Genomic DNA, 71,892 nt, shown 5'->3' with positions numbered 1-71,892 from the left:
TATCATTTACAGGTCATGTTGTGTAACAGATACAGTCCTAAAAGTCAGCCTCTCTTGAATATCACAGCAAAAGTGAAGGACAAAAGCAAAAATCAAAAGTGGGACTACATCAAACTGAAAAGTTCCTGCATAGCAAAAGAAGAAAGTGAAAGAAGGTGAAGTCACTCAGTCATGTTCGACTCTATGCAGCCCCATGGACTCTAGCCTACCAGGCTCCTCCATCCATAAAATTTTCCAGGCAAGAGTACTGGAGTGGGTTGCCATTTCCTTCTCCAGGGGATCTTCCCAACCCAGGGAACAAACCCAGGTCTCCCACATTGCAGGCAGACACTTAACCATCTGAGCCACCTGGGAAGCCCCGGTGGGCAAAAGAAGCAACCAGCAAAATGAAAAGGCAAGTTACAGAATGGGAAAAAAGTATTTGCAAACCATCTGATAAAGGTTAATATCCAAAATATGTAAGGAACTCATACAACTCAATAGCAAAAAATCAAACAATCCTATTGAAAGATAGCCAGAAGACTTGAACAGATGTTTTCCTCAAGACAGCATACTAATGGCTAACAGGTGAAAAGGTGCAGATTGCTTTTTTGGAGCTGTTTATTTGTAACTCTCCCTTTCTCTTTGTATTTTAAATTCCTATGATAGGAATTTGAAATTGGTGTTGATGTTTGACTGTGCTTCTGAATAACTTATTTTTACTCTCTGATGGCATTAGATTTGGAGTATTAGATCTATCAAAATAAAAATAACAAACTAGACTTGGGGAATATTCAGAAAAAAAAGAAAAAGCCAAACTTTTTCAGCCATAAAAGAGGAGACCTTGCAACATGCAGCAACGTGGATGAAACCTGAGGGCATTGCACTAAATGAATTAAGCCAATCCCAAAGGGACAAATAGTGCATGATTTCATTCCTATGAGGTATCTAAAATAGTCAGACTCAGGTTAGAATGGAAGTTCCAGGAGATGGTGGAAGGGGAAAGGAGGCGTTGCTAATCACCAGGTATACAGTTTGACGATGTATATGCATGCTGACTAAGTTCTGGACATATGCTTTACAATACGGTGCCTAGAGTTAACAATACTGTATTGCCCACTTTAAAATACTATATTAATATATTATACCGTTAAAATACTGTATTGCCCTCTGTTAAGAGGGCAGATCTCATGTTAAGTTTTCTTACCATAGTACAATAAGAAGCCAGTCTCATTCTGGGGGCAGGGCTGTGCATATGCTGAAAGTGAGTCCAGGTGAAGGAACAGGGGTTGCTGTGTCCATCTCCTGCTCAGTCATTGAGTGGAATGGCAGGTGAGATCACCAGCACGGATTTCTCCTGCTTTAATTTCTTTTATTTTGGTGTTATTGTTGTTGTTGTTTTTTCCTAAGTACATGTAGGGAACTCTATTTTTCACTTCAGATATATAGAGTAGATTTGAGTCATATTCATTTATGGTACACTTCCTCTGCAAAATTCTTCCACTTGTGTAAAATAAATAAAAGTACATAGGTGTGTGACCCTATGGACTGTAGTCCAACAGGTTTCTCTGTCCATCGAATTTTACAGGCAAGAATAGTGGAGGGGGTTGCCATTTCTTTCTCTAAGGCCTATTCTCACCTAGGGGTAGACCCTCATCTCTTGCCACTGTGCTGCCTGGGAAACTCTTCACATATCCACATACATACTTACCTGTACATAGACTATCTGAAGGGCCACTCAAGAAACTGGGAATACAGGTTACCTTTGCCAGGAAGGACAAGGTATTTGAAGAACTGGAGTCACAAGGACACGTTTCACTCTGTAATATTTTGGTGTTATTCAAATGTTTTACCATATATCACATTCCTTTAAAAATACAAGTGAAAATACGGTTTAAAAATGTACAAAACATCTAATGCTTTAAGATTTATTAATAGCTGTAAACTGAAGACTGATTAACCTCCTGATAATAATGACTTACTCTTCCTCTTCCCCCGTTCTTAACTTTTGGAGCTCATAGAGTCTTTAAAAGTTTGATAAAACTAAAAACCTCCCCCAGTGGAAAACAGATACATACATATACATAAACCCATAAAATGGGTTTATGAACCCTCAGTTTAAAGCTGTTACATTACATCAATACCTATCTGTGAGATTCTTGCCACAAAATGTTCAACCTGAATCTATTCATGAAGATATAATCAGATACATTCAACATAAGGAATATTCTCCAATATAATCAGCCTAAATTCTTCAAAAATTCAATATCATGGAACACAGCAAAGCAAAATATAAATCTAAAGAAAATAAGACACACACAACTAAATACAATGGGTGAACTTTGATCAAATCATGATTTGGGGAAGAAAAGAAATCTATAAAAGATATTTGGGACAACTAGAGAAATTTGAATATGGATTCTATATTAGATGCCATTATGGGATTATTATTTATTTTAAGGGTGTGATCATGCCTATTAAACAACCGAGGGGTGAAATCCACCTGCAACTTACTTTATAGTTCAAAGCTATTGCACACAGTGCAAATGAATATAACTAAATGTTAGCCACTGTTAAAGGTTAGTGCCTATAGAAAAGGGTATTTTTTCACACTATTTTTCTAACTTTTCTGTCAGTCTGAAAGTTTTCTATAGAACAAGCTCCCTTCACCCTCCCATAACTGTGGCAGAGCTCCATCACCAGATTTTCCCCTTCTTCCTACTCACCCATTGGGCTTTCCACCTCCAGCTGTCTTGCCAAAATGCATTGGTGAGTCAAGAAACCTAGCACTTGATCCATTTCTTCCACACATATTATGAAGCATAGGCAGCATCTCACCCTCAGCCCAGGCTGCCTTTGCCTTTGTCTCTCTTGGCTAAGCCATAAGGAACTGTGCTGTTATCAACTTTATAACCCCAGGATTACAAACGCAGTAAGAGGAAGCAATAAACATTTACTGAGCTGCGACTTTGGGCCAGTGTCCCTGATCTTTAGTACCTATTGCACTACTCCTTAGCAAAGTAGGTAACAGATGTCACAGGAGGATGAAACAAATGCTGAAACCAAACCCCCCAAATCAAACTCTAGGGTCGCCTCTCCCATGAGTACAGATCAAAGAGTCTGGCTCACAGTAGCTTTGTGCCACGTTAGCAAGAGTATGGGAGCACAAAGCACGCCCCAAGTAGAATACAGTTGAGGTTTTTGCACTGCCATCTGTGCCTGCTGCTGGCTTTACCCAGCTTCCACCTGTTAGCTTTTTATTCTCCAATACTGCACTGATAGCATTTTCTGTAATGAGGGAGCCACAGAGATCATCACTGGCAACATCAGCACCATCCTACTTTAGAGTAAATAAAACTATTTCAGGCAAATTGGAAGCTAAGTGACAGAAAGTGTCACAGATGGAAGACACTGGGAACAGGAGGGGAAGGCTGCGTTGCTCATCATCCCTGAGGTCCGTGATGGAGTGATTCTGAAATGCTGGCCATACATCCAAGCTGCCTATCGCCATGCATATGCAGAATAAGCCAACTGAATTGCATTCCTCTTTGGGAATAAGATGTTCCTGTACTCTCCATTACAACCAAAATCAAATCTATCCACTGCAATCGGTATTGCACTTTTTAAAAAATGTTTCCTTTTAACTTTACTCATTGCCCATTATTTTTCCTCTTCTCTTTTCCTGCACCTTCCTTTCTCTTCAGAGAAGTCTCTAGAAAGAAAACACATGACCCTCAATCTGGGAGATCAGAGAATCTGATTTACCATCTCCAACTCCCTGCTAATACTGGAACCTTTGACCTGACTAAAGGAAGAAAAATAGTGATACATGTTTCACTGCCTAAGTAGTTTCAACTCCCACCTCTTTCTGATTTGAAATCCAATCTTCCCTGGTGGCTTAGACAGTAAAGCATCTGCCCGCAATGCAGGAGACCCAGGTTCGATCCCTGGGTCCAGAAGATCCCCTAGAGAAGGAAATGACAACCCATTCCAGTACTCTTGCCTGGAAAATCCCATGGACGGAGAAGCCTGGTAGACTGCTGTCCGTGGGATCACAAAGAGTTGGACATGACTGAGCAGCTTCACTTTCACTCTTGATTAAGCTTTAAAAATAAACAAAGAAATGGAGATGTTTGCAGAGTGATGGCAAAGCACACTGGCCCAAGACAGGGATTAGGAACCGGGTGAAATAATATGTTCCCTACCCTGTTCTCTTTCTCTCCTTCCGGTCCTTCTTCAACTTTCTGCCCTCTCCCCCTTTTTTCCCCCTTTTGACCCTCTCCACATTCTGTGCCAGTATCAATTAATGACTGCCAAAGCTGAAGAGCCTGACTTGCTGAAACTATTTCTGTCTTGTGGAATCAAGGCTATGAGTTCCCTTCTCCTTTTCACTCCTTTGTCAGCAAGAAGGTTGAGCCCAAATTAGTCCACAGCAATCCACTGCCTCTACATCCTCTGATGTTTGCTGAGCAGTGCACTGTTCCAGGTATAAGCAAAGAGGAGGAAGCCTCATCCTGCCTGCAGGAAGCCTCTGCTCCAGCAGAGGAAAGCATGCCTGACAACAACTAAATCTAAGGCAAGGGAGAATCACCAAGGGACAAGTGATTACATTTCAATGAGTTTGCCAATCCCCACCAGGAGATTATACCATAGAAAAATTTTTTTCTACAAACACTTCAATAAACAAGAGTACAAAATAAAGATTTATTGGATGCCACACAAAAAAATCCTCAACCTCAAAAAGCATCTCTCCTTTTTGCAAGGGGTAGGTTGTTGCACAGGAAAAATGCTTATTCTTTAGCACAAGAGGAACTAAATAGATCAGAGGAACTTCTTATAAGGCTATGTTTCCACCTCTTAGTCAGGAAGAGCAACACATACCAGCATGTATCTGATGATCTCAGTGGCTCAGTATCCTTGTCCTGGGTTGGAGATAGCACCAGGATCATTTTAGTCTTACCTATGCTAAGTCACTTCAGTCGTGTCCGACTCTGTGCGACCCCATAGACAGCAGCCCACCAGGATTCCCCGTCCCTGGGATTCTCCAGGCAAGAACACTGGAGTGGGTTGCCATTTCCTTCTCCAATGCATGAAAGTGAAAAGTGAAAGGGAAGTCTCTCAGTCGTGTTTGACTTCTAGCAACCCCATGGACTGCAGCCTACCAGGGTCCTCTGTCCATGGGATTTTCCAGGCAAGAGTACTGGAGTGGGGTGCCATTGCCTTCTCTAGTCTTAACTATACCACTGGTAATTCTGACTTTTGGACAATCCAAGCCATATCGAAGTGAGGACTGCTGAAAGAACTTTAAAGATGTTACAAATCTCATCAATAACACCTTCATTCAGACTCAGTTTGGCATGGCTATTGGTCCTGAGAGTTCCACGAAGGTAATTTTAACAGACGAATGCTCAAGAAGATTACGGGTTGTGCCTTTCCCAAAAGATGCTACCCTTAAAGCTGCATAAATTGTCTAGGGTCTCCCAGGTCATAAGAAGGGAGATTCCCTTTCCCTTCTTTTAGTTTTCCAGGAAATGAAGCGAGTTCAGAGAAAGGGGAACTGGGTTAATGAACTAAAGAAACATTTGTCTAGAGTTGGGCAACCCTGATACATGGAACTGATACATGGAAAGGGCAACACCGTTGGGAGAAGGCAGAAATCCAGCAGAGAAGAGAGTGCCAATAGAGGCAGCTATCTGAGGTCTCTGAGGCCCCGACTATAAATAACTGCTTTCCCCCATGTTCCTGCCACCTCTTCCCCAAAGGAGAGTTAGATTCCCAGTCAAAAGTTAAGCTTCAGTCCCATGCCTTCCTCTGTCTAATCTAACCTTCTCCTTCCTAATGCAATATGGTGGTGGGCCATCAATCAGCAGGAGGTCCAGAGTTAGGCGCCTCCCTGTTGGATTCCTGCCTTCTATTTCCCAGCTTCCTGAATCTCTGAGCTGTCACTTCATCTGAAAAATGGAACACTGATTATGATGATGATAACTAGCAACCATAAAATAGGTACTAATCTTCAGGGGGGAACAGTCAGGGTAGTATTAATTATTGTTAGAAGTAATAATACTTCTTCCTTTAGAGATGAAAAATGGCAATTCTGAGAGGAGTTAGTGAACTTATCCAAGGGCTAATCCTTGCCTATGCTTATAAGTGGAAGTGTTAGTCGCTCGTTCGTGTCTGACTCTTTGTGACCCCATGGACTGCAGCCTGCCAGGCTCCTCTGTCCGTGGGATTCTCCAAGCAAGAATACTGGAGTGGGTTGCCGTGCCCTTCTCCAGGGGATCTTCCTGACCCAGGGATCGAACCCGAGTTTCCCACATTGGAGGCAGATTTTTTACCATCTGAGCCACTAGGGAAGTCTTGGTTATAATACCTGCCTAAACAGGATACTGAAAGGGTTAACATTAGTGTGTATGCCTACTAGTGAACACTACTGACATTATTTTTGGTGCTATTGCCTTCTGTGGTGATACTTTTGTTTTGTTGCTTTCCCCTCTCTCCAGATCCTGGGAGTTCTGAGGTCCATCAGGCACAAATCATGAGCCCATACACCCACAAGTCTAAACCAAGGCCTTGGGGACAATTTTGAGCACCAGATATCAAAACTGATAAACTTTTCAGATATTTCATTGTTGAAATATACCTGTTAAAAGTAAAATAAAAATTAAGAAAAAAAACAGAGAAATAAAAACTTTTAGAGCTAATAAATCAGTTCAGTAAGCTTGCAGGATACAACAAGATCAAAATACTAAAATCAGTTGTATTTCTGTAAACTAGCAATGAACAACCAGAAAATAAGATAAACAAAATGCAAATAGATGAATAGATTTTAGTTAACAGAATAAAAAGGTTTTATAGATATGGTTTCTACTTCCACATTGCAACTAACCTTTAACAAACTATCACTTTCCTCGTTTTGAAATGTCAAAGAAAAATATTTCTATCCCTAAAGGCTATTAAAATACTCCAACCCTTTCAAGTACAAAATATATATACATATATACATTCTGAGTATGAATGAGATTATCAAGAGGCAAGGGAATGAAATTCAGTACTAATATTTCAACTCTACCTAAAAGGGTCCCCCAGAGCTTGTGTTTTCTAAGAATTCAGAATGACAAAAGCCAAGGTATATTGTCCTTATGTGTCCCACTTAGATTTCCTAAATTAAAATTATCCTATGCCAACTTTCAACTATCCAAGCTGTACTTTTGCTCCATTCTTATCTTTTAATTCAATTTTGACTGTCATGAAATAACTACAATAAAGGTTTAAACCTCTGACATGCCAAGATGCCCATCAGATTAAACACAGCAAGCATTTCGCACACATATGGAGAATTCCCTAAGTAATATAGAATTATTACTTCCTGCCATCACTTCCTTCCGATTGCCAGCTAATATCCCCATGTCTGAAAGTGTATCTTCAAGCTACACATCTGTTAATAACAGTGTGCTCACTGCCTTCCTTCCTCTGGTACATTGTCTGTAACCTTGACCATTTGAAGGCTGACAAAATAGGACCATCAGCACATGTTTATGAAACTCTAGACATCTTGTGAGAGATTCTGTAGTTATTAAAAGCAATGAAAAGTGACAAGGATAGTTCTAGACTATAATACTGCCTGTCGAGAGAAAAACGTCACCCTTCCCAGAAAGGACCTAGAGGCATAATTAGGAGATAGAAAAGACACACCAACAAGAAGCTGGGGCAAAATACAGAAGCAATGGAAAGTGCCTTCTCTCCAACTTGCCTAATTGACATCCCTCAGTCCACATCCAAAGAGTCCAGGTAACAGTGAGGACTCCATGTCCAAAATATTCAGTGTGAAAGAACGCCCAGCCTAGTAGCCCTCCTGAAGAGGGGCCAGCAGGAGTTTCTAGGAGGAAATGTGGCTTTTCCTAAGAGCATCAGTATGAAAGCTAAAATAATGAATCCACCAGGACACCTACAAAGAACATTAAAAGAATCTAAGCTCATAGTTCCTGAATGTCCATACCCATAAACACAAATCCATACCCCCCACAGTGCTATAAACAAGCCTTGCCTGAAACTCTCCTTCCTATTCACATGTTTCTTCATAAAATCTGGTAGGATCTCCTTCCCTTTATCCTAGCTTTTGTCCTTGTCATTCCTGTCTGTCAGGAACAGAAAGTAAAGAAATACACAAATATATGATATCACTCTTATATGGAAGTTAATTTTTTAAATGAATACAAATGAACTCACTGAGAAAACATAAACAGACAGATTTTGAAAACAAATTTATGGTTACCAAATGGGAAACTTAGGAAGTAGAGGTAAATTAGGAGCTTGGGATTAACATACACACACTACTATATATAAGATAGAGAACAAACAAGGACCCACTAGAGCACAGGGAACTCTACTCAGTATTCTGTAATAACCCACAAGGGCAAAGAATCTGAAAAAGAATGAGTATACATATATGTATAACTGAATTACTTTGCTGTACCTCTGAAACTAACACAATATTGTAAATCAACTATACTTCAGTAGAATTTAAAGAAAGAAAGACACAGATAAACTGGGCTCCAGATGCTTTCTCAGTTAATTGGCCCCTGAATGCTGACTTTCCTAGGATCAAAGTAAAGGTGTCCCTGGCAACCCAACTTATTAAGTCCATGTGGTACCTTAGAGACCTCTCTATAAAATGTGGGGTGTTCATGTAACCCCAACTATCTTCCCAGCGCAAACATTTTATGACTCTGGGATGCATGGTGGTGCATGAGAAGAGTCTCAGCAGCTGCCCCCACGAAGCCCTTCTCCTGATCCTTCTCATCCTAGTGGAGTGGAACCTCCCTCAGCCCGCATCCCCATTCCCAAAGGCCAGAGGCAGGGAGGTGGATGCCACTCTCTCACCTCACGGTTAGCAATGGCTACAAAAATGGAGCAGCCTTTTCCCAAATGACTCTCTTCACCTCACAGAACAATTTTACCTTCTTCACTTTAATTATCGGAGAAGGCAATAGCAACCCACTCTAGTACTCTTGCCTGGAAAATCCCATGGATGGAGGAGCCTGGTAGGCTGCAGTCCATGGGGTCGCTAAGAGTCGGACACGACTGAGCGACTTCCCTTTCACTTTTCACTTTCCTGCATTGGAGAAGGAAATGGCAACCCACTCCAGTGTTCTTGCCTGGAGAATCCCAGGGACGGGGGAGCCTGGTGGGCTGCCGTCTATGGAGTCGCACAGAGTCGGACACGACTGAAGTGACTTAGCAGCAGCAGCAGCAGTTTAATTATCAGTATCATTCACCTGCCAGCACCATCACCTGTCCCTGCTCCTCCACCTCTCAGAAGTATGACCTCTCAGTCGCCTCATAGTGAGGATTAGACTGGTTAACACAGGGAAGGCACTTAGTCCCTAGCACATAGTATGCACCAGGTAATAGCTGTCATTTGTATTGTTATTACTGCTAGTAGCAGTAGTGGTAAGAGTAGTTTTCTCTGTCACCAACTCAAGGATTCCAACACTGTCATCTTTCCCTCCCTTATATTTGGCTCAGAGTGACTAGTTCAGATCCACACTTGAAGAGTCTCTACTCTCAGGACAAAGCCGGTGCTCTGGGGACTTTACTGGAAGGGTGTCACTTTCTCTTGAGAGGAGGAGCTGTGTGTCGAACGTGTGCGTGCCACCTCTACAGTATTAATAACTACCAAATGGGATGAGAGAGTCATAAACATGTCAGCGATTTGATTCCACACGTTTACGTCGTGACTCAAAGAGTCAAGGTCACAACAATGGGATAAAGGAAGATGACAGCTCCAGGATACCAACCCCACATTTTCTCCAAATTTTCTGCAATGTGTTAAAGCTTTTTAGCATTTTAGAGCACCCTATATAGTGCCTGTGTCAGACGGAGTGATTCTTCCCTAAGAATATTTTGTATTCTGAACAACACCCCAGTGAATAGATTGAATCAAGGTGATAGCAGCAAATGGCAGAAAAGTAATAGTCTAAAATTGTTCCCAAACCCAAACCTCTTCTCTCAGAATGAGGTCTGAAACTGTGGCAAGTAGAAACCAGATCATCACAGCTTCTTCTACCCACAGTATCTAGCAATACTCAAAGGCTGTGGTTTTTTAAATTATATTTTAACTAAGGTTTGAAAAAAAATAACAGATCCAATCATTTGTTTTATTTTATTTTTTTGCCAATCCAATATTTGAAATCTTTATAAGCTCTAAAATAATGATACATTCCAATCACTGAAGGTCTTCTTTTACAGGATTCTATCATCTCAACACATGTCATAAACTAATTTATCCTCGTTCAACTTAAATCTAGAGGGACATCCTGGCACCAGCCAAAGTAGATGTGGTGACTGCCAGAGACTGGTTTACTTAACATTGTACCATTCTTGATGTATGGGGGGAGAGGTGTTCAGAAATGGGTGACTAAAAAATATAATTTGCTCAAAAATTAACTATACCTTAGTGTAGATGGAGTAGAATAATCACAAGTCAAAGTGTCACCGGTGGTAGATTGATCCAGAGGCAACTCTGTTCTTAGCCCATCACTCCCCCGAGAAAGGTCCAGACAACTCTCTCTGTGTATGGTTAGGGAGGTTCAGGTCCTACCACTGACTCTGATCAGCACCCCCAAAAGGCAGAAGACTGTACAGGGTCTTCACTCAAGTCCAGGTGTTGTAACCCATTGTGTACAACATTCCAAGTATGATGAGGAGTTGAGGGTGAGGTCTCTAGCCTAGCTAACTCGTTCCTAGTACTAACTCTGGGAGCAGGCCTCAGTCTCTGTTATAGGAGCCCCGTATGGCCTCACCACTGAGGGTCTGTGAGTAACTCCCTCTTGCCAATCTTCCATACATCCTCTCTCTCCTTCAGTTCTTGTCTTTCTGTAAGTTCCCATCTCTGGTCTCCTGGCCATCCGAGTGTGTTCTCAGTTATCCTCATGATCTACTCCACGTGGTGCTGCTGTGAGACGGGGAAGATACAGACTTCTGTGGACGGAGGCAGTGAGGGAAGGTCCCTGACAGTGAGCAGCTCTCTGGGTAAAACAAGGTTACACTGCCAAGGTTAATTTCCTGCTAGGACAATTGTCCTACCTTATTCAGCTACAACAGTGTAGTTCTCCTTTCTGGCTTTCAGTTGTATTTCCTAAAGCTGCCTTCACTACCACACTACCCTACATAAAGCAACTGCCCCAACACTCTAATTCCATTAAGTAGATTTATTTTATTATTGGTGGTTAATATTAGGTAAAATCTATGTGGGAGCTTCCCAGGTGGAGCTAGTGGTAAAGAATCTGCCTGCCAATATAGGAGACTTAAGAGACGTGGGTTCAGTCATGGGTTGGGAAGATCCCCTGGAGGAGGGCATGGCAACCCACTCCAGTACTCTTGCCTGGAGAATCCCATGGACAGAGGAGCCTGGCAGGCTACAGTCCATCGGGTCGCAAACAGTCAGACACAACTGAAGCGGCTGAGCACAGACACGTGCACACAAAATTTACTTGAACTCTCTTACATATGAATTGCCTCTCTCCCCACTTTTCCCCTCCCCTCAACCCCACCAGAATGTAAGCTCCATGGGAACACAGGCATCACCTCTCTCGGGATATTCACTGCTTCATGCCCAGTTTCTATCAAGGAGCCTGGTACAAGGTAGTCAGTTTCAGATCTGCATTTTCAATTGTTGGTTAGTTTTTATCATGTGGGCAGTTTGATTACAACTTGGAAAAAAAACTGAATTCAGGAAAGATGTTCCCAGAACATCTTTATTCTTTCTACCGTTCTCCCCAGCTGGAGAATTCCGTCTTCTGGGAATTAACCCTCTCCTCCTTTCTCCAGCTCCCACATTCCTATCTTGCACCGTTTTCCTCCTTCTTCCTCTCCACGCGTCTCACTGGCACAACCCCCTTGCTGCATCTGATTGGTTCCCACCTGCAGCCCTCCTCAATCGTCCCTCCTTCGCACATGTAGGAGTTACCACTGATGTGAAGCCTGTTCCTTCCCACTACAGTTAGCGGCTGTCATCTTGGGGCATCACACCACTGTGCCCATTGATTCACTCAGTGCTTTCTAGGTCCTTTTAGGGTCTCACGCCTTCTCAAGAGTTTGATCAAAGTCATGAGTCCAAGAAAATCCATGTGTTCTCACACGGGTATAAAATATCAGGGCCCTGTATTTTAAACCTTTTACTACAATATGCACTCTGATTATTTTGTTATAGCTATTTATGGGGGACACACCTGTCTCCCTCACTAGAATATAAGCAATTCTAGGGCAAGTTTGTATGTTTTATCTTTTTTCTTTAATCTTGTTGTGTGTAGCACTGTGCTTAGTATGTTCTAGCTACTAAAACCTGTCTGTCTACAGACTGTCTACAGTGATATTTAGGTGTAAGGTTAATACAGTGTCTTCTAAATATCAGTCATGTAAGTAACACCTCTACAATTTTTGGCATCTCTGCTACAACTTGTCCTATTGTTTACTTACTTACCTTTTGGGGTGGATTGTTTACAAAATGATTGCCAAAGATTCCTTCCACCCCTGAACACAAGTGCCACTAACCTCCCCTCAAATATACAAATCTCTTTCTCCTCCCTTTGAACCTAGACTTGTCCTGTCGCTTGCTTAAACCTATAAAATGGAGCACGAAGAATGCTGTGTGACTTCTAGACCTAGACTGTAAGAGATTTTGCAGCTTTTTGTTCCCACTGTCTTGGGGGCCAGGCACAGTATAAGAAAGCCCCGGCTTTCTGTAGTCTTACAGAATGATGAGAGACCACACAGAAGTGGGATGAGCCAACTGCAGTCACCCCAGCTGGGCTACCAGACTCATGTGTGAAGCCATCTTAGACCTTCTCAGTCAGTTCAGTTCAGTTCAGTCGCTCAGTCATGTCCAACTCTTTGCGACCCCATGAATCGCAGCACGCCAGGCCTCCCTGTCCATCACCTTCTAGTCCCAGTCAAAATCTCAAGCCATAGGAATGATCCCAGCAGACAGCATGTGAAAAAGAAGAACTGCCCAGCTGAGCCCAGTCAATTCACAGTCCCAATAAGTCATTGCTTTTTAAGCCACTATGTTTTGGAATAGTTTGTTAACACATTATCAATAAACAACTTTAAATGAAGAACAGACCTCTTAGAACTCCTTTAGAAGGTTTTCTCTGCTGTCTAGGACTGATTTTGAAACATGTTTTCTATTGCTCAGACTGGGTATTTAATCTGAAATTTGTACCTAATAAAATGTTTGGGGTGGAGGGGAGCATCAGGTTCTTCCTCCAATATGTTCTATGTGTATATTCATCAATGTCTGCCTGGACAGGCATTTTCTGTCTGTGCCTGCTTAGGTCAATGTTGAATATTTTAAATGGTGTGGGGTTTATTGACATACTGCATAAAGCAGTCTCGCAATGCCCTTCACACACGGGGTCTCGGGGCCTCTCCTGGGCATGAAAGTGCTGCTATTGATATGTATGCTTTCCTCACTGCTTCTTCTTTAATCCTATTCTTCCAACATAGTGATTTTATTTCTCTCTGAAACATAAATTCAGTGAAAAACAGACACCACTAAAATGTTAGTACTTTCATCAGAATTAAAAAAAAAAATTTCTTTAGCCATGCTATAAAGTGAGTGAGCTAAAGTTTCCTCTGTTCAAAGTTCTTGAAGGTTTGACATTTAAATTTCTTCTAAAATAGTTTTTGCATGAAAAACCAAGAAAGGGAGGATTGTGGTTTGTACCTTGGCGTGGGATTTTATACGAGTGGGACAGAAACAGAGCAGTGGTGTTAAGCTGTCTGCAGGGTTTGCTGGCACTGCTCTGGGCAGCAGTGGCCCAGTGTCCAAACAAGCACATAATTCATATGACTAATTCTAGCTTTTGCCTAGTCCTCCGCCTCCACCCCTACCCCCACCAGACGTTCAACATATATGGAACACTTAGCAAAGCTGTCATCTCATTCCACCAAAATGATGGATTCTCCCCATACCCATGCCTGAGCTTCTCCACAAAGAAGGGGACCTTTGGGGCAATGAGCAGCAAAGCAGAGTGAGCACCTATGCAGAACCTTCTGTGAGAGCAGAGAACTAAACGTCTTTCATTCCGAGACGTTTTCCTGGGGTATGCTTCTGAGTGATAGTCGCTCAGTTGGTCCGACTCTTTGTGACCCCATGGACTATACAGTCCTTGGAATTCTCTAGGCCAGAATACTGGAGTGGGTAGCCATTCACTTCTCCAGAGGATCTTCCCAACCCAGGGATTGAACCCAGGTCTCTGGCATTGCAGGAGGATTCCTTACCAGCTGAGCCAAAATATCTTATTTACATACATAATCATATAGGCATATATATATATATATATATACACAAACACTCTACAATTTACCATTTTTTTTCTAAACACTTGTTTTCTAAACTTTAATTTTTAAGGATTTTTTAAGTGTCATCTAAATACACTCGTTATTACATGTGTCTTATGCCAGTACCTGAAATGCCCTTTTCATTCATCTATAGCACTGAACCTTGTTAATAACACCTCATTACAATTAGGAATTTGAACGGATCAGCCATGACATGACACCACTGTTTACAGAGACTGAACACGTGTATATTAATAGGTGTAATAGAAAACACCTGCTGCTTGGAATGTACAGTGCATCTGACACAATGTAGCAAATTTTGAGGAGTGCATCCCTGTGGGTGCTGCTTAGTCATATCTGACTCTTTGTGACCCCCATGGACTGTAGCCTGCCAGACTCCTCTGCCCATGGAATTTTCCAGACAAGAATGCTGGAGTGGGTTGCCATTTCCTTCTCCAGGGAAACTTCCTGACCCAGGGATCAAACCCGCATCTTTGCTTCTCCTGAATTGGCAGGAGGGTTCTTTACCAGTTGAGCCATCAGAGAAGCCCCATTTTGAGGAGAATGCATCATAAATAAGGTAATGCCAGAAGCACGCTAAAACCCTACCTCCTGGGCCCCCAAAAATGATTCCAACGACAGTGCTTGGAAGAGCAGGAGAGTTGTTTTCAGGCCAAATCCTCATACCTTGTCTCTGAGAGCTTCTTCCAGAAGAGAACCAAGCAAATGTGGGGGTGGGGGTGTTTTCCTGAGTTGAGATAGAAAGTTCTAGAATAGATGTTTGGTGGTGCTTGCCATGCCAACACAGAAGCTGAATAAAGCAAGGTACATAAGAAGAGGGTTACAGCAGAGGTCCTGGAATGGTTCCTTCCAAGTTCAAAAGTCTGCTCTCCTTCTAGGGGCAATTGAACGAGCATTAAAAGACTGCTTCTCCCCAGATCTAAAACACAAAAGGAAAAAGTGGAGCATCTACTGAAAAGTGGTGGAAGGCTGAGCAGGCAGAGAGGTGCCGCCCAAGCGCAGTCCCTCAGAAGCTATGGAGAGCGGGAGCCTCTGGAGTGCTCTGAGACTCCACTCAGCATGGGGCATGTATCTCCATCTCCTGCACATACTGGCACCCCCTCCACATGATGAAGAAACATGTGGTAGTCTGCATGGACTTGAACTTACACAATCACCCCTGGGGTGGGCCCCAATGCAGACAGGAGCGGGAGAAAGATGTGGAATCTGAATCTTCGGAAGTAAAATCTCCATTCTCTGTCTCCTCCATCCACACTGATGATGGTGTGGAAGAACCCAAAAACAGTCAAAGTGTCTGGGTCAGTTCTCTGCTCTACAATTTACTCACAGATGACCTTGTGTCAGTAACTAAATTGGTCCGAGCGCAAGTCTTTCCTTTTCCCATTATGCCTTATAACAGGATATTGACCATAGTTTCCTGTGCTATATGGTAGGACCTTGTTGTTTATCCATTCTATATATAATAGTTTGCATCTGTTATTCCTGTACTCCCAGTCCTTCCTTCCCCCATCCATGCCTCCCCTTGGCAACCACAAGTCTGCTCTCTATTTCTCTAAGTCTGTTTCTGCTTCATAGATTGGCTCCTTTTGTCATATTTTAGATTCCACATATAAGTGATATCATATGGTATTTGTCTTTGCTCTGTCTGACATATTTCCCTCGGATTGTAATCTCTAAGTCCATCCACGTTGCTGCAAATGGTGTTATTTCATTCCTTTTTATAGCTGAATAATATTCCATTGTATTTATGTACCACGTGTCCTTTATCCACTCATCTGTTGAGGAGCAGTTGGGTTGCTTCCATGTCTTGACTATCGTAAATAGCGCTGCTGTAAAATAGGGGTGCATGTATCTTTTCAAATTATTGTTTGACCTGTCTGGATAGATGCCCAGAGGTGCGATCGCTGGATCCTGTGTGAGCCCAAGTCTTTTAAGCGGCAAAATGGACAAAAAGGTAGTATTTGCTTAAACAAATTGCGGAGAATGAGCCCAGGCCAGGGAACATCCCCTGGACTCGTGTGCCTAGGAAAGGAGGGGCAGAGAGGTGGACCTTCACAGACAGCACATGTGCGCATGGGACAGAGGCCAGCAAAAGGCACCTCAGCCTGTCGAATACATCAGCTGCTGGCCAGAGTCCTCATGAGCAACACTGAGTGGACGTCTGGGCCTCCCCCAGCACAGGGCCCTCTGTGCCCACAACCCTGCCTCACCCTGTGGCCATAACTGACTGCTTCCTGTCTCTGCCGCTGTGCACTGGGGCCCAGTCCCTCTCACCTCCTCCAAGATAATGCTCCAAATTGTATACTCACTCTTGCATCACTGAGCTGTTATTCTCTATTGAGTCATTCCCAGCACACAAATGTGCTGTCAGAATCTCTCCCACTTAATAAAATTGTAAAACGTTCCTGGGCCCGTATCCTCTTCCAGCTACCACCCCATTTCTCTTCCTCTTAAGAGTAAAACTCCTGTAAAGAGTAGCCTTAGAGCCTGCCTCCTGTCCAGCTCCTCCCATTCCTTCTGGAATCCATCCCAAACTGCTCTCAGCCTCATTACTTCATCAACATAGTTCCTCAAAATCACAGATGACCTTCATGTTGCTATACCCAGGGTCAGCTCCCAGCCCTTCTCTCACCCACCCCATCAGCTACACACTGGAGGCCTGCTTCTTTCTGAAAACACTTGATTCACTCACCTTCTGGGACTTCAACTTAGAACCCTAGAATGGTATTCTAGCTCACTCAGAATAAAAACCTTAGAATGGCTTTAAAGGCCTTTTTGGAGTCCTCTTCTGGGAATGGTCTTCTAGATAACCACAAAACTTCTTCCCTCATCTCCATTAGTTCAAATGTTACCTTATCAACCTGAGGATCTTTCCCTAGGTAAAATAACTGCCTCCCTTACCCACTCCTTCCCTTGTGCTGTGCTGTGCTGTGCTGTGCTAAGTTGCTTCAGTCCTGTCCAACTTTGTGCGGCCCCCTGGATGGTAGCCCTCCAGACTCCTCTATCCATGGGATTCTCCAGGCAAGAACACTAGAGTGGGTTGCCATGCCCTCCTCCAGGGGATCTTCCCAACTCAGGGATCAAACCCACATCTCTCATGTCTCCTGCACTGGCGGGCAGGTTCTTTACCACTAGCACCACCTGGGAAGCCCCTCCTTTCCTTACCAGAAGATTAATATTACAATTGCCCTTGTAATATATCTTATATAATTACACACTTACAGGTTAATCTCATTTACATTAACTGGTTTTGTCCACTGCCCTATCCTCAGCACCTACAGCACTGTCTGCCCATAGTAGGGATCCAGGTATTTAGAAAAGTAACTGAATGAAAGAATTCTAAGCCCTGGAAACTGGACAGAAGCTGTGCACATAGCCAGCCTTCAGCATTTAGTGAGAGAGGAAAAGTTGTCAGAACAGAGCTAGGGCCGTTCAGTACACTCTGTTTATACTGGGCTACGTAGAACTCTCCCTGACCAAAGATGAGGCAGAACAAAAGCAATTCGATACCTTTGAAAAGATTTCGCAGTACCAGGGAAAATGTCGATGTCTTTAGTGTCCTAAATAGAGGTGTATGAAAACATGATCTCCATGAAATCAGAGGACAGATATTCAAGAATGAATAGATTACAATGAAAGGGAAAAAACCAGAATGAAAAAAAAATATGCAAGGGAATTCAAAATGCCATATCAGAATGAAAGTCTTCCCCTGAAGTAGTAATGATTACACTTGGTCCTGCACAAAATCGCCTGTAGTATGGATGGATAACTTGAGTACCTCTTCTGAAATGCAGCACAAAGGCAAATAGAATGCATAAACAAGAATAAAAGAAAATTTCCAATATATTAACAAGGTTAGAATCTTCAGGGATTTTTTTCTCCTTCTATATAATTTTTACTATTTCTAAAATTTCCATAACATATGTGTAGAATTATAATACAGAAAAAGGGGAAAGGGAAAAAATTATATATATATCTTAAATTGTTTGTTCATAGTCTTTGGGTTTTTTGAGAGAGCAGGAAATTATTTCCTATCTGACTATGCCCCTGCAGTCTAATAATGCAATTCTTCTCCACTGCACCCACTCCAGTATTCTCGCCTGGAGAATCCCAGGGATAGAGGAGCCTGGTGGGCTATAGTCTAAGGGGTCGCACAAAGTCGGACACGACTGAAGCGACTTAGCAGCAGCAGCAGCAGCAGCACTCAACTACCTGATTCAGAAGTGGCCACGAAATTTATTCTAGTAGTAATTACTGTAGGACTTGGCTTTTTTAATACGGCTAGATCTCAGGAAGGTCCCAATACTCAGAGTAAAACTAGGAGCACTGAGAAATCATGAAACTGGGAACACTTTATTTCATAATCCTCTGTTTGTCATAGTAATGGGTATACAATCATTTTGTTTAAATGCCTGTTAGGCTGGAGAGTGAGAATTCCACTTAAATGTACACATTTTAAGTAAGGGATAAAAAATATTCTCAAGCTACTGGACCTAAGTGAGTGTTAGAGCTTTGATGAAAACTCTGCCTCGAGATCCTACAGCCCTAGGTGGCATTGACTGCTTTGGGCATGTTTCCAAGACTGCAGTTAGGGTTTTCAAACCTCTGCTAGTATGTAGTGCTATTTATTTCCCTCCTTCCCCAAATTTGCAAGCTTGTTTCTTCTTAAATGTGCCATGAGATGATGCATGAACGCATTTTATTTCCTCAATGGAAATGTAGATGCTGCACAGCTGTTAGACTTGAAATCACCAGGTGGTACTTGGCATGAACTAAGATGCTGTTGCCAGGGTAACCACACATTTTTCCAGCTATGGGAAGAGCTGCCATGTTTTCTATGCTCTTAGGAATATATGCTATAAAAGGATTGGCTTAGTGTATATGAATATTTACTATTTTAAAAGAGCACCCATTTCTTCATAAACCAGCGGAATTTTTTTCATCTGCCTTTCTCTTTTTAAATTAACTTTTATTGGAGGATAGTTGCTTTACAATGTCATGTTAGTTTCTGCTGTACAGCAAAATGAATTAACGCCCAAATCATCCAGCCCCAAACTTTTATCTTTGAGGGGCATTAGGTCTCATTTTCCTTTGCCAATAGAATTGTTAAGGATCAAGTAATAACTCATATTTTATGCTACCCATAATGTACTGGTGCATCTCATTTCATGCATTAGATAGATTCATTTTAAATATGCAATTAGAGCTCAGTATTCATACCACTGTGAATTCTATGCAAAAATACATTTATAGAATGTACTCAATTCATCAGTTATGAAAATCATTATTTCCATTCACAGTAGATTCTCAGAGATATAGAGGCTAATCTTCTGAGCTCCCCAAAGTTGCAATGGAGTTGACAAAATTTTAGGACACTTTGGGACCACCCTGGCAAGGAAGAAGCAGTTCCTCAACACCCAGAACAAAGAAAAAGAAGTCAAAAACATACATTTTCTTCCTTCCTCCCTCCTTCCACCCCTCCTTCCTTCTCTCCTGTAAGTTCTATACACTGAGCTCCTACGTGGACTATGGTTGGTACAGTGGGACTTCCTCCATGGATTAAACCCAGCAATGCAGATACAGGTAGTATGACAGGCTCATCTTCAACTGTACTACATTTTGTCAAAGTGATTTCCAAAATGGTAATGCCAGTGAAATTCTCCCACAAGCAATGCCTAAGATTTCTCTTTGTTCTACAGCCTCACCAATACTTGCTCTCTGGTGGGACCAGACTTCTGACAGTTTTCATATTGCATGACCATGATCACCACATTCTCATGATTACTAGCCATGGGGGGTAATCTTTTCTGTGCACTACTTGGTCTTATCATTTCCCCATTTTTCTATTGGATTGTCTTCTCCATATTGATTTTGAGGGATTATTTATATATTCTGGGCATGAATTTTTTTATATGTTTAAATCTCTTTCTTACTTGCTCACTTCTCTTTCATTTGAGTCTTTTGGTTACAGAAGGATCTAATTTTAACATAGTCAAGTTTATTTACCCAGTCCATACATTGTTTAAGAAATTTCTACTTATCCAAGTTCATAAAATATTTTCTTTTAGATATTTAAAACATATGATTTTCACATTTAAGCCTTTACTCTGTCTATAATTGATGTTTATGTATAGTATGATTTAGGAATCTAATGTTACTTTTTTTCCTGTTATAACAAAATCCATTACTGAGCCATCAAACTTTCTCCAATGTGACCTCTCATATATGCCAAGTTTTGAACCTGGTCTATACATATATAAAAACTTGATATGTGTAGATGAGGTTCTAAACTTTACATTCTATGCACAAGCATAAATATCTAAGCCTTTGCCATTACTATTCTATCTTGATTACTACAGCTTCATAGTAAGTCTTCATATCTACTAAAGTAAAATTCTGCACTTCTTTTAAAGCAAAATTCTATTATTCTTCAAAATTATCTTAACTATTTTTGGCTTTTTGCTCTCCTGTGCAAAATTTAAAATAATTTGTTGAACTGCTACTGTCCTCATGAGCATTTTATGCTATGGATTGTGCAGCTGATTTTTACAAACAAAGGTTAAATAGATATGTACCATCTGATCAGTGGGAGCTTAAATACTAATAAGTTACATATACACATTTGAAAAGTGCCATATCCCCAAATCATATTAAAAAATGATTGCTGTAAAACATTGGTTAATTATGAATATTGACAGATGTTGGGTCTTTCATCGATATGAGACTTGGCCATCTTGCTCTGCTTTATATAATGGCAATCAGTGACCAACGATTCTTTCCCCTCCTGATTAGTGTCAGTAGCTGGCAGCAGCGTCTTCAGTTCCTGATGACACAGGAGAAAGTCCCAGCACTGTTTCACTGGCCAGTGTGCAAGGCAAGATTGGAGAATGTCCCACTTCATCCATACTGTTCCCCGGCACTGCTCCAAACTGCTTGCCCTTCAGAGTCCTCAACATGAATCACACAAATTCTGAGATAGGATTTAAATTAGTCTGTACTTCTTTGGAAACTTTAGGCTCGTCACTGCCTCCATCCCAAGCGTAGGAATCTTACAGAGCTAGGAGAATGTTATATATTATCTTCACATTCTTATCACATGTCTAATACCTACTGGAACTCAAAAATATCTTTATCAAAGTGCAATAATGTAGAGCAATTATCTCTGCCTGACAGTTATCTCCCATGACAGTTATCTCTGTCTTCATCAACTGCTGACCATAAACTCAAAGCACAGTTTACGCATACTTGTATACTTTGCATGTTCTGTTTCAAATGATCCCTACAGCAATCTTGCAGAGTAGGCCATAAAATCCCAAACTTGCAAGTAAGGAGGCTGAAGATCAGAGAAGTTATTGCCTAAAGAAAGTGTAATAATAAGCAGTGAATATTAGGGTGAAGATTCAGATCCAGATCTTTCCAGAATCCAAAGTCCTTGCTTCTTCCTCACCACTTCAGACTGTGTCAAAACCTTCGTTTAAAACCATAAATATAATGTGATTATTTGTATTTAGGGATATGTATTTACAAACCGCCATGTGTCCATATGTTGAACAATTCAATCATTTACTCGAAATGCATCAAATGCCTATAATATGCTAGGCACTGGCTGTCCTTAAAAGCAGTTCAGAATTAACCTAAGTGTCAACACACCCGGAAAAAAGTTAGAAAAAGTGAAAATGTCAAATTAACTGGGGCACATAATATGCAAAACAAAACAGAAATTCATGGTTTTCTGACTGATTTACTTGGAAAGGCTAGATATACTAACTACTTAAAATTTGCTCCAGAGTTGTTTTACTGTCCTTTGTCTAGTCTGAGTTGAAAATCCCAAGAATTTTAAATCATTCCAAAAGTTTTCTCTAAATAAATTGGATCAAATTCACAGGCTAGCTACCAAGGTATGTGTTTCCCACCACATGAACTGTGCTACACATAACTAAGCAAGTGAGAGATGTTTTTAAATTGTTGTACTGGTTAGTGGGAAATAGGGAGACAAATATCTTTTTTTAATCAATAAAAGGTAAAAAAACAAAGCTTGTTTCTCTTTCTATATCCTTTAGGTAGCAGAGTAGACAGCACTCCAGTTTGCCAGTTTGTAAAAATGAAGAAAATCATCATAGCCCTCTCAAACGCTCAGGCTGATTAAATGTGATAACGCATTTGAAAAGTACTTTAGAAACTGTAATGTGTTGAATGCATATTACTTACTATTAAATAGAAATCTGATAATAGAAACAACTGTTTCTAGAGTTATGCTTATACCACAAATGAGCTAAAAAGCAGAGTTCCTACTCATTTCAGAATATTAAAAAAACATAGGGCAGGAGATGGGAATGGAAAGGAAAGGTTTCTAAATGAAAAAAGGATAAGAATAGAACAAATAGAAGTTCTTTCAAGTTTCTCTGAGAATGAGAGTAAATATATTTGGGACAATAAAACTCTGAAATGCCTTTTTACATGCGGCACTCTCCCTGACGGGCTAGTAGAGATATTAATTGATTCCAGAGACGATGACCACTGAAACTGTAATAGAAGAATCTGCGGAGGTAATGTCAAAGAGTCAAGACTTTCCGCTATGTTTGGTTGAAGTCCAGACTTTAATGTGATTTTAATCTATTGCCTGTCCAATGAGGAATTTAACTGACGATAATACTGAAAAGATATATTGAATGAGAAGCAAGCGAGGCCAAAACCCACAAATCTTGTGAGGCCACTCTTGACATGATTTTATGTCAGTAGACTGACTGGTTGTTAGCCAGGGCCTTCACCAAATACTTGGTCTTTCAGCTTGTAAATCATTGGAAATAGAATAAAAAGCATCATCTTAAATTGTAGGTGCATGTAGATAAAACAAACCAACGGCATTGCAGAAATATGATTTCTGGCTAAAAGGGTCTAATATTCTGATGCCTTTCTCCTCATTTTTAGACACATATAGAGTTCAGCAGGATCTTAACCCTAATTAACTACCTTAGTAAAACCTCTGACAGAAAACAGTTTTGGACTGTCAGCAAGATGCTTGTGGATTATCTTAAGTAGTAATTAACAACTGCCCAATGGATTCAATGACAAAAACCACTCAACCGTCTCTTCCCCAGCTCCAACTACTTAAGTAGACTATGATCAAACCAAATGCTCAGCACATCTGAGTTGAGGTATAGGAGGTAATATTCAAACACTTGCTTTCAGGGCTACCACATTCAATGTGCAATCTGTGTACCACACCAAATCCTGGGTGGAGGTGGGGGTGGGGGCTGAAATCCAGCCTGTATTCCACTTGTCAAGCCCTGCACCCTGGGATGGGCTTGCTCGCTCAGTCCTGTCCAACTCTTTGCGACCCCATGGACTGTAGCCTACCAGGCTCCTCCCTCCATGGGATTCTCCGGGTAAGAGTACTGGAGTGGATTGCCATTTCCTTCTCCAGGGGATCTTCCCGACCCAGGGATCGAACCTAAGTCTTCCACATTTCAGGCAGACGCTTTAACCTCTAAGCCCAGGAAGAAGGGAGCCTTCTCCAAATCAAAAGGCCAAGAGTCTGAAGGGCTGCAAGGCTAGCTGTCACTAAACTGTCATAAAGACTAGTGGGCCTTACCTAACTGACTTAGTAGTGAGTCCCTAAATGATTTTGGGAAAAAACTTGACTTTTTCCATTTTCTCCAGAGTAAGCCTTTCACATGATCAAACTACAACTGCTTGACACTCCACACACTGACTAAGGCCCATCTCACACTGAAGGGTACTACCAAGGGCCTTTATCTCCAATTGGAAATAATATAAACAAATCAGTATGTAGCAAGGCCCCCACCTAGGGCTCTAAGCAATAGCCTTCACACTGCTATGTGTTCCTCATCTTCTTGTCCTCCGATTGTAGCCCCAGTCTGATAGAAACACCTAGGAGGTGCTTCATAAGAGGGGATAAATCACAAGGCTCATCTTCCTTTTAACTGTAACAAGTGATATATTGCTTAAACTGCCACTTGACATTAGCATCTCTGACATGGTGAAGACAAAATTTGAGATTTTTTTGTTTGCTTAAAAACAACACTAGCATAATGGTTAACATGAGCTAGGCAGGATTCTACGCGCTTTCTTTGCAAGTACAAACTCATTAAATCCTCAGAAGTTATTATTCCACTTTACATTTGTGGAAACCGAAGCTCATAGCTATTAACAAACAGAACCAAGAATCAAGATAGTCTGTCTAGACCCAGAGTCCATCCCTTGGTCTGGATTGCCTTGGAAAGATTAGGAAATGGCAACCCACTCCACTGTTCTTACCTGGAGAATCCCATGGAGAGAGGAACCTGAGGGGCTGCAGTCCCTGGAGTTGCAAAAAGTCTGACACAAGCACAGCACAGTTGCCCCTCTATCTGCAGCAAAACAGTCACCTCTGAAAACCATATTTTCCAGTCCTTCCATGTTGTAAATAATGCCCTAGGTTAAAGTCTGGCAAATAAATGCTGTGGTCCTTGAAGCCAGATATAATACCTAGTTTGTTTTTTTTTTTTAATGTTTTAGATATCTTATCAAAAGAGTATATCAGGATACAATGTTCTCAAGTAAACAGAGACCAGCTAAGATCTGCTTTGTATTCAACAGAAACCATAATTTTTGCAATCTGAAATAATTTAAAGCAAGATAAAACACTCACCTTCATCTTCCCTCTCTTTGGGACCAAGGGATGCAAAAATCCCACTCTTAATAATCATCTGACTTGTCAGAGAAAGCATTCAGCAACTTTTCTCTTCAATACTTTGTAAATTCAGGTTACAAAGTTTATGAAGAAAAAAATTTCAAGTTGTGTTAAAAGAAAAAAACATGAGTGATGGGGAAGAGTTTTAACGAAGACTTTTCATGAAATTTCAGAATCACATTGTGATTACTTAGAAGGAAACTAGAAGACTACTTTTCAGATATATGTTCTCTTTACTTTTCATAATGAAATTTCCAGGACAAAGGAACTTAGTGATCATAAGTCAGTACTCAAAATGAATTTCTAATTGTTCAATTCAGTTCAGTCGCTCAGTCGTGTCTGACTCTTTGCAACCCCATGAATCGCAGCACGCCAGGCCTCCCTGTCCATCACCATCTCCCGAAGTTCACCCAGACCCACGTCCATCAAGTCCGTGATGCCATCCAGCCATCTCATCGTCGGTCGTCCCCTTCTCCTCCTGCTCCCAATCCCTCCCAGCATCAGAGTCTTTTCCAATGAGTCAACTCTTCGCACGAGGTGGCCAAAGTACTGGAACTTCAGCTTTAGCATCATTCCTTCCAAAGAAATCCCAGGGCTGATCTCCTTCAGAATGGACTGGTTCGATCTCCTTGCAGTCCAAGGGACTCTCAAGAGTCTTCTCCAACACCACAGTTCAAACGCATCAGTTCTTCGGCACTCAGCCTTCTTCACAGTCCAACTCTCACATCCGTACATGACCACAGGAAAAACCATAGCCTTGACTAGACGGACCTTAGCCAGCAAAGTAATGTCTCTGCTTTTGAATATGCCATCTAGGTTGGTCATAACTTTTCTTCCAAGGAGTAAGCGTCTTTTAATTTCATGGCTGCAATCACCATCTGCAGTGATTTTGAAGCCCAAAAAAATAAAGTCTGACACTGTTTCTACTGTTTCCTCATCTATTTCCCATGAAGTGATGGGACCAGATGCTTCTGAATGTTGAGCTTTAAGCCAACTTTTTCACTCTCCTCTTTCACTTTCATCAAGAGGCTTTTTAGCTCCTCTTCCCTTTCTGCCATAAGGGTGGTGTCATCGGCATATCTGAGGTTATTGATATTTCTCCTGGCAATCTTGATTCCAGCTTGTGTTTCTTCCAGTCCAGCGTTTCTCATGATGTATTCTGCATATAAGTTAAATAAGCAGGGTGACAATATACAGCCTTGACGTACTCCTTTTCCTATTTGGAACCAGTCTGTTGTTTCATGTCCAATTCGAACTGTTGCTTCCTGACCTGCATACAGATTTCTCAAGAGGCAGGTTAGGTGGTCTGGTATTCCCATCTCTTTCAGAATTTTCCACAGTTTATTGTGATCCACACAGTCAAAGGCTTTGGCATAGTCAATAAAGCAGAAATAGATGTTTTTCTGGAACTCTCTTGCTTTTTCCATGATCCAGTGGATGTTGGCAATTTGACCTCTGGTTCCTCTGCCTTTTTTCAAACCAGCTTGAATATCAGGGAGTTCACGGTTCACGTATTGCTGAAGTCTGGCTTGGAGAATTTTGAGCATTACTTTCCTAGCATGTGAGATGAGTGCAATTGTGTGGTAGTTTGAGCATTCTTTGGCATTGCCTTTCTTTGGGATTGGAATGAAAACTGACCTTTTCCAATCCTGTGGCCACTGCTCAGTTTTCCAAACTTGCTGGCATATTGAGTGCAGTACTTTCACAGCATCATCTTTCAAGATTTGAAATAGCTCAACTGGAATTCCATCACCTCCACTAGCTTTGTTCGTAGTGATGCTTTCTAAGGCCCACTTGACTTCACATTCCAAGATGTCTGGCTCTAGGTTAGTGATCACATCATCATGATTATCTGGGTCGTGAAGATCTTTTTTGTACAGTTCTTCTGTGTATTCTTGCCACCTCTTCTTAGTATCTTCTGCTTCTGTTAGGTCCAGACCATTTCTGTCCTTTATCGAGCCCATCTTTGCATGAAATGTTCCCTTGGTATCTCTAATTTTCTTGAAGAGATCTCTAGTCTTTCCCATTCTGTTGTTTTCCTTTATTTCTTTGCATTGATCGCTGAAGAAGGCTTTCTTATCTCTTCTTGCTATTCTTTGGAACTCTGCATTCAGATGCTTATATCTTTCCTTTTCTCCTTTGCCTCTCACCTCTCTTCTTTTCACAGCTATTTGTAAGGCCTCCCCAGACAGCCATTTTGCTTTTTTGCATTTCTTTTCCATGGGGATGGTCTTGATCCCTGTCTCCTGTACAATGTCACGAACCTCATTCCATAGTTCATCAGGCACTCTATCTATCAGATCTAGACCCTTAAATCTATTTCTCACTTCCACTGTATAATCATAAGGGATTTGATTTAAGTCATACCTGAATGGTCTAGCGGTTTTCCCTACTTTCTTCAATTTAAGTCTGAATTTGGCAACAAGGAGTTCATGATCTGAGCCACAGTCAGCTCTCTGGTCTTGTTTTTGTTGACTGTATAGAGCTTCTCCATCTTTGGCTGCAAAGAATATAATCAATCTGATTTCGGTGTTGACCATCTGGTGATGTCCATGTGTAGAGTCTTCTCTTGTGTTGTTGGAAGAGGGTGTTTGCTATGACCAGTGCATTTTCTTGGCAAAACTCTGTTAGTCTTTGCCCTGCTTCATTCCGCATTCCAAGGCCAAATTTGCCTGTTACTCCAGGTGTTTCTTGACTTCCTACTTTTGCATTCCAGTCCCCTATAATGAAAAGGACATCCCTTTTGGGTGTTATTTCTAAAAGATCTTGTAGGTCTTCATAAAACCGTTCAACTTCAGTTTCTTCAGTGTTACTGGTTGGGGCATAGACTTGGATAACTGTGATATTGAATGGTTTGCCTGTCAAAGATATATGTATGCATGAACATATGTGTGTGTGTTAGTCGCTCAGTCATATCTGACTCTTTGCGACCTGATGGAGTATCTGTCCATGCTTCTGTCCAACCCTCTGTCTGGCCCACCATCCATGGGATTTCCCAGGCAAGAATACTGGAGTGAGTTGCCATTTCCTTCTCCAGAAGGTCTTCCTGACCCAGGGATTGAACCTGGGTCTCCTGTATTGCAGGCAGATTCTTTACCACTGCACCACCAGGAAGCCCATGATTACTTGGGCGTATGTGTAAATATACAATACTTTGGCCACCTGATGTGAACAGCCAACTTATTGGAAAAGACCTTGATGCTGGGAAAGACTTAAGGTAGAAGAACAGGGTGACAGAGGATGAGATGACTGGATGGCATCACCAGTTCAACTGACATGAACTTGGGCAAATTCTGGTAAGAAACAGAGATGCCTGTGTGTGCTGCAGTCCATGGGGTCGCAAAGAGTCAGACACGATTTGGCAACTGAACAACAACAACAATGTGTAAATATATGTTTTTTCTGGTTATAATCAGGTAACTTGAAGTACATTGCAAAGTAAGGCCAATTTAGAATCAACTTTACAAAGTAACTAGAAATTACTAGTAAATCAACTAACTTCTGGTTCTCCAAAATTGAAAAGGTAGATTTTTGGCTTAATGAGTTAAAAACATTAAGTGCTAGGTACTTTCTGAGAGCACATCTGGAATCACTTTCTCTGGAACTGTTGTATAATGAGGTGTGAACATAGCCAACTATGGCTCACCCCCCACCGAAACTAGTGTGTGTGTCCTGGACTTAACCCCTTTCAGTAGCAAGCTCAAATTCCAGAACGGCTTGTCCAGGGATCATGTTGGCAGGAATGTGCTTGTCTTGGAAACCTTCAGAGCCAAATATGCTCATCCTTAAGAAAAGCAAGTCCTGCAGATAACGGGGCTGACAGTCAGGATTCTCAGATGTCTCAGAACGGCTGCTTCTCACGCATCCTTACCCTCTTTTCAATATCAAGCCTACATTCTCCTCAGCAATACTTGTAAAGCAAAAGGCAATAAGCAAGGAGTGGTAATAAGTCCTGACAAAATATCCACCATAGCAAGATATCTGGGGAGAGGCAATTTGGGGAAGAGAAGGGCAATTTTTCACCGTGGCAACAATGAAGCCTGTGAATGTGCCATAGACCTTACGGCTGTCAAATCACAGGTTTTCTGGTAGAAACAGATTTATCTAATGGCTGAACAACACAGCTTATTAATACCCATGATTCTCTGAAGTGGATGAGAATACAGGAGACATGTGTTCTGCCACCAGTCTTGCAGTAGGTCATCTTTCTGCCTGGCCTCAGATGCTTCCCGCCATCAAATAAGACTAAGCAGATAATCTCTAAAGTCCCTCCCAATTCAGAAAAAAGTGCAAGTGGCTCAGTTGTGTCTGACTTTTTGTGAACTGCAGCCTGCCAGGCTTCTCTGTCCATGGAATTCTCCAGACAAGAATGCTGGAGTGGGTTGCCATTCCCTTCTCTAGGGGATCTTCTTGACCCAAGAATCAAACTCAGGTCTTCTGCTTTGCAGACAGATTCTTTACCCTCTGAGTTACCAGGGAAGCCTCCCAATTCAGAAGTTATCCTATATTCAGTTTTTTACTGAATCTCAAATACATGTATATATGTGTAAACATATGTATATAAATGTATGTATGTATATATACATGTATACACACACACACATATATATAGAGAGAGAAAGAATCCAAACAACCCATTGAAAATTAAAGTAGGCAGTTCAGTTCAGTTCAGTTGCTCAGACTCTTTGCTACCCCATAGACGGCAGCATGCCAGGCTTCCCTGTCCATCATCAACTCCAAGAGCTTGCTCAAACTCATGTCCATCAAATCGAGGATGCCATCCAACCATCTCATCCCCTTCTCCTCCTGCCTTCAATCTTTCCCAGCATCAGGGTCTTTTCCTATGAGTCAGTTCTTTGCATCAGGTGGCCAAAGTATTACAGTTTCAGCTTTAGCATCAGTCCTTCCAATGACTATTCAGGACTGATTTCCTTTAGGATTGACTGGTTGGATCTCCTTGCAGTCCAAGGGACTCTCAAGAGTCTTCTCCAACACCACATTTCAAAAGCATCAATTATTTGGGGCTCAGATTTCTTTATGGTCCAACTCTCACATCCATACATGACCACTGGGAAAACCACAGCCTTGACTAGATGGATAAAGAAGATGTGGTACAATGGAATATTACTCAGTCATAAAAAGGAACAAAATTGGGTTATTTGCAGAGATGCAGATGGACCTAGGGACTGTCATACCGAGTGAAGTAAGTCAGAAAGAGAAAAACAAATGTTGTATATTAAAACATATATGTGGAATCTAGAAAAATAGTATAGATGATTTTATTTGTGTCTAGAAATAGAGATACAGACATAGAGAATAAATGTATGAACACCAAAGAGCAAATGGGGGATGAGAGGGAGAAATTTGGGAGATTGGGATTAACATATATACTCTATCAACACTATAAAATAGATAACTAATGAGAACATACAGTATTGCACAGGGCACTCTATTCATTAAAAGTTTTAATTTCTCATATGGTAAATATCAATAAGTTAACTCACATGAACAAAACTCTTCATGGTCCTCAATAATTTTTGAAAGTATGTGTGTTGAGGCGGGGGGTTGGGGGGAGGGAGGGTTGTCCTGAGACCAGAAAGCTTGACAATCGCTAGTGTAGTGATTAAGATCACAAACTGCAGAGCCAGCCCGGCTGAGTTCAAGTCCTCTTTCTACCACTTAGGAGTTGTGTGACATTGGGAACAGTTGTTCAACATCTCTGTGCCTCAATTTCCTCATCTACTGAATGGGGATAAAAATAAGAGTGCTTATGTCATTGGACTGTCCTGAGGCTTTAATGAGTTGATACATGTACTGTGCTTAGAACTACTGACAGTACCCAGCACTCTCTTTGGCATCCTTCCCTTCCTCTTCATCCACCACCACTCCCCTGTTCAGTCTCGTTTTCATTCCCTCTCTTCTCTCTCCCTTTCCCCCACCCCTCGATGCCATTTTTATTTGTTTGTCTTTATTTGGTTTGATTTGATTTGCTCTGGTCTAACTACTGCTTCCTCTGCCTCACAGGCCAGCAAGTAGCTGTGACTGGCACTGCTACCTCAAGAGTTAAAGGCTTAGCTGCCCAGGACCACTCAGAAACACAACCACCATTTTCCTCCCCCTTTGCTTTGGGAGTCAGTTGTACTTTGAATTTGCCCTTCACAGAAGCTCCATCAGCAAAAGACAACTGGAAAATCAAAGTAAGCAACGGTAAGTTTTTAAAAACACGCTCTGTCAGATGAATTAGGATGTAAAGTAGAAACTTTAGCCTTAGGAATAATCAATGAAACAGAAGATGGAAGAAGGGAGAAAATGCAAGCAATTACATTCATTCCTTAAAGGAAAAGGTGGTATTTATACAAACTCTTGCCAAATTTGAACTGTTTTCTTTCACAGCCTTCCATTTCCTTTTTTAAATCTTTTTCCATCTCCCAGAACACCTCCGCAAGCCTCAGATCCTTCAAACCATCAACTCTGGCTTAAATATTCCGATGAACCAGATTCTGACCATATGCACATTCGAGGGCCATTTAACCTTGGGGTTGAGTGAGCTGAATTTTATTAAGATATATAATCATAGTCTCTTGTTTCACATTAATTTTCTAATCCATAAAGTATTTTCACATAAATTTTCCTTTAATTCTTGACAATTCGCATGTTATTATTCCTATTTTACATTTCAGAAAACTGAGTCTTAGAGCAGTAAGGCCACAAAACCGAATTACAAATTAAACTGGAGAATTGTAAAAGACTGGGGGAGTGAGAGAGAAACAGAAATTCAACATGGAGGGGCAGAGCCTTGTGGAAAAAGGTGGAGCTAGACTATTTTTGTCAGGGGGATTACCACTTAAGCAAATCTGCTCTACTGTAGAAATAACCTCTATCAATTCCCCAGGGTTTTTCTCAGCGTCTTTACTGCCTCTAAAATTGAAGCTATCCATTCTCTAAAAATTCCAAGATTTATTTATTTATTGACTAATTTTTTTGTACTATGACTACCTTGGCAATACTGTCCTAAGGAGGAGATTAAGGAAAGTACACCAGTGTGTTTTATATTTGGGCTGCTTCTGAATAGAGTGTTTGCAAATTGAGAACTGTCTCTATGGTATGTGTGATGTCATTAAATATATATTTGGTCAGTCCAAAACTATCTGGCATTTGTCCTTTACCAACATTACTGAGTATTCTAGTTTCTCAATCACGCGAGCTTAAAATGCACAGCCGAATCTAATGAATGTCAAACTTGTGCAGTGATTCAAAGTTGATCAGAGTATTTTAAAACAGAAAAAAAATTAAGATTCCCAAAGGATTGACTGAGTGCATATTCACATTAGGGGTATACAAAGAGGAATACTTTTGAACGATCTATATTCTTCTGAATATGTTTAAATGTGCATTAAACACAACTACTAAGGAAAAATCTTTATCTATGTGAAATAACACACATCTTAGAGAGGAATGTGCTGTTCTTTGTATGTAAAAGAACTGCTGTGATACTGTTTAGTATCACATGAAATACTAAAAAGTATTTCATAAAAAGTACGAAATACTTTTTAGTAATAGTGATATATTTAAGTTAATAAAACTATGCCCTTTTAGCTACTTTTTGTAACTTACCAGCTCTGTCCAATAGTACCTTCTGCAATAATGAAAATCTCTATACTACAGTACTCACCAATAAAGGAGCCACTCCTCACATGTGCTATTAAGTCCCTGAAATGTATCTAAGGCTATGGAGTAACTTAATTTTTAATTTTATTTTAATCAATTTAAATTTAAATACTCTCTTGTGGCTACTGGCTGTCTTAGAGAGCTATCAGGTTTCCTTCAGCAATTAAAAAAAAAAAAAGAAAATCCTGGGATTCTGTCATTCTAAAGACTGCAAGTTGTGAGGTCAGGATTAAGGCTGGGATTATTAATTGGGTGCAGAAATAAAGTTAATTAACCCGACACAAAATTTTTCAGGTTGTTTTGTTCTCATTTAATAAACATTAAAAACTGTTACGTGCAAAATAACAAGCCGGACAATAGGGTCTATACACACACTCAAAATATACAGCTGGTTTATATCTAGTGGGAAAGGAAGGGAGGAAGAAAACAAGGAAATGTAAGAAAGGTGCAAAGTGGGAGGGGTTTGGATGGAGACTGTGTTCACAGTGGGTATACTGGTCTCCTGTGTGCTCAGTTTTGTAGCCCGCCAGGCTCCACTGTCCATGGAATTTTCCAGGCAAGAATACTGGAGTGCATTGCCATTTCCTACTCCAGAGAATCTTCCTGACCTAGGGATCAAACCCACATCTCTCGCACCTCCTGCATTGGCAGGTGGGTTCTTAACCACTATGCAACCTGGGAAGTACCTACTGGTCTTACAGTGTCTATTATAATCTCAACTCAGTACATCCCAACAAGACCAGGCTTACCAGTAAACTCATCCTTTTAACTAGCATTGCTAAGCTCCCTTCTTAAGACAAACAACTCTGCTGAGATCTGGAGACACACTGTTGACAAGGACAGAGTGCCCCTCAAAAACTTAAGAATCTCCTGGGAAGTAGAGTCAGGCAAGCAAGCAATGAGAATACAATGTTCCACCACAGGCATAGATTCTAGGTGCCACAGGAGCATACAGAAGAGGCTTCTAACCCAGTCGTGGAGGGTCAGTTCAAGGACAGAGAAGGTTCCAGAAAAAAGAAAAAAGAAAAAAAAAAAAACACCCTGGAGTATCTTCCCTATTGAATCCACCTAATATTTATGTTTCTTTTTGGAAATTTCCTTTTCATTTGGCATTATGTCATCGATCACTTCAAGGGTGTTCACTTCTTGAGCACATTTAATCAATATATATTTTTCAAACTGATGATTGAAGAACTTCATTATCATTTTCCTGGAGGGCTCACCATTTTCTCAGGGCTCAAGACATATGAAGACAAACAAGTCTACTAACGAAAATAAGCTCCTAGGTCAAAAAGTTCAATAATCTTACATGTAAGAAAAGCATAAAACTGCCCCAGAATGTATGGTTTGTTCTCAAGAGTTTCTATTTTAAATTATGTGTGGTTTTCTATCCACATTAAATTCAGACATTTCTCCAAAATAAACTTCAGGAAGGCTAAATAAGTAAAAGGAAAATAATCTCCAACAAAATGTAAATTTCATGTTTCAGTACAATCATGCTTGTTAGTAGAGCGTTTCTATAACAGTGACCACAATATGGATTTTACCTCAGTTTTGGGTTCAAATCCCACTTCTTCCACTTACAAGCTGAAAGAGCCTTGTCATCTAACTTGACTGTGCCTCCATTTCCTCATCTCTAAGGAATGAAGTAAGCTGAATAATGGGACAATAATAGTTCATACTTCACACAGTGGATGAATTAAATAATCGCATATTTATAAACAACAGTCTCAAGTACTATATGAATATTAGCTATTCTTATTAATTACAATAATTCTAATTACAGAAGCCTATAAGAAAAAAAAAATGCAGTTCTGATGGGAAAGTTAAAACCGGTGTGGAAAATCAGGAACTTCGGGCAAGTCCCAGTCTGGGCTTTTTTCTCAAGGTGGGAGTGAGAGGAAAAGGCCTCCAGAAGAGGCTGTTAGGAAGCCTGAACCTAGCAGATCCATGAGGCTGTCTTTTCAGGCAAAGCAGTCGGTAAACAAAGATCTTAACTTTCTAATTTGGTCTAGTATTTTCTTTTTTCCTTTTTTTAATTTGCTTCCAAGATTTTGATGGAATGACTTCGGGAGAAGGAAACGGTCACAGTTACTAGAAAGAATCTTTAAAAAAAGAAAAAGAAACACGAGAGATGAAACAGTTGGGAGTATTTCTGTAACAAACGTTTCCTTCCTTACAAGAGCAGAGGTGGGGCGGGGTGTCTGGGTAACGTCTATTCAGCGCAGTAGCAGGATCAGAGGAAATTTTTGATATGCCAATTTCGATTTCCAAAAGTCTTAACGGGGGACCATCTGGAACCTGCTGCACGACAAATCCCACAGTCACCGAAAGCCTCGAGGATTTCCTGGATTTCATCTGAAAAATACCAGTGACTTCAGGACTCCCCAGGAACAGGGGATGGGTCAAGGCCTCACCCTTTCGTCCCTCCCTCCTGTGCAGGCTGTCACAGCCACAGTTCCCCACGGCAGGAGCCACGTACACAAGCATCGACAGCTGCCAAAAGGGCGTGATCACTTTCCAGGCTGCAGTCTTCCGCAATGCATCCCCCCACGCGGCCAGGCGAGTCCGCGAAAACTCCCCGGGGCCGCGAAGCTCCCTGCGGCTTTCCTCAAAGAACCCCAGATTAGCCCTGATGTTTAGGGCTCTCTAGGTTTTCCACGTCGCAGACGCGAGCTGGGCGCGTCCCGGGAGAGCCCGGCTGGCGCGCACTTGGCAGCCTCCCAGTTGGCCGAACGGGACGGAGGAGGGGGGTTGGTGGGGCCTAGATAAACGCCCACCCCCGCACCTCTAGCCTTCTCTCCAGTTTCCCTCCGCGGCCTCGCACTACCCCGCCCGGGACCCGGGAGGCGGTGCCTGTTGAGTCACGGTCACGTGGCTGTGGATGCGCAGAGGCTGGCAGCGCCTCGGCAGCTCGGTCGCTCTGGGCCCTAGTGGAAAATTTTCAGAGACCTACTGCGGCTGCGCGTTCGAGGCCCCGCCCCTCCTCCCTCCCCTCTGTCCCCCGCACCGACCCCGGCCCCCAGCCTTCCGGCGGCTGCCGGAGCCGCCTCTGCAGAGGTTCTTTTCTCCCCCGGGAGCAGCGCTCCGCGCGCCCCGCCCGCCGCAGCCCCCCAGGCTGGCGCCGCCCGCGCCTTGGCCCTCCGGCCGGCAGTCTTCACTTCCTTCGCGCCCCACCTTGGAGCTCCGAGCCGCCGTGCGGCCTTGCCCGCGACCTTGCTTGTACCCCGCTGGCATCCTGAAAGGCAAGGAGCGGCGTCTTGGCGCCTCCGCCTTCGCCTTTGGGGCGCCGCAGCCCCCACGGCCCCGCCACCTCCGATCCGCGTGGTACGGGTCCCCCCACACCTTTCAGGGGAAGGATAGAAGACAAAGGGAGGACACGGTTCCGATGGGCGTCTTGGCTTTCACTCATTTAACGCCCTGCATTGCGTCGTCGTTCAGACACAACGTGTCGTCAGCTCTATTGTAGTTCCCTTATCCCGCTCACCACCTGGAAAACAAGTTGTTTCCTCTGTCCCTGACATTCCCCACTTAATTTCCCCAGCCACGAATAAGATGTATTCCCGAGACAGCAACTTCGGGGAGTTAGTTAACTTCACCCACCCAGGGCTGACAAACGGTACTCAAAAGGGATGTGTTATGTACATGGTTCACTTCAAGATGGCAAACAAAAGTTAACAATTTCGGGGACTGGTGGGCCCTGGACTATTCTTATGAATGGGTGTTGCTGAATGGGGAGAGGGGTTGAGAAGTGGCGTTGGTACACTACGTGTCCCATGACGAGGTTACTTGGAGGTGGACCCAGGCACCTTAATCTGACACGTGGTGCCAAATATTTCAGTCAAAACAGTAGTTTTACCTGAGTAAAGATCCCAGAACCAAGCCCAGATATTAAAATGCTTTTCATCTAAGAACCAGAATTGTACATATGTTAATTTTCATAAAACCTTATTTCAGTATCTTATAGCCCTGGGCAAAGAAAGAGCGGGAAACTGAAGACCAGGAATAAATGTCCATCATGGCCCCAAATGGCTGAGCGGAAAAGAATCCGCCTCCCAATTCAGGAGACAGAGGAGACATGGGTTTGATCCCTGGGTGGGGAAGATCCCCTGGAGTAGGAAATGGCAACCCACTGCAGTATTCTTGCTTGAAGAAGTTCATGAACAGAGTAGCCTGGTGGGCTACAGTCATGGGGTCACCAAGAGTTGGATACCACTGAGCTCGCAGGCATACATCACTCAGTCGCTGTCCTTTTTCTCTGGACAAGAAAGCAGACTGCTAACAAAAACTAAAAATAAAAGTATTTTAAAATCATTTATTATGGAAAATTATGAGTGAAAATTTTAAGTCACTTACTACTAATTAGCAGATGTTAACTTACCCAGTTAAAGAACTGCTGCTGCTAAGTCGCTTCAGTCCTGTCTGACTCTGGGCAACCTCAAAGACGGCAGCCCACCAGACTCCCCTGTCCCTGTGATTCTCCAGGCAAGAACACTGGAGCGGGTTGCCATTTCCTTCTCCAATGCAGGAAAGTGAAAAGTGAAAGTGAAGTCGCTCAGTCGTGTCCGACTCCTAGGAACCCCATGGACTGCAGCCTACCAGGCTCCTCCATCCATGGGATTTTCCAGGCAAGAGTACTAGAGTGGGTTGCCATTGCCTTCTCCGAGTGAAAGAACTGTCAGTTAAAACATCTGTCATCTTTCTGACACTGTTTTGTTCACATTCATTAGTATATACCACGTCTACCAAAATGGACTCTTCCAGGGTCTCAGGAAAAGGCCACTGTGTAAATACCACAAAAAGATCTTTAATCAAGTCATTCCTTCCCCTTTTATTTGGGGAGGAAATGAGATAAACAGAGTACTGACACTCTGGGTAGTTGTTCTACAGTCCTGACATAATTAAGTATGCCTATAACAGGTCTGTAAAGCTAAATATTTCTAAAAATATTTTGAAGATTGAATTTCTGTGGGCACCATAATTTTCCTTTTCTGGATGAGAAGGTGTGCACTTGCAAAACATAATGCCTGCAAACATACAGATTCACAATATAAAGTGGTTTTTTTTGCAGGACTATATTACCTAATTCTGGCCAATAGGATCAGAGATATCCACAGCAGTACTTTCAGGAAATATTATCTCTCTTAATAAAAATGATTCACAGAATTGACACTTCTTTCTTTTTCAGTGGACGTGGCCCCATCTGCCCAGGAGCTCTGAAACCACTGCAGCCAACATGTGCCTATGCCAGGAGATATCTCTGTATGCTGAAGATGACAGAATGAAAAGATGGTGACCTCTCAGTCTTTGAGGAGATTAACAGGCCAAGAATTAATTCTAGGACTGCTCTATCTGTAGACTTTCTATTATATGAGATACTAAGTGTCATTATTTAAGCCACTTCTAATTGCATATTGTGTTTCTTACAATAAACAGTTTTCTGCCACTGACAACCTCTCTGGGTGGTACCTAGCCTCCAGAAAGCCTCCTCCAATGATCCTTACCTCCTGGTATTCATGTCTTTGTATAATCCCCTTCTACATTGAATCCAGGCTTGCTTTTGTGACTGGGAGAATATGGTGGAATTATAAAGTGTGACTTCCAAGTCTGCTTTATAAAGACATTGCAACTTCTGCCTTGATCACTCTTGGATAACTTGCTCTGGGATCAGCTAGCCACCATGTCATGAGGACACCAGTCGGGCTTGTGAAGAAGCCTTCTTGGAGGAGAGTCAACTGGCCAGTACCAACTTGCCAGCAGGTGAGTGTGTGAGCTTAGAAGCAGATCTTTCAGCCCTAGTCAGGCCCTCAGATAACTATACATATAGTTGTCAGATTACTACAACCTCATAAGAGATTCCAAGCTAAAACACACAACTGAGTTGCTCTCGAATTTCTGATTCATACAAAGTTTGAGAGTTTCAGCCACTGAGTTTTGCAATAATTTGTTCCACAGCAATTACTACCTAGTAGAGTACCCTTTGATACCAGAAAAATGTGCCAAGGTCACCAGGGTGCTCATAGTTAATACTATTTTGGGGGGCTTAGGAGCTGTCTTAAAAACAACCCTGGAAAGAACTAACATAAAATCAAGTAAATGGACAACACAAAAATAAGTGCCACAAAAAGATATGGTAAAAGTACAATGTTCAAAATAGAATGAGACCACTTTCAAATGGGAGTATCAAAGAAAAATTGATTTAAGGTGGGTCTCAAAGGAAAAAGTTTAGATACATAGTAACAGCAGGGACAAGGAGGTATAAGAATATTCCAAGCAGTGGGTATCACTTAAATGAGAAATGGTTTCTAGTGAGAACAGTGGCAAAAGCATAAGGTATAAGAAGGGAAATGTATTAGTTACCTATGGCCAGTAATAAACTATAGCAAAACTTAGTGGTGTAAAATGATACACATTTATTATTGCTTATTTCCGTGGGTCAGGAATCCAGGCTGGGCTTAGTTGGGTCCTCTCACGAATGTATTAGCTGGGGCTGCAGTCATCTCAGGGTTCAACTGGGCAGGATCAGCTTCCATGCTTACTCTTGTGACTTGGCAGGCCTCCCTGGGCTGTTGTCAGAGACTTACTTCCTTGCCCTGGGGGCATCTCTGTAGGACAGTTCACAAGATGGCAGCTGGTTTCCCTCAAAGCAAATGAGGGAGACAGCAAGAGAGAACAAGATGGAAGCCAGAACTCTTTGTAACCTAATCTTAGAAGTAACATACCATTGCTTTGCTGAATAGAAGCACATCACTAGGTCCAATCCACATTCAAGGAAAGGGGGTTACAAATAAGTATGAATATCAAGTGAGGTTCGTTGAGGTCCATCTCAGAAGCTACCTACAACAAGAAATAGTAGGGGATCAGGGTGGAAATAAAGGCTAGTGCCAGACTTTCCAGATGGCTTGATGGGTTAAGAATCCAGCTACAGGGCAGGAGACACAGGAGACGTGGGTTCAGTCCCCAGGACAGGAAGATCCCCTGGAGAAGGGCATGGCAACCCACTCCAGGATTCTTGCCTGGAGAATCCCATGGACAGAGAAGCCTTGTGGGCTACAGCCCTCGGGCTCGCAAAGAGTTGGACACGACTGAAGCAACTGAGCACGCACGCAGGCCACAGACTAGTGCCACATCAGAGAGAGCCATGAAAGCCAACCTGAGAACGGCTGGACACGAGGGATGCGTGCCTGCATGCTCAGTTGTGTCTAACTCTTTGGGACCGTGTGGACTGTAGCCCGCCAGGCTCCTCTGTCCATGGAATTCTCCAGGCAAGAAGACTAAAGTGGGTTGCCATTTCCTACCCCAGGGCTCTTCCAGACCAAGGAATCAAACCCATGTCTCTTGTGTCTCCTGCTTTGGCAGACTGATTCTTTAGCAGTGTGCCACCTGGGAAGTCCCATAAAGGGTAGAGAGAACCAATATAATGTTTGAGCCCACTTCAAGCAAACTGAAATGCTGGATGAATAAAATTTTGAGGACCATCCTAAATATGATCTTGTTCAACCACAGGTTAGGAAACAATTCACTAGAACCCTTAGAAACAGACCCGCTCTATTTTTATCAGGTGATAAAGGTCAAATAATTCTACAGAAGAAAGCTACTCACCCTCCTTAAAAACTGCTACCAAACTATCTTGACAATGTAGTGCATTTCCGAAAATCCAGAGTTGACAACTTATATTTGTGATTATGTCCCTGTCTTTACTCTCACTAGCTTTCAAAATTCTTTGATCCCAGTTCACAGTATGAAACAGATTTTACATCATAACTCAGGATATATACATATTTATACATAATCAAAAGTAAAGTTTTATAGATTAGTACTTAGCATTTCCATGTATGGCGTACTGAAATTTTAAATTCTATTTGTACTATTGAATTAAAGGGGAAAAAAGTGTAGTAATCCACTGAATGGATCGGATCACTATCGACTCCTGGGGCCCACTCTGCAGTTTGAAAGGCACTGTTCTGCTAAACATTCGCTTAGGAACAGAGCAAAATCGTAGCACTTCTGACCAACAAGAATTTGGCAATTTAGTTTCCCAGAAATTGGGTCAGGGTACTATGTCCCATGCACTCTAGCCTAGGGCAAAATCTCAAACACATGAGGCCTCACTTGGAAGCCACTTGAGCGATCAGATATGCTTCAGACTGGCCTTTGAAAACATGAATCAAACTTGCCAATGGAAAAATCGATGTTTCAACACCTCCAACTCTTTTTTTGTCATTTACTGTTCAGGTTCTTGTCATAGAGAAATCAAAACAAGATTACAGCCCTCCCCCCAACACACACACACACACACACACACATACACACACACACACACAGACACGAGTCAAATTTAAAGGTTCCCTTAAGCATGCACTATAATGAAAGTGAAAATTAGTCACTCAGTCACGTTCTACTCTGCAATCTCATGGACTATAGCTTACCAGGCTCCTCTGTCCATTGAATTCTCCAGGCAAGAATACTGGAAAGGGTGGCCATTTCCTTCCCCAGAGGGTCTTCCGACCCAGGGATTGAACCCCGGGTCTCCCGCATTGGAGCCCTTTTGAGCCCCCACTTTACCTTTTGAGCCATCTCTTTACTGTTTGAGCCACCAAAGGAAGCCCCTGCACTATAATACATGCCACCAAAAAATTCAACTGACAAGAGAACTGGTCTGAGAGTAGGACTTGCCAACCACAGTCACTTCAGACTATGCAGGGGACTGAACTGGATGAAGAAGTGACTGAAGACCTTTTGATTTTCGTCAGTTGAAACTTGACAGTAAGGAACTTTCAAGGAGTCCTCCCTAACCCACTATTAAGATTGCTGTCCAGTCTAGAAGAGTTGATCAGTGTTATCGGGGAATTTGTGTGAAAGTCACAATTGTGTATCAAATGCCAAACTTGCCCTGGCGTGCTCACAGTCTCCTTGGTAGGACAAGACCACAAACCTGAACAATTTTGGGTACAAGACAGCATAGGTTCTAAAACGTTTTCACCACACGGTTTAGAAAACAGTCCTTGCAATAAGAGGGCTGAGGAAGGAAGCCTTCCAGAGGCTCAGTGACTAAGCCCTGAGTGACGGCGATGGGAAGTTGGGTACTAAAGTAAGAGTATTGTTTAGGTGAGACTGGTCTGACCAGTTGAAGGGGTTGGGAAGAAAGGAGTGTAAAGTGGAATTGGGTCCTCCCATGTCAATCATACACACTGGTGCAGGCCAAGGGCACCCGCAGCCTCACGTGTCATGGAAACAGACAGTTGTACAGATTTCCTCAGGAAAACACAGAAAGCAAAAATTGTGATCACACCCAACCCTGCTCAGTCTCTCCCACGTCTCCAAAAGGAAGAGAGCAGTAGGTCAGGTCGTTTGTTTATTCATTCATTCAACCAACAATTCTCTCTCCTAAGAGGCCTTTGTTTCCAGCCTTTCCGGCAGCACCGAGTATTCCACAGCGAAGGGTCCCCCTAGTTGCCTGGCTCAGCAAGAACACATCCACACTGGAAGGGGAGCACCGGCATTCCAACGGAGGCAGTGCCTCTGTAAATAGGAGAGAAAGGCGAGGAGGGCGAGGAGAGCTCTTCATTTGGGGTGGTGGAATGAGCGAAACGTGTCCAGGAAGGAAAAACGGGATCCTATACCCCCTCGGAGGAGCCGAGTCCCCCACTGGGGACCCTTGCAAAGAGTCTGGCTTGCTGGGCAGGATGTCGCTTTACACTTCATAGGGTGTTCCGTGTCCGTACAAAAAGGATATCCCGATATGGAGCTGCCAACCGACCTAATCAGGCTAGTTCTGAAGAGTGAAAGCAGGTCTAGGAACGAGAAGAAAGAACGAGAACAGAAACCTACCACGGAGACTACATTGCTCCGTTGGCCCAAGAGTGCGAGAGAAAATCCCCCTGTAAATCATAAAAATAACATGCAGAAAAGCATTGGATGGGCGGGATGTGTCCCCAAAGAGCCTAGAGGAGAAAGGAAAGCCTGCTGGTAACTCGGACACGAGCATATTTGGAGAAAGAGCATATTTGGCACCAGTCTGGGCTGAAAGGGACAGATAGGGGAAAGCACGGGCGAGGGGAGGGGGTCTTTCAGGCTGACCAGAGTCGGCAAAGTGGAGTTAGCCTGGAAGGAGCGGGGGAGGAAGCAGGCGGGGCTGGGCTGCCTGATTCCGCCACCCGGGAGGGGCGCGGGGGGGCAGGGAGGCAGGGGGGCAAGGGGCGGGGCGGGTGCTGGGCGGGGCCTCGCGGGCCCCGGCTGGCCGGGGGCGGAGCCCAGGTGGTGTTGATATACAAAAAAGCAAGCTCCGGAGGCTGGGGCCCCGCCCATTGACGCGTCCTCCCGCTAAAACCCACCGCTCGCCCCGCTGCTCCAGAGCCGCGCGTCGCTGCCGTCCCGGAGCGCTTTTCTCGCACCGCCGCCAGCAGCCCGACCACGCGCTCCGCACACTCGCGCCTTTCCCTTCAGACGGCGGACGCCGGACGATTGGGGCGGCAACTTGCCATTTCCTTGTTTAATTAAAATTATTTTCCTGCTTCTTGTTGGGGTTTTCGTTTTGTTCTGTTTTTCTTTATGATTTTTGTTGACTGAGAAAAACTCACCGAAGTCTTTTGCGTGTTGTTTCCGGGATACAGGAGCCCAGACCACCAAGGTAACGCGCGCGGGGGCGTCTGTGCAAAAGCCGCGGGGACCGGGCGGGAGTGGGGGAGGGGCCTCCGGGAGGGGCCGCGGCGGGAAGGCAGCTGAGGATGTCGTTTCTTCCCGGGGAGGGCGTTTTCGGTTTGCTGGCCAGACTTCTATCCCGGCCTGCAGCGGGGGTCACTGTCTTCTTATGGGCGGGGGCGGGGCGCGGCGCGGGGGCCGTGTGCCCGCCGAGATCGGAGCCGCATCTTCCCGTTAGGGGGAGGGGAAGCCAGCCAGGCTCGCGGTTCCACTGCGACAAGTCTGGTGACTGATTTGAGTTAATAAAAATTAAATCCATGGGTCTTGGAATTTGGGGGAGGGCGGATGTGGGTTCGAGCTTTTAATGTAGCAGAGGCCACGATTGGGGAAGACATACCGGGAACGTTTGACAATCGGCGATCGATATTGCATCAGTTTCCTTTCCGGGCATAGGAGGGGCCGGCCGGGCGAAGAGCTTGCGAGTCAAATGCCAGTGGACGGGTGTGCTCGAGGGCACGGGCGTGCGCGTGTAAACAAACCCTCGGCGCTCTGCGCGCCCTCTGCTCCTCTTCTCGGGAGAAAACTAGTGTCCGCCCTAACGCCCCCTTCGAGTCTGTCTGCCGCAGAGGCATTTCCCCATCTGGGGGCTCCAGGCGTAAAAGGATTACGCGGCATTGCTATTGTAAATGCTGGAAACGGGGAGCTGTGTGCCTGGGCTACATGCAGTGCACACCTAGCCAAATATCTGGGTGGGATGTGTGCCCTGCGTGCCTGTGCACGACCAAGGAGGCTGCGGGAAAAGCGATACAGAGCTCCCCCCACGTCCCTTTCGTAAAACTTGGGCTAATAGAGAGGGCAAAACGTTAAATTGCGCGGGAGAGGGTCCTTAGGGTCCCGGGGGGCGCGGGTCTCAGCGGGCGCAGCGTTGCGGTGGGACCATCTTTGTTCTCGGCGGCTCCGCGGTCTGTACTTTTCCGCCCCTCGGCGCGCTCCCCCGCCCCTCGCGCTCGGCTGGTACTTTTCCACTCGCCTGGCGGGGGATGAATCAGCCGCGCTGCGCCTCCCGGCGGTGTCACGTGACCAGGGCGGGCTCTGCAGTCCTGACGCGCCGCCTCTACCTTCACAGGCAGCCGCGCGGGCTTGTGCGTCTCCAAGGACAAAAGGAACCCAGCACTACTCTCAGCGTCCGATTCCTCCCGCTGCCCAACATGAAGAAAGCTGAAATGGGAAGGTTCAATATTTCCCCAGATGAGGACAGCAGCAGCTATAGTTCCAACAGCGATTTCAACTACTCCTACCCCACCAAACAAGCTGCTCTGAAAAGGTGGGAGATGTGTGCGCTTTTAAAAACGGCTTGTGTGCATCGGAAGTTCTTTACGTAGAATTCTGTTGCTTAAAATTAGTGTAGCATTTGGAGAGAGCGTGTAATCTCTGGAACATTATCTGGTTGTTGTATGGGAACACGCCTTCAGGTTGTGTGAAAGTCGACTACTACTTAATATGCATTTAAATTGTGTGACAGCTAAACGCGGGGGCGTTTTGTGTTGAAGCATTCCTTTGTGTATTTCAACCAATTTAGGATTTTTTTGTTTTTCTGTTTTGTAGCCATTATGCCGATGTAGATCCTGAAAACCAGAACTTTTTACTTGAATCGAATTTGGGGAAGAAGAAGTATGAAACTGACTTTGTAAGTTAAAAATAATCATTTGTGTTTCTGTGGCTTTATGGAGTAAAAGAATAGTTTTATTTTTAGATTTCAAGTCTAACTTGCCCAAAGCTGGTTTTCTCCATTTAATTATTGTTATATGTTTGGTTATCCTTTTCCCTCTATGTAGCATCCAGGTACTACTTCCTTTGGAATGTCAGTATTTAATCTGAGCAATGCGATTGTGGGCAGTGGAATCCTTGGGCTTTCTTATGCCATGGCTAATACTGGAATTGCTCTTTTTATGTAAGTATGTGTAAGTAGTGAGTCTGCCATGCAGGGCAGTTAATATGATGATACAGCATATATTTTGGCTCCAGAGACTGAATTTACAGTTGCAGTAATTGACTTAATCATTTGCTTAAAATTTAAAATGTGAGAAATCCAAAAATCACTTTATTCTGCTACATAACTGCATGATATCAAAAAAGTCAATTAGGGAAAATTAGGACAACTCTTAAAACTAATAATTCAAAAAGTCTTTGAGTTGGAGGGAATAAAGTTGAATAGGGATCGGGTATTTATAAAGAACTGTGGATGAATCCAGGGTAAAATTTTTACTCTGGCAAACTTTGAAGCAAGAAATATTTTAAAAGCATGGTACCTTCAACTCCGTTTCGTAAATTGACAGTCTCCCCAAGGACCTGTGGCCTCTTATGTACATAAGGAAAACAACTTATTATTTTTTTTAATATACAGGGTGTGATGGTATTTGTCTAACCTAGAACAGGTTTAAGAAAAGTGAGTCATAATTTTCTGGACACCAAAAAACAACCCATATGTGATTTTTTTTGTCTCAATTTTTGGGGTTGTTTTTTTTTTTAATCCATGTCTGTGTGATTACCACAACAAAATATGACTACTTTAAAAAATATCTGCTTTGAATTGCTTTATTTTTTTTTGTCCTTAGTTGTCTAGTTAGAATTAGTTACTCCCTGTGCTTTCCCACGTGAATACCTAGAATAGGATTTTGTAGCAGGAGAAGACTTTCAAACAGTGCTTTTTAACCATTTTAGGGTCACTGACTCTTGGAGAATATAAAACTATGGACCTTATTTCCAGGAAAAAGGCATAAAAGAAAAATACCTGTGATTTTGAGTATATGTTTCAGTGATGTTTGTATCATAGCTACTAAGATTGGGCTACAGTGGACTCCTGGTTAAGGCACTTTCTTTTTAGGGTGATTTACTGTGCAGACGAAGAAACCACATATACACAGAACATGGAATTCTCTCTTTGCTAAAGTCTTATTTTAGTTAGCTGACTGGTGCCTTCTACTCAAGTTATTTTTTTCTAGCAGAAGAGAATGTTCTGAAAAGAAAAGCAAGCCTTTGCAAAACTCTGCTTTGTGGTGAAATTCCACATGTGTTAAGTGTGGCTTTGAGCACTAGAAGCTAGGATTCACTCACCCTGCTTCATGAGCCATGAGGCTTTTTGAGGTCTAAGACCAAGAGCCAGGAATTTACATAGAAAGAACCCTAGAGTTTTCAAAGTTTTTAGTGGGGTATTTGAATGGCATCATTGTTAAATGTTTGAAACCCTTCCTAACTCTTCATGTAAAAACCAGAGGCAATTTTTAAATGCTTCCAGTGTGGTTGTGGTGCAGAATTTACATGAGGTAAAATGCTACCTTTGTTTCATAAAATAACTCAGAATTCTGCTATGTTACCTTTGCACTTTTGAAATTATTTATACTTTAATAGTGTTTGGATGTTTGATTATTCAATAAATGGCTAAATAATATCACAAACGCTAAAGTGAGTTTTAAATCCATCACTCTTTTACATGGTATATGTAGAGGTATAAAGGTAAATGGTCCAAAAGCCTCATGGCTGCCCTCATCTGGTTAAACAACTCTGTAGCTTGCCCTATAAAGTAGACCCGGTCTTGACATTGAAAGTGACCTCAAAGGTTATGGAGTCTGTTCATTCCTCATTGTCTTCTCTATGTAAAAGAGTGTTAGCACACTTTTGACATTGTTTTTGATTAAGCCATGCTTTGTTGAGTTAGCGATGAGGCTGATGGTGTCATTGCTACTGCAGATTAGACACCATTAAACTTTTGGCATTGGAACGGCAGCTTAATACCACCATCTATGTTTAACTAACAGACATCTATTTCTTTGCCAGACCTTATATGGTACTTTAATCAATTTGCCATTTCAGAATTTGGAAAATGTGACTGTCATCTTGTTTGCAGAGTCTTCCATGAGTTTCCCTGATTTTGATTTTTTGTTGTTGTTGTTGGCTCATTTTAATAAAAAGAAATTTGTTTTTCTCAGCTTGCCTGGTGGGGAGGAAAGGAAAGCTGGAATGAGAGAATGTGTGCCCTAAAGGAAAACTTAGTGACTGAGTAGAGAACGTTTAGTTCTTTTCTATTCGTTTCTTTTTTTTCTCCTGTTCCATCCAAGCGAAAGGACTGAGGGAGGAGACAACCAGTCTCACTGATAGATTGCTTGTTCTCACACAGACATTGTTTAACTTTGTGACAATGCTGGGCTTGTCTTCCATACTATGGGGCGCAATATAGTGTATGGTCACAGTAGTTACTCCACTGATGTGTGCTGATGATACCCATCAGTTTTACAAATAACTGATGACAGTTTTTGTAAAGCTGACCCTGACACTTAGTGTATATCATCCCTCCTTCCTTCATATAGTCCCATTCCTATGCTTACCTATATGGTTCAAGGGAACTCCAGACCTTTCCTGAACTTGTCTCAGTTGGATTTCCCAAGTAACTGGCAAGTGTTAAAGCCATTTTATAGGTATAGGAACTATTACAACACAAAGAAGTAGCAAGTACATAATTAATTACCACAGTAGCAGAATCAAAATATAAGTCTTATAAAACTCTTCCACTGGAAAGTTACAGTCTTTCCAGTGTCTCCCGGCACCTTTGGTTCAGTGGGTGGACCCTGTTCATAACCAGGACTGTAGAGCTATCACCTGAGACATGATACAGTCTTGTTTAGGGAGGTAAGAGAGCTTGTTGACTCTCTAGCCAAAAGAGTGAACACACATCATAGGGGTCATTCTGTCTAGCAAAAATATTAGGACAAGTTTTGTATTTAATGTTTAAATGAAGTCAAAAGGAATTGTCTTTTAGGTATAGACATGCTTATGTATAACCCTGTACCTTTTTTTTCTCTCATCAGAATTCTGTTGACATTTGTGTCAATATTTTCCCTGTATTCTGTTCATCTCCTTTTGAAGACTGCCAATGAAGGAGGTATGGTAGCACTCTATATTTCTAAAACAATTACGCCTGTCGTGATTTTCTTTCTCTCCCTTCATGCGTCTGTGTTCTTTAAATTATAGGGTCTTTATTATATGAACAGCTGGGACATAAAGCATTTGGAATGGTTGGGAAGCTCACAGCATCTGGATCCATTACAATGCAGAACATTGGAGGTGAGAGTGTTTAAAAGACGATTTGGGTATAGTTTTTTGCTCTTTATGTAGCAGAGAGTGGTGACACGCTACTTTTGGTGTCACATGCAACATTTTGCACTTGTAATGGTATAATTTTGTTTTCCTCCAGCTATGTCAAGCTACCTCTTCATAGTGAAATATGAGTTACCTTTGGTGATCCAGGCATTAATGAACATTGAAGATACAAATGGGTAGGTGCTAAGTAAGGTTACTCATAAGAAACAATTGCAGTCTAAAATGATTAGATACATTTTATCAAAGTTGGATACAAAATGATTATCAGTAAATTATTTTTTGTTAATATTCTTGTTGAAACTGACCAAGAAGTCCCCCAGAAACTGATTTGAACTTCGCAAAGGAAAGGCCAAGATAGTAGCTAGATAGTTAACTGAATAACAAATTTCAAATGTATGTATGTAAACAGGTTTTCTGAAACTACTTACTTTTTCTCTTTACTGTCCCCAGAAGATATAGTTGAATAACTTATACCCCAGCCTAAGTTTGGACTAACATTTTGAATTACATTAAAAGTCAATCCCTGTCTGATTTTTGTGAGTTGGAAAATCTGTTGAAAATGCAGAATACCAGAAAATATATGGCCATGCTGTAGAAACCTTGTCCTTCCAGCAGAGTTACTCATCTGAGCAGACTAACAGGTTTTTATCTAAAGTAAACATGAGGAAGGATAATGTACTTCCCTGCTTACATGCAGCTCATTATCTCAAAACAGAAAAGTGTGGTTATCTCTGCAGCATTTGAAACCTAATAAGCTGGTCTTTAAATGTTAGCTCTCTGTGGGGGATCTTTATTGCTAAAGTGAGCAGAGTTAGAATTGATAGGGCAATTAGAATTTGAAAATAAGTGATTTAAAGCAAGGTGTAGTTGATTACCTAAAAAGGAAAAAGCATTGCTAAAACTTTCAGAGAGGTGCATAACATTTTCTCTGAGTTCAGAAGGGATCTTTTTACTGTTGGAGTCAAGGTGGGTCAAGGTGTCACAACATACTCTTGACAGCCTGAAATAAGCTCTTGTTTGGAAGGGACTGGGTTTTGTTATTTGTTTTTTGCCTATGTATTTTATAGAACTGTGAAAAAATTTCCTTGTTGAAATGTTTAGTAAGTACATTTGCTAACAAATGTCTGATAGAAACTTGTTTTAAAATTTCCTTGTTTCCAGCATTAAAACAATGTGCGCTAAAGCTATGACAAAGTTGGTGTACAATTTTCTAAAAATGCTTGAAGATAAGATTAACTGGCTTAACAGTGTCGCTTTGTTCCCTATGTTAGTATCAAGCCTTTAAGAAGCATTTTATGTTATGAAGCAGCTGGCAGCCTTCCCAGAGCAAACAGTGGGACAAAAATGATACTGTTTCAGACCCCGTTTCTAACCTGAGTGAATATTCACTGTTCCCACTAAGTTAGAAAGCTGTTCCTGCCTATGTGGGCTTTTTGAATAAGTGATAACTCTTTCCAACCTGTCTCTCTCTCTTTTTTATTTTTTTAAGTATAAAACGAGTGCTGTGAGAAGAAATATGTGTTATTTTGAGGATATTTGTGACTGGTTGTGACCTTGGTTTTCTTCTCTTTCATTCAGATTGTGGTATCTGAATGGTGACTATTTGGTTCTGCTGGTATCACTGGTGCTCATTCTTCCCTTGTCACTGCTGAGGAATTTAGGTGAGCAAATCCATCTCTAAAGAGAATCGAAATGAGCCCCACCAACTAGTTGGCTTTCTCTTAATAGAACTTAATGAGAGCTGAGTTAAAGAACCCCAAAAACACACCTTTGAGAATTGCATTCGTAACTTGCCAGTCTTCAAGAAATTCTCTACCAAAGGCCCAAGCACTTGGTTGCCATTTAGAACATCTTGTGCTTTATAAAAAATGCAAAAGGGATAGTTGTTAGCGATTTAGTTATTAGCAAATATTTTAAAGTAATTCTGTGTCTTGCTGTATAAGAATTAGAAATTTCATGTGTCCACACTGAAATCTTACAAACAGAATTGAGTCATATTTGCCCTAAACTTGATTTAGTAAATGAATCCCATGTTTTTTCCTCCTTATAGGATATTTGGGATACACCAGTGGCCTTTCCTTGCTGTGTATGATGTTCTTTCTGATTGTGGTAGGTATAATTTTTCTTTAAAGCTAAAGATTCTTTTTCTAAGCCCTGTCACATTATTCATTCTAACAAATGCAAAATAATATATTTTCAGGTGATTTGCAAGAAGTTTCAGATTTCTTGTCCTGCAGAAATTGCTTTTCTAGTTAATGAAACAGTAAACGGCAGCTTAACCCACCCAGCAACTTTTGTACCTGATGTGGGTTTCAATAGGACTGAAAGTGATTCCTGCCAACCGCGTTATTTTATCTTCAACTCACAGGTAACTATAATCATTTTGTTTTCAAAGAAAGATTTTAGGGAAGAAAATAGGGAAAATAACCCACTGGAAGTTTTAACATTCCCAAGGTAAAGGGAGATGAGGTAATAGCTTCCTTTTTAGGAAACATGGTTATTAGCTCATTATTGAGGACTGAGAAGAAGGTGTTGGTTTGTATCTTGTAACTGCCACATTCAGAAGTGAGAATATTGCTCACACCTAGTGAACAAATTAGAAGAGCTAATTAGGCAAGAAAACATTTTAAGCTTTGATTTCTAACATTAATGAGTATAAAATGTAAGTTGCAGAACTGTGATATCACATGAGTTTGTTACATCAGGATGTTAAGAAGGTTTTTACATTTTTTTGCAGACTGTCTATGCTGTACCAATTCTGACCTTTTCATTTGTCTGTCATCCTGCTATTCTTCCTATTTATGAAGAGCTTAAAGGGTGAGTGCTTTAGCAACTTCTATATAAATTAATTGGAAAAGCTGGAAAAATACTAGATTACTGCTTTAACTACCGCTATAATATGTATGTGTATTTTCCTTTGAATTTGTGCAGCCGCAGCCGTAGAAGAATGATGAATGTGTCCAAGATTTCCTTTTTTGCTATGTTTCTCATGTATCTGCTTGCTGCCCTCTTTGGATACCTGACGTTTTACGGTAAATAATGTCCAGTTTACAAAAAGGACACTTAGTGAAATGGAGTTCATACTTTGTATGTATAGTTCTGTCGCTTTAAATGCTCAGTCTGTTTCAGTATGTTTCCTATTTGTGGTGAGCAATTGAACCTAGAGTTTAGAATTCCCTGTAGCGTATATTGAATCAGTAATTTCTAGAGTACAGGCTCCAAAATCCACCGTTAGCCATATGATGGCATTTTTATATGTGATGTGCTTGCATCTAGGTTTATCCTGACTCTCCTCTCCCGTTCCCTTCAGATTATACAACACACATGCAGACTGTAAGCCAAACCCTGGGATTTAGCTATTTAGCTCCTGTTGTTTTTAATGGGGGTCATGTGGCTAAATCTCTCCTAGGTATTTAGAAAAATTTTCCTTCAATGTTATTTTAATTGCATTAACCCTAATTCCAAATTAATCTTATTAGCCTCTTAGTTTATGGTTGTTTTGTGAGTAGCTAATAACTTTGGTGCAGATAATAGCTGTAAGTTAGATTTTCTAACTAATCTCCAGAGAGAACAACACACATGAAGCATTTTTTCTTTTTTTTGTCTTTCTCTATAGAACATGTTGAGTCAGAATTGCTTCATACCTACTCTTCTGTCATGGAAACTGATATTCTGCTTCTCATTGTCCGTTTGGCTGTGTTGGTGGCTGTTACCCTGACAGTACCTGTCGTCATTTTCCCAGTAAGTGATCACCTGCTCTCTTTTCAGTAGGAATGAGTTGTTAGACATGAAGATTTGTGAGATTTTCATGTTCTGTAAGAAGAAAAACACTACTACAGCAGTATCAAGGGTTTTTGGTTTTTGAAAGGGTTGTTTTTATTTTAATGTTTTGTCCATCTTTAAAATACATCTTGGGATCTTTTCCCCATAATTCAGGATACAATAATCTTTCTAATGCTTAGATGTTTAGGAAAAGAGCAGTAGAGGAGGGGTACACTTTGAGTATTTAAATAGCTACTTGTTTCCTATTGTTTGTAGCTCTTTTTCATTGATTAAAGCTGCAGTTTTTATTTATTCACTTATTTTTTGCAGATCCGGAGTTCCGTAACTCATTTGCTGTGTGCATCAAAGGAGTTCAGTTGGTGGCGTCATAGTGTTATTACAGTGTCTATCTTGGTGTTTACCAATTTGCTGGTCATCTTTGTACCAAATATTAGGGATATCTTTGGTTTCATTGGTAAGTTTTAGGAAGTATCACAGTTGATTGAAATAACAGAAGTTTTAAAGTTAAAGAAATAGCAAGTGATTCATTGAATTCTTAAGAAATAGTCACTGCTGTTTTTACAGGTGCATCTGCAGCTGCTATGCTGATTTTTATTCTTCCATCTGCATTCTATATCAAGTTAGTGAAGAAAGAGCCTATGAAGTCTGTACAAAAGATTGGGGTGAGTGAGTTTATGACCAGAATAATAATAATAATGTAATGCCAAAGTTCCTCAACTGATTGTAATTTTAGTCTCCTAAATGTCATTTATTGTAGTTTCATTTTAAGTTTCTAATAAATATACCTATAACTTCACAGATAGAAGAATGGGGGAGGAGGGGAGAGATGGTTTGCCTTCTGATATGTATTCTTAAGTTTATTGAGAGAAAGTTACTAGATACTTTAGAAAAAGGAATAGAGGTTAAAAGTATAACCTTGACCACCTGCTGTGTGACAGGCACTTAAATAGGCCTGGAGTGTATAAAAGAGAAAAAAAGGGAGTATTTAGTCAAATGAAACTAACCATTTTCAAAGCAAAGCTCAAGTCGGGTCAGGGGGTTATTACACTATAAACTATAACAACTAATTTTACAAAGATTATGATATGTTAACCACAAATGATCCTGGTGGGGATACTTAAAAGAAAGGCTGCATTTCAGTCCATTTTCTCCACAACTGTTGTCTGACTGAAGTACTAGAAATGCTTATGAATCAACAACAGTTACCTTGTTTTACTCAGAATATCTGGTGTAGTAATTAAGAGTAGAATTAGAGTAGACCTATTCATGTCTCTTAGAAAAACCTCCAGCTTCATCTGAGGCTGTATTTTTAAGATAGATTCGATTTTAAAAGTTAAGATGCAAAATAATCAGTCCAGTTTTGTTGTGTGCAACAGTTTATTTAGTAAAGAAGATTTTTTTCTTTTGATACAACGGAATGAGAAGGGAAATTTTGAGAAGATTTTAAAGATACAGTAACTTAGTATTCTGTGGATAACCCCTTGATCATTCAGTGGCTTCCCTTGTGGCTCAGGTCATAAAGAGTCTTCCTGCAATGCAGGGGACCTGGGTTTGATCCCTGGGTTGGGAAGATCCCCTGGAGAAGGAAATGGCAACCCACTCCAGTATTCTTGCCTGGAAAATCCCATGAGCGGAGGAGCCTGGAAGACTACAGTCCATGGGGTCAAAAAGAGCTGGACACGGCTAAGCGACTTTCCTTACTTTGATCATTCAAGACAGTTTAATGAGCTAAACTGTAGCTCTGTGAAATAATACGGACACACTTTTAGGAATTTATTGTATGTGCTAATTCACTCAGTCCTGTCCAACTCTTTGGGACCCACTGACTGTTGCTCACCAGTGCAAATCCTGTGCCCATGGATTTCGCCAGGCAAGAGTACTGGAGTGGGTTGCCGTTTCCTAATCCTCCCAAACCAGGAATCAAACCCACATCTCGTGTCTCCTGCATTGGCAGGCGGGTTCTTTACCACTAGCGCCACCTGGGAGGCCCTTTAGAAATTATGAGCCTAGTTTTTAAAAGTAGAAGAATATTTAGCATACATGTTTGTTGCTTGCTAATCCATTTTCTCTGTGCTCACTGCAGGCTCTGTTCTTCCTGCTAAGTGGCATAGTGGTGATGACCGGAAGCATGGCCTTGATTGTGTTGGATTGGGTCCACAATGCCCCGGGAGGTGGCCATTAACCACCACCTCGAAAACTCCACAGTAGTCCATCTGATGCCAGTGTTGAGTCTACAGCTCTCAACTACTATGAAATTTCACCTAATGTTTTCAGTTTCACTTCCTTTTGAAGTGCAGATTCCTCGCTGGTTCTTCTGAGCGCAGAATAAGTGAACTCTTGTTTTGTTTTGTTTCGTTCTTAAAGAAACTATTCTGTATGGTAGAAATGGATATTAACACCAAACCACGAGTCTCGGGTTAACGGAAGTGACAATTTTATTCCATTCCAGAGAATGGACGAACTCTTAACTTTAATCAAGCCACATGTTTGGCTGTGTCATTGTTTAACTTGGATATTTTATGATTTTACTTGAATGTGCCTAATGGAACCATTCGATGTGAGAAATAATTCTTTTTAATTTACAGCAAAGTATTGAAATAACCATTGAGAAAAACACTATTATTTTTTTGTACCAAAAATATTCAAAGACCTCAGAAGCACTATTTTATTTTTTAAAAATTGCTTTTTTTGAACTTTATCCAAAAGCAGTTGTCAATTCCATGAAAAAAAAAATCATTGTTATTTAAAAACAATTACTACTAGTATTATGAAATGATTTGCCTTTTTGTAGGCATACTAAGCCAAATACTTTTTTTTATCCAAAATAATTTTTAGAGAAAATGATATAATGAAAAATTACACTGTAATTAGGAGCATTTTCCATTCAGACTTTACCTTTAAAGGACAACTGGTTGTTTGTGGCTACACCAAATCAGGTGAACTCTGTTCATCACTTTTCTTCTCTGTCCCCAAATACTTTTGTTCATTTAGACTCTGAAATATTTATGGCTTCAGTCTATTAGAATGGAAGATAATGCAGGTATTTCTGTGGGAAATAAAATAACTAATTTTGAGGTACCAAATAGTGCAATTGGGTAAAACAGGGTTTATTCAGTTGCATCTGCCTCCAGAGTTGGGTTGACAGCTCTGGATTTTTTTGGGCCAGCCCTTTTTTGGCATTGCTTCCAGAAGTGGAAAATGGGCATTTGATGGCTGTAGGCCAAAACTGTTCTATCCAGAGAGTACAGTACAACCTTTCATATGGCTCATCTGCTATGGAAGTGTGAATTACTTGACAATGTGTGGTTTAGTTGTGTTCATGTTTTGTCTACAGTAGAGGTCTAATTAATCCATAGGTCACACCTATATTTGGTATAAGTTCTCTTCATATAGGCCATTGGGTTTCTCATGCAGTAAGCTTTTTAAGAAAACTCACGTGCACTGCATTGTCATCTCATTCTTGTACAACGTAGAATTACTTGTTTACATCCAACAAATGGTTAGCTAGGGAAAACAGTGCAACCTGAGTGTAACTATTGGTCCGGCTGCATGATCACCCTTCCATTTCAATCCCAGTTAGAAGTGAAAAAATTACTTGGCTTTAAGAGCACATTTATTGTACGTCATGGTGTATGGTGAATATGTTATTAAATAATGTGGTACTTTGCTCATCAGGCATAATGTCTAAAATCTAATACACATAATTCCATTAGTGGTTGAGGGAAGCAAATAATGGAATCATCAATTGGTCATCTGACTGTAAGGTTGTTCTCTTGAACTTAACATTTTTAGTTTTAGGCAAGGGCCAGAAATGTGGCAGACATGATTTTTGTTACGCATTCTTGTATTATATGTGACTCAGTTGCAGACAAGATGTGTCTGTAGTCAGAGACCCTTGTGGAACTGAACTGGAAGACGTCTTGTAGTGCTCCATTGGGTGAAACCAATGGTCCATTTTTGTTTGTTTCTACAAAAATGAAAGTGGGGACCATCTTGAAAGGCAGTGAGAAGACGGATTCTACAGCACTGCTTTCATTCATTTGGGCTTTTGGCACTCCATTCGAATCCAGAACCTCACCTCTAGCTCAGACCAAGAATTGGCACTTCTGCTTGAATTCCTGGAAAGAATCGCTGGTTTTGTAACTTAAGACTTGCCTGGGAATACCTCTACAGTTTACATCCTTTTATTTGGGAGAAAATACCAAGGCAACCAGGAAGAAATGAAAAAAAAAAAAATCGATGTGGAAGGTTCCTCCAGTCCCCTGGCTGTTTGAGGTTCCAAATCAACTGCCAAGGGTAAATTTCATTGCATGATTTTCTTGGAGCTATCTTTGTCTACCTGGAGGTTCCTAAACAGTGAATTCCCAGTAATGAGCAGTCTTCAGTATTAAAACCACTGTCTTGTCACCTCATTTTGCATTACTGTCTTCCGTGGATGTTTCAGTTATAACTAATGTTATTTATAGAACAGCATTAATCCATTAAAGCTAACCTATTTTTCAATATTTATGATAATCTTATGTACATACAGTGTCTGTCCATATGTATTTGTAAATAGGTTGTATATAATATCAGGTTTGGGTCTTGGGTTGAAATGTATATATCCTTCCTTATAAGTTTCTTAACTGCATTTTGATGAATTCACATTATGTATCTATAAGAATTATCCCAAAAGTACCTGTACAGAGATTTCAAAACAAATTGACAAATTGTGTAAACACTAAAAATTTAAAATACTGTTAAAATTGTATTTGCAATAAGCAGACTACGTGAACAACACGTTTTTTCATGAAAACTTGGTGCAGGTTCAGAACTCTAAAATTTTCAATAAGGTCTAAAATTTCAAAATGTAGTAGCTATTAAAACATCACATTAAAACATGATTTAGTGTAATGAAATCAAATATGCTCTAGTGTGGTGGAAGACCTTTGAGAACCTGATTGTGGTAAGCTTTCTGTATATAATGTAAATATCCTCACTGTACTGTTATAGAGGCCAACAATTCCAGTAAGACTTGTTGGCAAAGAGTGCTACACGTTTCAATGAAACATTGTATGTTTGTTTTAACTGAACTAAAATAAATACATGCTTAATCCTGAGTAGCAGTGTTTTATTTAAAGCAGTGATAAGTCATGTCTGGTGTGTTTTGTAAGCACAGTAAGGTAGCACTTAGTAGGGGTTCATATAGTGTTAGTGATTATCATGAGGAAAAAATGGTCATCAAAAACATTTGCATACCAAGTATTTGCAGGAATGGAAAAAAATTTTTTTTAATCTGGAGGACCAAGTCTTAGGCCTGCTGTAAGTACATATAGTGCACAATAATCACACCTCGGGAGCTTTTTAATGTGCCACTGTCTGGGGACTCCAGGTCCAAGAACTAAGGTCCTGAATGGAATTCAATTTTCTGGAGCATGTGCCTATGGAGGCTGATCCCATGGGTCTGGAGGGCAGCCTGGAAGTTTTGTTTCCCCAGAAAAGTATCCAAGTGATTTCTGATGCATAAGTAAGGGGTGCTGAAATAGGCCTGGGAAGAAGTCAGGTGAGTTCAGCCCTTGTGAGAGGAAGGGCTGTGGCTGGAGAGAGATCAGACCAGCTGAAGGTTACCTGAGGGATGGACACTGAGGAAGGTTATTGACATACACAGGGTAGCTCGGGTGTGGCCTGCTGGTTGGTTGAAAGCTTGAGGCTTAGTGAAATATCCAAACAGGTGTGCCAGGGAGCGGTTCCAAAGACAAAGGGAACCTTAAATGTAAGAAATTTATATCCAGTTACATTGTGCAAGAGGGAAGGAAATAGTTTGTGTTTAGAAAGTACAGCAGAATTTGCATCATCTCAAGAACAAAGGACTAGCAGAGTTTCTAGTCATCTGAGAAGCTTTAATGGAACACCTGCTGTGTGCAAGTAACGTGCCCATGGAAAGAGGCTGGGGTAATGTGTCAGACTCAGGTTTTCACAGAATCCATAGTTTTCAATCACACCATTTTTAAAATCTAGTGAAATGATTTTAAGAAATACTAAACTCAGGATGCCAGTTTATTGATCTGAAATTTGAAATATATTTGGTGGGTGGGTCCCTTGAGATCAAATTTCAGCTCTACAGAGAGCCAGATATTTCCAGTAAGCTTGAGGAATAGCCAAGGAATAGAAAAATCCAGAGTTGTTTATCATCTTGGAAATACTCTTACCTAGAGAATTCATTTTAGTTCAGTTTCTGACAACAAAGTAAAGAAGATCCACTTAATTAACATAAGCAAGAATGATGGCAGAGACTTCCTGTCAAAGGTGGGAAACCAGCTGTCTACTGGAGCAGTGAGTGGCCTTGTTAAGAAGAACAACCTGATGGAGTCAATCTGCCAGGACTGGGAAGAAGGGACCGTTCTGTTATGGCTATAAAAGAAAGAGCTTGTCATGCCCACACCACCGCTGCTGCTGCTGCTGCTAAGTCGCTTCAGTCGTGTCTGACTCTGTGAGACCCCATAGACGGCAGCCCACCAGGCTCTGCCGTCCTTGGGATTCTCCAGACAAGAACACTGGAGTGGGTTGCCACTGCCTTCTCCGGCCCACACCACTGGACCTCTAGAAACTTTTATGAGGTTCATATGAAACACATTTTTATCACTTTCTAAAATAACATTAAAATATCCATTTGGTATTTGCATTGGACTGCATCAAAATAGTAGTTTAGCTATGGAAACAATAACACATCCAGCAAAAAATCTTTTGTCCCTTCATTTTGAAGTAATTGTCTTTCTTGAAAAAGAAAATGGCAGTGAGCTTCTTAGAAGGAGATTGGGGTACCTCAGAAAATTAAAAGTTAAACAGGCTAATACGACCCAGCAATCCCACTGCTGGGCATACACACCGAGGAAACCAGATTTGAAAGAGACACGTGTACCCCAATGTTCATTGCAGCACTGTTTACAATAGCCAGGACATGGAAGCAACCTAGATGTCCATCGGCAGACGAATGGATCAGAAAGCTGTGTTACATATACACAATGGAATCTTACTCAGCTATTAAAAAGAATGCATTTGAATAAATTCTAATGAGGTGGATGAAACTGGAGCCTATTATACAGAGTGAAGTAAGCCAGAAAGAAAAACACCAATACAGTATATTAACGCATATATATGGAATTTAGAAAGATGGTAACGATGACCCTATATGCGAGATAGCAAAAGAGACACAGACGTAAAGAACAGACTTCTGGACTCTGTGGGAGAAGGCAAGGGTGGAATGATTTGAGAGAATAGCATTGGAACATGTATATTATCATATGTGAAACAGATCACCAATCCAGGTTCGATGCATGAGACAGAGTGTTCAGGGCTGGTGCACTGGGACGACCCTGAGGGATGAGACGGGGAGGGAGGTGGGAGGGAGGTTCAGGATGGGGAACACATGTACACCCATGGCTGATACATGTGAACGTACAGCAAAAACCACCACAATATTGTAAAGTAATTAGCCTCCAATTAAAATTAAAAAAAGAAAAAGAAACTTGCAAGATACAAAGTTAAACAGGCTAGATTTATTCTAGAGACTTCAATGACAGGTGTGCAGACTTCATGATGGGGCTCTACAGTTAGATTCATAGCAACTTCTCCGGCCAACTTCTGGAGATAAACATTGGCTAATAATGGGTCCTAATGTCTAGTCAGGTGGACAGGTGATACAGCAGAGCCACGGCTGCAGGACCCACCCCCATGGCTGAGAGAACAGTTTTCACAGAAAGAGTCCTGCATCCTGGGAAACACCTCAGTTCCAGACAAATTAGAACGGCTGATCTAGTAAAATAGCCAACAGACACCAATAACCAGTTTCTTTGGATTTCTTTTTTCTAGACTTCCAGGTAGTACACCTGCCTTCTTTTATGACTTTTCTCCAAACTCAGTAGATTATAGCTTCCTCAAATCACATCTGTTCTGATTTCCCCCCACAAGACATGTATACTTCATAAAAACAGACATCTGACTTTTCATTAATTTATCCCCAATACAACAATGTCTAGCAAATAGTACATACATTCTGAAAATAATTGTTGAATGAATAAATATGCCCTGTGCAGCATAGTTGAGGTGAGGCTCAAAATTTTACTAAATTCTTGCCAAATAAATATAGCTAGTATCATGAAATTAAACACTTAGACTTAAAAAATAGAGTTCAGTCATCTTTAACAAGAGCTCTCCATATATACCCTACAGTATCTAAAATAGCTAGCTAGCAGGAAGCTGCTATATAGCACAGGTTGCTCAGCTCCAGGCTCTGTGATGACCTAGGGGAGTGGGATGAGGGTGGGAGGGAGGGGATATATGTATATATATAGCTGATTCATTTTGCTGTACATCAGAAACAAAAACATGGTAAAGCAACTAAATTCCGATAAAAGCTTTTTAAAAAATTAAAAATAAACATAAAAACAAAAACAAAAACAAGAGGCCTCCAATTGGACGGCTTTCTTGCCTAGTCTATGATCGGCCTCCGGGTGGCAGAAGCCATCTTTAACCTCTACAGCGTGAGTCTGGCTGCGACATCCTTTTCCAAATCCTAGTCAAATTTGGTTGTCCACCCCCCCCATGTTGTGAAGAAAACATTAACACAGCAAGCCTGATTCGAGGGAACCCTGAGTGACCCTTGGCCAACGCCTGGGAATGCTACCCTCAGAATGTTCTTTATGTGGCAATCGATGATTTTGTTACAAACCCTTGAAGCAACAGATCGTCCTGTATTGGCTTTTCAGGTTGCTTTATAAACACCAAGATTTATGACGTGTGCCTGATGTCACTGGAATTCTGAGTTTTGATAGCTAAGCCTGGTTGCAGAGCAGGGTATGCCTATGTGACTAGCCTCCATAAAATCCTTGGAACTTGAGGCTCATTCAGACTTCCCCAGACAGACATTCCACACATGCTCCTATAGTTGAGTGCTAACAACAACAAAAAGCATTCTTGTGTGACCTTGGACAAAAAAGGTCTTGGAAGCCCATGACAGTTCTCTCTGGTATCCCCTGCTGTGTCTCTCTTTCCTGTTGCATTTGCTCTGTATCCTTTCTTGTAATAACCCTTGTGTGTGTGTATTAGTTGCTATGTCCGACTTTTTTCGACCCCGTGGACTGCAGCCCCCCCAGGCTCCTTTGTCCCTGGAATTCTCCAAGCAAGAATACTGGCGTGGGTAGCCATTCCAGGGGATCTTCCTGACCCAGAGATTGACCCGGGTCTCCTGCATTGTAGGCAGATTCTTTACCCTCTGAGCCCCCAAGGAAGCCCTTAGCAGTGAGTAATAGCTGCTACTGAGTCTTACGAATCCTTCTAGTGAATCACCAAATGAAACACTTACAGTGTCTTTTTTTCTCTAAACCATCAAGCTGCAAATTTCAGCATTATTTGCCTTCTCTGGCTGAAAAACCCAAAGCAAGTTTTACTACATGTTACCTGGGTGTGGATGTCAGAGGATTACATAGTAAAGGGACTTTTTACCTTACACATGCCACTGGGTGCAGCTTCATAAAATCCCACTTGACATATTCTTCCCCCAGGTCAGCTTGGCTGTCCTATGAACTAGAGATTTTCTCTGTCCACCCTTCCTTGCACACCATGTCCCCTCTTCTCATGAATAGTTCAACTCTGTCCTCAAATCAGCCAATTCATCTCAGGAAAAACAAAAGCTTGGAGTCATCAGTACCCACTCTCCTGAGATGGCAGTTTACTTGTCATATCTTTTTATTTCCACTCTGCTCTTAAAGATATCACTTCTGCTCCCACCCTTCCTAAATGTCTGACCTTAGTATTCTTTCTAACCACTTACAGTACTTTCCCTGAAAGGAGTTCTGGTAAGTTCAACTTTTTCATCTGATTATTATTATTATTATGTTTTAATGTGATGTAGGGCCCAACCTGTACAGTAGATAAAAACAGAGCTGTGCTGATTGAAACTGTCAGAGGTGAAGTCTAGATTCTAAGGACTCAGCCTCCCAATTCTTTGCACCTGCTTCATCCCACCACAATGGTTCATAAGGTGCAGCCTTAACCTAGGGCTCTATGCAGTGGGGTTTGAAAAACATGGCTTAAAGTTCTTTCAGGAGAATGAGACCCCAAGTTAACAGGAATCCTGCCAGCCAGAAGGTCAGCTGCTGCGTCCCCTCTTTCTGGCCTTACTGGCAGAATGGTGCCCTTGGCTTCCTGTCTACAATTCAGTCTTCTTTACCCCAATACAACCCAATAGCCTCAAGATGAACACGAAGTTCACAAAGAGGTCAGGTCTCCTTGATGGTGAATGTGTTGCTGAGGAGATAAGCAAGTCCTTCCAGATATATCTAAGACGGAGAAGTGAAGAAATCAAAGTGGAAAAGAGACATAATGTCAAATAATCCATTTCCTTTCCCTACTCAACAACGATGCCATTGCCAAAAACTGCCTTCAGGTTGCTGAAATGGTAGCCTTTCTAAATAGGTAGGGTAAGAAACTTTAAAATCATGGTGACCGTCACTTCGATTCAGTTCTGGAGGTCTTTAATTTTCAAAGGACAAGTGATCATAAACTGATCCTCTGAACCATCTGCTTCTTAAAGATTTGGGGAATTAATCCTAGATCCTAAGTGTATAGCTTTAAACTCCCAAAGTTATACATGCTTACCGAAAATGTGGCAAACTCATACATCAGTATAATTTTTAAGAGTAAAGTATCTGGTCTAAATAGGCAGTAAAAGGAACCAGATATATTGAGGATGCCTACTATAAGGACACAATTCTAACAAGCAGCTGTTTATTTCTCTTGGGGGGGAAAATATCCCTTAAGTTTTGGTAAATGATGCATTTTCTTTCAGTATCTCCAATCTACTGTAACCTATCATGGAATCATGCTGCATTCCAGGCCAAAACTAAGCTATGTATCTTTTTAATTTCCTTTTATTTTCTTCATATTTTGCCTTTAAAGTGACTCAAAGTCTCCAGAGATGTGGAACTCATGGTTCACAACCCTTCTGCTCCAGATAGATGGGTTGTATTTTTAAACTGATCTCTAAATAAAAAGATCCAAAGAAGGAAATATGTGAAATATGAGAATCTCTTCTGAAAATGCACGAAAGCCTCATAAATTTGAAAACATTCTTCTCTCATAAACTGCTCCAAAAAGAAATATTTACTACTTACTGCCTGCATTGGAGGCAACGAAGCAAGCAAGTGAACATTCCTTCTTACTAGTGGAGTAGAAGCTAGAGAAACAAGACTCTTCACACACAGACACACACACACATTACATGTAAGCAATAATTAAATTAAAAGGCCACTGCAAATTTCACAATACTTGTTGAAGAAAACTGAATAATCACCAATGCCAGGAATCGTTCCACGCTAAATCGTCACTCTGCCACGGTTTATGGGAAGTCTGGGGGAAAAGCAGGACCTTGTGGTTTTGCAAAACTTGTTCAAGATCTGATTTGTCATTACTAGCTGTTTGATCTCCAGCAAGTTCCTTAAGGTTATATATGTCCATGACTCAGCTGGCTTCCTTTCTAATACAGTTCAGCATAATCGCCATCGGTTAGCGCTTAGCACATGCCAGCTACTGAGCTGAGGGGAATCCTATAGGTGGTCCTGAGGGAGTTGAGGCAAAAGTCATCCACAGCATCAACCTTCAAGTCCAGGACTTCTGGGCAATGTATAGCATTCGCTTCATTGGGCTGCTACCCTATTGTGTCTACATTAGGTCTAGATGTGATTCTTCTTGCTGAAAGTCCTAGGAACTAAAAAGATATCAGCCCTTCAATACACTGTACACTAAGGATCATAGGTAAGGTCAGTGCACCAAATGCTCCTGGAAGTCCAGGTCTGTAGCAATTCTAAAAATATTGCTGAACCACCCCGGGGAGGGCTTCCTCACCTGAGATGGGATAAGTTTTTAACTAGGCTCCAATTCTGCCTTCACAAGGAACTCTTAAATCCTCTTGTCTTCATAGCCCTTGAATGAACCCTCTGTAAGAGTCTCTCCTTTATGATATCCTATTTAGCCTTTAGTGGGAATTACTGAATAGCTCTTCCTTAGGTGTGAGGCAGTTTTTCTAGCCCATTTTCTACTCATCGAAGGTTGGGACAAAGGGCTGTTTTCAATCCGAAACAGTCAATTTCTCCTTTCTAGGCTAGTGGTCCCTTTAGCATTTTTAACTCTCTCAAAAATTTCGTCCTTTTCTCATCTGATTTTAATCAATTTTGTATACCAGTAGCCAAACCCACAGTTCTTTGTGAGATATACTTTTTTAAATCCAAGCTTATTTTGAGATAAAATTAATATATCATACAATTCACCCGTTTAACGTGTAAGATTCCACAGCTTCTTAGTATCTTCACCGAATTATGCAACCAGTGCCAGTAATTACAGAACATTTTCATCATCTCAAAAAGAAACCCCATACCAATTAGCAGTCATGCCTGATTTCCCCCACTTTCTCCCACCCCAGCTCTTTCAGCAGTGGGCAAAATCTACTTTCTGAAGCTATGGATTTGCCTATTTTGGACATTTTGTATAAAATGAATCATACAATATATGGTTTTTTGGGCTTGGTGTCTTTCACTTAACATAATATTTCCAACGTTCATCCACATTGTGGCATGTATCTGTACTTAATTTTTACTGATAAATAGTATTTCTTTGTGTGGATATATTATATTTATCCATTAAGCAATAGACATTTGAATTATTTCCATATTTTGGCTATTATGAATAATGCTGCTATATACATTTATGCACAAGCTTTTGAAAGGACATAGTTTTGATTTTTCTTTACTCATACATCTTGAATTTTCTATATGTCTTTGCTTTATTGCTCTCTATCTCTTTCTCTCTCAACTGCAATTACTTTGGGCCTATCTTTGGCGGGAAAGCCATACTTTTAGTTCATTAACCCTATTTTGTCCAGTTGAAAAGACATAGCAGGTGCCAGATTCAGTTCAGTTCAGTAGCTCAGTCGTGTCCGACTCTTTGCAACCCCATGAATCGTAGCACGCCGGGCCTCCCTGTCCATCACCAACTCCCGGAGTTCACTCAGACTCACATCCATCGAGTCAGTGATGCCATCCAGCCATCTCATCCTCTGTCGTCCCCTTCTTCTCCTGCCCCCAGTCCCTCCCAGCATCAGAGTCTTTTCCAATGGGTCAACTCTTTGCATGAGGCGGCCAAAGTTCTGGAGTTTTAGCTTTAGCATCATTCTTTCCAAGAAATCCCAGGGCTGATCTCCTTCAGAATGGACTGGTTGGATCTCCTTGCAGTCCAAGGGACTCTCAGGAGTCTTCTCCAATACCACAGTTCAAAAACATCAATTCTTCAGCACTCAGCTTTCTTCACAGTCCAGCTCTCACATCCATACATGACCACAGGAAAAACCATAGCTTTGACTAGATGGACCTTAGTCGGCAAAGTAATGTCTCTGCTTTTGAATATGCTGTCTAGGTTGGTCATAACTTTTCTTCCAAAGAGTAAGTGTCTTTTGGTGCCAGATTAGCCCACACAAATTTTAACAATATGCCCAACGGTTTTATCTTGATTTGATTATTGCTCCAGCACTATTCTAATCAGACTTTGTTATCAGAGAATTGCTCACTGCTAATTTTTACTGTTTGAGTCCTCTTGCAAGCCTATAATTTCCCAAATTTATACATACTCTCTATTCCCTCTACTGCTCCCACACTGGCCAATTGTTTTCTGAGCTCATCTGTTTCTTATGATACCTTGCCAAACGTGGTCATTAACAACCAATACTGGCCAATCTCTTCTTCTAAGGCTACAAGTTATTAGGAACTTGATATGCCTTCCAAATTACCTCAGATGACAATTTTACCAAAAGTTTGCCAGTGCATAATATGGATATGGGTTTCCCAGGTAGCACTAGTGCTAAAGAACCAGCCTGCCATCGCAGGAGGTTTATTGCTTTATTGAGTTCAGTCTTCGGGTCGGGAAGAGCCCCAGAGGAGGGCATGGCAACCCACTCCAGTATCCTTGCCTGGAGAATCCCACGGACAGAGGAGCCTGGCAGGCTACAGTCAATAGGGTCGCAAAGAGCTGGACACGACTGAAACAACTTAGCATGACAATGCGGATATTCATCCATGCATCCTCCAATAATAGTTTTCTGCCCTCTGCTACCAGCCCCAAAGCTAGTACCTCATTTTGTGGAGATTTAATTAAAACAGAACAATCTATGGCATCCAGGCTAGGTTAGGTGATGCTCTGGTAAAACAACAAAACAAAACCCCCAGAATCTCAGCAGCTTAATCTTAGGGAGATTTAGTTCTTGCTACATGCTCAACGCAGTTCACCAAGGCAATGAGAAAGTAAAAATAGCTTGGACTGTAAAGATCTGTCCTGCCCGTCTTTAAACTGGAATAAAAGACACAGATAAAGCCAGCTGCAAAGTTAACAAGAAACAGTATTTCCCCCAAGGACACAGTGCCCTGAGAGTTGGACATACCTGAGAGTTGGACATACCAACTCTCTCCTTTAAGTGACTGCTTTCTTCCTCACTTGGAAACTATTCTCTGAAATCAGAGACTGTCAAAAGTGTAAGTAATTTGATGCTTCAAGGAAGCTTCAGAGGAAGATTGATGTATTACTCTCCAATGTTCAATACCTTTGCTAGAGCAGAAACTCGCCTGTTAAACTAAAATGAACATTCTGTGCACGGTGGATATGATATTATTCATTACGATTTTATCTGCTGTGACAAAGGATGAGAACAACCTAAATAACCTTTTATATTATTTAGTCACTCAGTCGTGTCTGACTCTTTGCAACCCCATGAATCGCAGCACGCCAGGCTTCCCTGTCCTTGGGATTTTTCAGACAATACTACAGTGGGTTGCCATTTCCTTCTCTAACCCATTTTTACGTCACTGGTTAAATACAAGTTGACACATCCATACACAGAATACTATGCACCTGTTGAAAAGATTGAGGCGAATATGTATTTGTCAATGTCAAACAGTCTCCAAAACATAGTGTGGCAAAAATGAGAATGATGTGTACGGTATGCTAATGTTTGTAATAAGAAAGGTGCATGTGTGTGTTTAAGTGTGAAACGTGCATAGAATAGTTCTAGAAGGGTACAAAAAATTTGATAACAATGGGTCACTGACCAGAACGGGAACTGAAGGACTAGGAGAGAGGTAGTGAGGGGGTTGATAAACCAGTTCTTTGGGGATAAACACCCTATCTGTAGAGTTTGATTATTTCTGTGGTGTAAATACGGCCATTGTGGCCAATTTCAAGAAAATAATGTTTTAACATTGGAGCCAATGCATAAAATGAAACAAAAAGCTTTTGAATTAAAAAAATATTTAAAAAGAAATGTAAGTAATTTGATTTAAATTGTTATCAGTAAGAGAGGAACAATGTACTCTTGTCTGGGGAGGGGAGTGGTCTGAGTTACTTTGATGCAGAGAAGCAATCTGGATTGACAGAGCAGGTGCAGAGCTTCAGATAAAGAGTTTCTATTCCACATCTATGTTAGCTTTCTTTTTATCAAGGAAATGAGACCCTGGTTCTCCTTTGCACTCTGAATATGAGGTTGACCACTTTACACTGCCTTACTTTGCTTGTGAAAATGAAGTGAAAGTGTTAGTCACTCAGTTGTGTCTGACTGCGATTCTAAGGACAGTAGCCTGCCAGGCTCTTCTGTCTATGGAATTCTCCAGGCAAGAATACTAGAGTGGGTTGCCATTCCTTTCTCCAGCAGATCTTCCTGACCCAGAAATTGAGCCCACGGAAACTATAAAAACACTGATTTATTTAAATTTTATTAACCCTAGCCATAGCCTTTACCCAGAATTCTCTCCATCCTAGTTTCACCTTTTGCTTTGGTTGGTGAGACACTCCACGGTTTCTCTGATTTGTGATCTCTTTCATAGCAATGGGCCAATAAATTTGATTTTGCCTAACAAGGGGTTTTTCAGCAGTGTGGGGTTGATTGGGCTGACAGGGCATTCAACTCATTGTAAACATTTGACAATGGAAGGTTTGTATTTTGTATAATGAAATAAATATAGGTTCTTGTCTGGCTCTGCCTTGACCCTAAACTATCTCAGTCTTCTGAAAATGAGTTATGCCTTTCCTGGAAAAATGGAGCCAGTTAGTCTGTATAACACAAGCCCTCACTCACAAAAACAATGGGGTTTACAAATAACAATAGCTAAAATCCTAAACTTGGGTACCAGGCTGTCTCTTAAAATTCCATGGGAGCACAGCAAGGTTGCCACCGAGCCTGTTTCTGTCTAACACCCTAGACCCCGACATCCTAGTTAGAGGCCAGCACTGCACTGCGTCCTGGATAGTTGACATCTCTCAATAGTGTGTGTAGAATAAAAGAGAAAGGAAGAGTTGTGGTGTAGTCCTTTCTCTGCTCCTGATCTATCAATGTGGTTAACCCTAGAGAATAAGGAAGTGGATCTTTGGAGTTGCAGCAAGAAGCCTCAGAGTTAGAAACTCTGACACACACAGAGAAAGCAGGCAGATATCAGCCGTTGTCCCAACAAGAAACGGATGTGGACAAGATTGAAGGAACTAACAAGGGAAGATACAGAATCTGGGACAAGCAATAGCACATGAGCCATTACCACTGCTTGTCTGGAAAGGCAAAGGGAGAGAAAGGTAAAGCCTATTCAGAGCCAAGAAACTCCAGGTTCATCATCAGTCACTTGTCATTCCTTCCTCCCCTGCCAGCTCCAGTCCTGGGGAGCTACTAATATAGTTCTTGTCTCTACGAATTTGCCTATTCTAGGTATTTCATATAAATGGAATCCAATATATGATCTTTTGTGACTGGATTCTTTCACTTAACATAATGCTTTCAAAGTCCATCCACGCTGTAGTTTACTTTGGTACTTCATTCGTTTTGGTGACTGAATAATATTCCATTGTATGGGTTATATCACATTTTGTTCATCCATTCACCAGCTGATGGACATTTGGGTTGTTTCCAGGTTTTGGCTGTTGAGAATAATGCTGCTGTAAACAAGTTTTTTTGGCCATATGTTTTCAGTTCTTTGGAGTATATATCTGAAAGTGGAATTGTCAGGTTATATGGCAATTCTATTTTTTACTTTTTGAGGAAGCACTAAGCTGTTTTCCAAAGTGGCTACACCATTTTACATTTCCAGTAGCACAGTTCGAATGTCTCCATATCCTCAACAAGGCTTTGGGTTATCCATGTTTTTGATTATCACCATTCTTCTAGTATCTTTTTGATAAGGTATTTGGTTTTCTATTATCAGATTATAGAGGTAGGCTCTGAGATATGACATGAATAGAGTGTCTTCATGGGGTAAATGCATCAGAGAGGGGTTAGAGTCAGGGTCGTTGGAATGGAGTAGTTGACTTAAGAGGGTGATGGATCTGATGACTTCTATATTTTGGTCTTCCAATTTGGGGTATAAGCAGGGGATACATGTGTTGGAAGCAGCGTCTAGTGGTGTCTTCCATTTGGATATTTTCAGTCAGTTGTTCATTTCTTTGTACTCTTTGGACTACTGGAAGTTCTTCTGAAAGTCCTCATGAGATATCCATGGTTCTTCTAGACAATACCCAGTAGTAAAGAAATTGTGATGCTGAGAAGTTCAGAGAAATCACTGCAGACAAAAGGAAAAAAAAATGATGTGGAACTGGGTGTACCATGGGAGAAGTGGTGTCCTGTTCACAAACACCACAGTGGTTCAGTTCTCAGGCTAGCCCAGCTGTCTGTAGGATGTGTGGCAGTAGGTTGATCTACTCTGCTAGGCCCAGGTTAATATGCTCCATCAGTCCCAGATGGTGGGTGGGTTAGTGGAGAGATTTGAACTTTTTTTCCAAAATTGATAGGCAAAATGTGTATTGGAGAGATTGAGTCTGTGAAGAGAAAAAGTATGCCTTGGCAAGCAAAGTAGAGAAAGTGAGAATAAAAGTAAATAGGGTTGCTATGTAGAAGAATAGTGCATCACTTTGGTGAACTGTAGATGTTAGAATGGTTTGGGAGAGGCACTGGTGAGAAATGAAATCTAATGTAGTGAGTGTCAAGGTATCCAAAGTGCGTGCGATAGTCTCTACATGGTCTACAATGACCAGATATCATGGCTGCCTAGTCACTGGGTCATGTCAAGAGGGGGGCCATCAAAAGTGGCTTCTGAAGTTTTCCAATGTGTCCCAAAGGCTTGTTGGGGGGCAGTTCTGGGTTCAGATGTCTCTAGCCAGCAAAGACAGGCAGCTGTCCCTGGAAATGAGGATCTTTTTGCCCTTCACTTCCACCATAGCCTTCAGGCTTACTGGATGGGTAATTCCTTGGTGATATCAGCTGGAGAGAAGGCTGTTTGGACCCAGGAAGGAATCATCTCATTTGACTTTAAAGACATTGCAAAGGACTGACTGTCTCCATCTTTTAATTTATTTTTGCTTTACTCTGGAGGCTATGTTCTTTAAAGAGTTAGCAGTGAATTAGCTCATTGAATATTATAGCTAATTTCTGATAATAACTGATAATCATACTGGTTGACAGGCTAAGGAGATTTGTGTTATTTTTTCTAATCTGTTTTAGAATTTATTAGGATTAGAATTTATTTTTTCTCAATAAGTATAATTAAATGTATGATTCAAATAAGCTCTGAATCTAATCTCATGATGTAATTTTTTCTGTGTAGAAATTTTCCTATAGATAACTAAAAAGTGACCCCAGCCCCAAATATCAGTTGCTGGACTTCCCTGATGGCTTAGACGGTAAAGCATCTGCTTACACTGCGGGAGACCAGGGTTCAATCCCTGGGTTGGGAAGATCTCCTGGAGAAGGAATTGGCAACCCACTCCAGTACTCTTGCCTGGAAAATCTCATAGACGGAGGAGGCTGGTAGGCTACAGTCCATGGGGTCACAAAGAGCTGGACACGCTGAGCAACTTCACTTCCACTATAAGATTAAAAGTGTTGCATAACTTAAACATCTGTAATATTATTTTAAACTAATTCCTTCCTTTAGCATATTGATGGCATTGTTGCTTTTAATCTTTAAAGAAGATCAAATGGAACCCCGATCAAAAGCTCAAATTTTTTTTTAGAGTGGACTTTGTCATTGCTTGCTAGTTTCTCAATTTCTGGAAGAATTCATTGCTTAAATGAATTGGACATAGGAAAACAAGACTCATACACACTGGAAGAGAACAGAGGTAGAATTTAGAAGGAGCTCTGCTAGAGCTTCATTAGTCATTCTCTTTAATTCTTCATGTCAAATGCGTAGTACTGTTTTGGCATTACTCTTAATAATAAGAATTCTTCAATCTCTCCAGGAAGCTTTCAGTGTTCTGAAAACAAACATTGCCTCAGAAGCTTCAACTGGTGAGTGTGAATAGAGTGCAAACATTTCCATAATCCTCCAAGAAGTTTGAGCAAATTTCCTGTTACTGTTCCCTGCTTTTCCTGGGAAACTATTTCTAAGGTGAAGATGTTTTCAGAAAAAGCTGGTTTTGTGTAAATAAACTTCAGGCTGCTTATGAAAATGCTATAACTTGTAGGGTGAAATTATTTATAGCTGTGATAAAAAGAAAATTACAATAGTTCCATCAGAACCTAGTTGACACTTCTTTTCTTTTTTAAAAAGCAGCTTTAT

At 41.4% G+C, this 71,892-nt stretch overlaps 2 protein-coding genes and 1 long non-coding RNA gene across 4 annotated transcripts; all 3 read left to right on the top strand.

The window, feature by feature from the left end:
* The first annotated feature begins 32,453 nt into the window (after positions 1-32,453).
* Positions 32,454-33,017, top strand: LOC120857926. Its single transcript, XR_005719775.1, has 2 exons — positions 32,454-32,558; positions 32,597-33,017. It is a non-coding gene; the product is annotated as an uncharacterized LOC120857926 (long non-coding RNA).
* Positions 33,018-34,347: 1,330 nt separating this feature from the next.
* Positions 34,348-38,345, top strand: LOC120858076 (translation initiation factor IF-2-like). Its single transcript, XM_040233945.1, has 5 exons — positions 34,348-34,352; positions 35,147-35,266; positions 35,374-35,457; positions 35,653-36,031; positions 37,893-38,345. Exons 1-5 carry the CDS (start codon positions 34,348-34,350, stop codon positions 37,998-38,000), a joined length of 696 nt encoding a protein of 231 aa, XP_040089879.1. The 3' UTR covers positions 38,001-38,345.
* A 4,697-nt stretch (positions 38,346-43,042) lies between these two features.
* Positions 43,043-57,381, top strand: LOC120857925 (sodium-coupled neutral amino acid transporter 2). 2 transcript variants are annotated; one of them, XM_040233820.1, is made up of 16 exons: positions 43,043-43,334; positions 44,472-44,669; positions 44,951-45,032; positions 45,181-45,296; positions 48,208-48,281; positions 48,371-48,463; positions 48,594-48,675; positions 50,078-50,160; positions 50,550-50,608; positions 50,700-50,867; positions 51,237-51,316; positions 51,431-51,531; positions 52,116-52,240; positions 52,592-52,736; positions 52,847-52,944; positions 54,366-57,381. In XM_040233820.1, exons 2-16 carry the CDS (start codon positions 44,554-44,556, stop codon positions 54,462-54,464), a joined length of 1,521 nt encoding a protein of 506 aa, XP_040089754.1. In that variant the 5' UTR covers positions 43,043-43,334; positions 44,472-44,553; the 3' UTR covers positions 54,465-57,381. The 2 variants fall into 2 exon arrangements, with proteins under 2 accessions (XP_040089754.1, XP_040089755.1); XM_040233821.1 differs by lacking the exon at positions 45,181-45,296 and having other exon boundaries at positions 43,053-43,334.
* The last annotated feature ends 14,511 nt before the right edge of the window (positions 57,382-71,892 follow it).

This window comes from Oryx dammah, unplaced genomic scaffold (assembly GCF_014754425.2).
Source record: "Oryx dammah isolate SB20612 unplaced genomic scaffold, SCBI_Odam_1.1 HiC_scaffold_29, whole genome shotgun sequence".
NCBI lineage: Eukaryota > Metazoa > Chordata > Mammalia > Artiodactyla > Bovidae > Oryx > Oryx dammah.
This window is presented reverse-complemented; position numbering and strand designations above follow the sequence as displayed.

Excerpts from the sequence above, each read along its gene's own strand:
- LOC120858076 (XM_040233945.1), top strand. Across the intron at positions 35,458-35,652 it reads GAACGGGACGGAGGAGGGGG|AGACCTACTGCGGCTGCGCG; the intron begins GTTGGTGGGGCC and ends GAAAATTTTCAG. Across the intron at positions 36,032-37,892 it reads CGCCACCTCCGATCCGCGTG|TGGACGTGGCCCCATCTGCC; the intron begins GTACGGGTCCCC and ends TTTCTTTTTCAG.
- LOC120857925 (XM_040233820.1), top strand. The coding sequence starts at position 44,554 with ATGAAGAAAGCTGAAATGGGAAGGTTCAATATTTCCCCAGATGAGGAC. Across the intron at positions 51,532-52,115 it reads TGGATACCTGACGTTTTACG|AACATGTTGAGTCAGAATTG; the intron begins GTAAATAATGTC and ends CTTTCTCTATAG. Across the intron at positions 52,945-54,365 it reads AGTCTGTACAAAAGATTGGG|GCTCTGTTCTTCCTGCTAAG; the intron begins GTGAGTGAGTTT and ends TGCTCACTGCAG.